Source organism: Vitis vinifera, chromosome 5, assembly GCF_030704535.1.
Source record: "Vitis vinifera cultivar Pinot Noir 40024 chromosome 5, ASM3070453v1".
Taxonomy (NCBI): Eukaryota; Viridiplantae; Streptophyta; class Magnoliopsida; order Vitales; family Vitaceae; genus Vitis; species Vitis vinifera.
In genome coordinates this window covers 1,676,434-1,735,000 of record NC_081809.1, presented here as the reverse complement: position 1 = coordinate 1,735,000, position 58,567 = coordinate 1,676,434, and the positions used below count along the sequence as shown (strand labels likewise).

The 58,567-nt window shown below is 34.6% G+C and overlaps 2 protein-coding genes, 1 long non-coding RNA gene and 1 other non-coding gene across 5 annotated transcripts; 2 read left to right on the top strand and 2 right to left on the bottom strand.

Annotated features, from left to right (window-relative positions):
• Positions 1–4,948: 4,948 nt before the first annotated feature.
• On the top strand, positions 4,949–5,710 carry LOC109122641 (uncharacterized). Its single transcript, XM_019219933.2, has 2 exons — positions 4,949–4,999; positions 5,077–5,710. The coding sequence occupies exons 1-2, from the start codon at positions 4,986–4,988 to the stop codon at positions 5,489–5,491; spliced, it is 429 nt and encodes a 142-aa protein (XP_019075478.1). The 5' UTR covers positions 4,949–4,985; the 3' UTR covers positions 5,492–5,710.
• Positions 5,711–14,845: 9,135 nt separating this feature from the next.
• Positions 14,846–16,517, bottom strand: LOC100249877 (uncharacterized). 2 transcript variants are annotated; one of them, XM_002280764.5, is made up of 3 exons: positions 16,359–16,517; positions 15,509–15,547; positions 14,846–15,431 (listed from the first exon to the last, which is right to left on the bottom strand). In XM_002280764.5, the coding sequence occupies exons 2-3, from the start codon at positions 15,520–15,522 to the stop codon at positions 14,885–14,887; spliced, it is 561 nt and encodes a 186-aa protein (XP_002280800.1). In that variant the 5' UTR covers positions 15,523–15,547; positions 16,359–16,517; the 3' UTR covers positions 14,846–14,884. The 2 variants fall into 2 exon arrangements, with proteins under 2 accessions (XP_002280800.1, XP_010649484.1); XM_010651182.3 differs by having other exon boundaries at positions 15,509–15,544.
• A 20,171-nt stretch (positions 16,518–36,688) lies between these two features.
• On the top strand, positions 36,689–36,804 carry LOC132253861 (U5 spliceosomal RNA). The gene has a single exon (XR_009465775.1). It is a non-coding gene; the product is annotated as a U5 spliceosomal RNA (small nuclear RNA).
• A 3,939-nt stretch (positions 36,805–40,743) lies between these two features.
• Positions 40,744–57,928, bottom strand: LOC109122687 (uncharacterized). Its single transcript, XR_002030170.2, has 3 exons — positions 57,770–57,928; positions 52,024–52,134; positions 40,744–41,144 (listed from the first exon to the last, which is right to left on the bottom strand). It is a non-coding gene; the product is annotated as an uncharacterized LOC109122687 (long non-coding RNA).
• Positions 57,929–58,567: the final 639 nt, after the last annotated feature.

Sequence of the window (58,567 nt, the reverse complement as noted above, 5' to 3'; positions counted from 1 at the left end):
GCAGAGGCTTTCTCAGCAACATTAGCCTTTGTTTTTATTTCAGCAACAGTTGTAGTCGAGGTTTTCTTGGAATCCTTCTTCCGTTGATCACGATCATTATCATTAATAACAAAGTGGTGATAGCCTAAACATGATCTAAAGGTCCATGGTTCAAACCCTCGGTTCCTCGTTGTTTTCCTAGTCATACCAAGAGTCATTGCTTTAAAATTGTGGGATATCCAGACTGGTGGGATCAGTCTTATTGCATTGAGTGCATTTGAAGGTTGACTTATCAATATTAGGGCTTGTCTTAGGATGGTTGATTGTTGTCGGACTACCATAGCGACAAAATATCCAGGATTTCAATAACCTGGCTCTGATACCATCTTTAAATTGATAAATGATAGTTTTTTCATTGATTTCTTTCATTTGCTCATGTACAGAGTATATATAGAGGGTAATCACCATTCTAAGAATGGGAAATAATGATACAAGGAAAGAATGATATAAGGAAATAACAACTAATATCCTAATATCTCAACTTTCCTAATATCTCAATATTCATAATATCTCAATATTCATAATATCTCAACTTTCCTAATATCTAAACATTCCTAATATCTCAACACTAAATGATATAAGGAAAAAATGATATAAGGAAAGCATTCCTAATATCTCAACAGACCCATAGATTCTAAATTCTAGGAGTAATGTCTCAATTTTCATTTTTTCATTTTTTTTTTGTGTACAAATTTCACTTTGGAAGCTAGCTTTACTCTTCTTTAAATCTAGGCATGTTCAAGGTAAGCTGCACACTCTCTAAGTGGAAATATTCGCATATGTTAGAAAAAATAAATAATTACTATGAAACATATTTTTTTTCCTGAAAGAATGAAATATTCCACTAAAACAATATTTGAAATTTGTAATTAATGGAAATGCACGCATAAAGCACACTCCCTAAGTGGAAATATTCACATAGGTTAGAAAAGATAAATAATTATTATAAAACATATTTTTTTCCTAAAAGAATGAAATATTTCACTAAAACAATATTTGAAATTTGTGATTCGGAAGAAGCATTTTTTTTTCCTAAAATTTGTAATTAATGGAAATGCACGCATAAAGCATACTCCATAAGTGGAAATATTCGTATAGGTTAGAAAAAATAATAAAGAATTAAAACTTTTGTGTTGCATTAGATTATTTTATTTTATTTTTGCATGGGAGTTGATCGGTTGGTAACCCACATAGCAAGTTTTTTTTTCCTAAAAGAATGAAATATTCCACTAAAACAATATTTGAAATTTGTGATTCAGAATAAACATTTTTTTCCTTGAAATTTGTAATTAATGGAAATGCACGCATAAAACACACTCCCAAAGTGAAAATATTCACATAGGTTAGAAAAGATAAATAATTATTATAAAACACATTTTTTTCCTAAAAGAATGAAATATTCCACTAAAAATATATTTGAAATTTGTGATTCGGAAGAAACATTTTTTTTTCCTAAAAATTTGTAATTAATGGAAATGCACGTATAAAGCATACTCCATCAGTGAAAATATTTGTATAGGTTAGAAAAAAATAAATAATTACTATGAAACACGTTTTTTTTTCCTGAAAAAATGAAATATTCCACTAAAATAATGTTTTCTAAAATTATTCAATATTTTTCAATTTTTATAAAAGAATTCATCATATTATATAATTGGATGTTAGCAAGTTTTTTTTTCCTAAAAGAATGAAATATTCCACTAAAACAATATTTGAAATTTGTGATTCAGAATAAACATTTTTTTCCTTGAAATTTGTAATTAATAGAAATGCACGCATAAAGCACACTCCCTAAGTGGAAATATTCACATAGGTTAGAAAAGATAAATAATTATTATAAAACACATTTTTTTCCTAAAAGAATGAAATATTTCACTAAAACAATATTTGAAATTTGTGATTCGGAAAAAACATTTTTTTTTCCTGAAATTTGTAATTAATGGAAATGCACGCATAAAGCAAACTCCATAAGTGGAAATATACGTATATGTTAGAAAAAACAAATAATTACTATGAAACACGTTTCTTTTTCCTGAAAAAATGAAATATTCCACTAAAATAATATTTTCTAAAATTATTCAATATTTTTCAATTTTTATAAAAGAATTCATCATATCATATAATTGGATGTTGTAAAGAATTAAAACTTTTGTATTGCATTGGATTATTTTATTTTATTTTTGCATGGGAGTTGATAGGTTGGTAACCCACATAGCAAGTTTTTTTCCTAAAAGAATAAAATATTCCACTAACACAATATTTGAAATTTGTGATTCAGAATAAACATTTTTCTCTTGAAATTTGTAATTAATGGAAATGCACGCATAAAACACATTTCCTAAGTGGAAATATTCACATAGGTTAGAAAAGATAAATAATTATTATAAAACATATTTTTTTTCCTAAAAGAATGAAATATTTCATTAAAACAATATTTGAAATTTGTGATTCGGAAGAATCATTTTTTTTTTCTGAAATTTGTAATTAATGGAAATGCACGCATAAAGCATACTCTATAAGTGGAAATATTCGTATAGGTTAGAAAAAATAATAAAGAATTAAAACTTTTGTGTTGCATTGAATTATTTTATTTTATTTTTGCATGGGAGTTGACCGGTTCGTAACCCACATAGCAAGTTTTTTTTTCCTAAAAGAATGAAATATTCCACTAAAACAATATTTGAAATTTGTGATTCAGAATAAATATTTTTTTCCTTGAAATTTGTAATTAATGGAAATGCACGCATAAAGCACACTCCCTAAGTGAAAATATTCACATAGGTTAGAAAAGATAAATAATTATTATAAAACATATTTTTTTCCTAAAAGAATGAAATATTTCATTAAAACAATATTTGAAATTTGTGATTCGGAAGAATCATTTTTTTTTTCCTGAAATTTGTAATTAATGGAAATGCACGCATAAAGCATACTCTATAAGTGGAAATATTCGTATAGGTTAGAAAAAATAATAAAGAATTAAAACTTTTGTGTTGCATTGAATTATTTTATTTTATTTTTGCATGGGAGTTGACCGGTTCGTAACCCACATAGCAAGTTTTTTTTTTTTTTCCTAAAAGAATGAAATATTCCACTAAAACAATATTTGAAATTTGTGATTCAGAATAAATATTTTTTTCCTTGAAATTTGTAATTAATGGAAATGCACGCATAAAGCACACTCCCTAAGTGAAAATATTCACATAGGTTAGAAAAGATAAATAATTATTATAAAACACATTTTTTTCCTAAAGAATGAAATATTCCACTAAAAATATATTTGAAATTTGTGATTTGGAAGAAACATTTTTTTTTCTTCCTAAAAGAATGAAATATTCCACTAAAACAATATTTAAAATTTGTGATTCGGAAGAAATATTTTTTTCCTTGAAATTTGTAATTAATGAAATGCACGCATAAAGCACACTCCCTAAGTGAAAATATTTACATAGGTTAAAAAAGATAAATAATTACTATAAAATATTTTTTTTTCCTAAAAGAATGAAATATTCCACTAAAACAATATTTGAAATTTGTGATTCAGAAGAAGCATTTTTTTTTTCTGAAATTTGTAATTAATGGAAATGCACCCATAAAGCACAAGAAAAAAAAAACTATGAAACACATTTTTTTTTCCTGATTGTATATTTACAGCTCCTCTTGCTTGTATATTCTATGCCCATTTTTGCTTGATCAAAGCCTTAAAATTTAGATTATTTGATTAAAAGCATGATATCATCCTCATTTTATAAATTTAACCCTCAATTTCTTTTAATCCTAAAAAATATCCGATTTGGATAAAAATACTCTTATTCTTTTCATTTTTTTTTTTTTTTTTTGAGATTGATGAAAATTCATAGGGTTTTAGTGATTATGACATAATATTTAATTAAAATGTTTGATTCAAGCATGCCAGTTCATGGGCCTCCCCTATTTGAATTTTATGGTTTAGGTGCTGCCACATAAATGATTGCGATATTGGTTGAACAATAACAAGTATTCATCGCTTTCTACCTTTGCAAAAGCAAATGAAATTTCTTCTCAAAATGGCCTTATTCTCAAAGCACTTGCACAAGAAGTGAAAAGATACCAATACCCACTCCTCTGCCCCACATGTGACTCCAACAAATTTATCAATAAAATCAAAAAAGGGAAATTTTAAGCAATGTTTCAGACGTTTTTGGCAGCCTATGTTTGGGGGCTCACTTTTTGGCAGCCTATGTTTGCCAAATGGGGGTCTACACAGTGTTCTACACAGTCTACACACCCACTTCTCTCGCTCGGACATTAAGAAGCCCTTTGCCCAAGTTGCCTCCAGACGAGAGAATCCCGCAAAAAGCCCTATTTTCCTCTGCTCTCAACCCTCACAGGTACTAATCTAATTATTATTATTTTTTTTTGCAACCCCGGTTTGATTTCCAAGAAAACCCATTCCCCATTCGATTTCCTGGAAAATTCATCCTCGTTTGATTTCCGAGAAAATCCATGCAAAACCCCCCGAAAAACCAAAAAAAATTGCCTTTTTTTTTTTCTCCCCGTGTTTTCTGGATATGTTTTAGGGGTCTCTTTGCTTTTGTGCCATTGGATTTAAATTTCACGAACCCTAAATCCACGATTTTTGAGCCAGGCTGAAAAACACAACCTTTGCCTGCAAATCATTACCAAATAGCATCTTATGTTCTTTTTTTTTTTAAAAAAAAAATGGACAGATTTTGTATCCTGTGCGCGGGCTAGACTGGTATATCGGGAAGTTTCCCGAAAAATCGGTAAAAATACCGATATTTTCGAAAATTACCGAAATTTCCGTCGACTTATCGACCGATATCATTTTTTCGTTTTTCAACTAGAAAATATTTTTTCTTCCCTTTTATCCATTCCATTTCTTAATTAATTCTCACACGTTTTTTCTTTACAGCACCAGAAGAATTCCAACCCATATATCAGATATGGAGCCCCAACGGTATTTATCTTAATTTCAATATTCTTTTATTTTCCTTTATAAATTAGTATAAATTAATATATTATTTTTATTTTCAGAATTATTCAAGTAAAATCAAGAGAGGAGTTAAGAGATGAGATCCACCTGGCCGCCCTCGACAGCGTTGTGAATCTCAACTCCCTGTGTGCTGCCTTTACATTTATCGGACTCTCCCTCACCACTATGGAGTTGCAGAGCATTGATGGTCGTTTTGGCTGCAATCCCAATATAAGCACGATCAGAAACTTGATGTTATTTGAGGTCATTTCTTTCGCTTTTTTTCTCGCATCATCGTTGGTGGCTTATGGCTTGAAGATAATGATCAGTCTCATCAATGCTGCGGAGTTAAATGAAGAGTTTAGGAACCACTTCAACAGAAAGTCTATTCGGAAGGTGATGCTTTGTGCCATCTTCACCTCGATCTTGGGATGTTTTTTTTTTAATTCTCTCAATAGTGTACATCCTCCAGATTAAGTTAGGGGTTTTGAGTGATTAAGTTAGGGGTTTTGAGTTGTGAGAGTCCATCTACAGTCCAAGGAGTGGTTGCTCTTATTATTATTGTTACTTGTGGTGTTATTTTTCATGCTGCTGTTACTATCTCAGCGTTTTTATATGTATGACTTTTGATTTATATTAATATGTATGAAACATTATTAATGTGTTTAATTAGAACATGAGAATTTATTTTGTTTTCATTGGGTTTATCTTTTTCCCAATAAATATTTTACTAAAAATTTTCTGTTGTTATTAGTGTAATTCCGTGGGTTCCTGTGATGGCAGATCATCTAATCTGATGACAATTACAAGCATTTTTGCTGAGGATCCCTTTGATAAAATAAAATTATCTCTTTCTTTTTGGTGTTTAGGGTTTGATTTTAGGGTTTATGAGAGGCTTTGGGAATGTGCTTTATGCGTGCATTTCCATTAATTACAAATTTCAAGAGAAAAATGCTTATCCTAAATCACAAATTTCAAATATTGTGTTAGTGGAATATTTCATTCTTTTAGAAAAAAACAACTTGTTATGTGGGTCACCAACCGATCAACTCCCATGCAAAAATAAAATAAAATAATCCAATGCAACACAAAAGTTTTAATTCTTTACAACATCCAATTATGTGATATGATGAATTCTTTTATAAAAATTGAAAAATATTGAATAATTTTAGAAAATATTATTTTAGTGGAATATTTCATTTTTTCAGGAAAAAGAAATGTGTTTCATAGTAATTATTTATTTTTTCTAACCTATACGAATATTTCCACTTATGGAGTTTGCTTTATGCGTGCATTTCCATTAATTACAAATTTTTAGGAAAAAAAAATGCTTCTTCCGAATCACAAATTTCAAATATTGTTTTAGTGGAATATTTCATTCTTTTAGGAAAAAAATGTGTTTTATAATAATTATTTATCTTTTCTAACCTATGTGAATATTTTTACTTAGGGAGTGTGCTTTATGCGTGCATTTTCACTAATTACAAATTTCAAGGAAAAAAATATTTATTCTGAATCACAAATTTCAAATATTGTTTTAGTGGAATATTTCATTCTTTTAGTAAAAAAAAAACTTGCTATGTGGGTTACCAACCGGTCAACTCCCATGCAAAAATAAAATAAAATAATTGCATTTCCATTAATTACAAATTTTAGGGAAAAAAAAATTCTTTTTCCGAATTACAAATTTCAAATATTGTTTTAGTGAAATATTTCATTCTTTTAGGAAAAAAATGTGTTTTATAATAATTATTTATCTTTTCTAACCTATGTGAATATTTCCACTTAGGGAGTGTGCTTTATGCGTGCATTTCCATTAATTACAAATTTCAATGAAAAAAATGCTTATTCGGAATCATAAATTTCAAATATTGTTTTAGTGGAATATTTCATTCTTTTAGGAAAAAAAAAACTTGCTATGTGGGTTACCAACTGGTCAACTCCTATACAAAAATAAAATAATATAATCCAATGCAAAACAAAAGTTTTAATTCTGTACAACATCCAATTATACAATATGATGAATTCTTTTATAAAAATTGAAAAATATTGAATAATTTTAGAAAACATTATTTTAGTGGAATATATCATTTTTTTCAAGAAAAAAAACGTGTTTCATAGTAATTATTTATTTTTTTTCTAACCTATACGAATATTTCCACTTATGGAGTATGCTTTATACGTGCATTTCCATTAATTACAAATTTTTAGGAAAAAAAAAATGCTTCTTCCAAATCACAAATTTCAAATATATTTTAGTGGAATATTTCATTCTTTTAGGAAAAAAATGTGTTTTATAATAATTATTTATCTTTTCTAACCTATGTAAATATTTTCACTTAGGGAGTGTGTTTTATGCGTGCATTTCCATTAATTACAAATTTCAAGGAAAAAAATATTTATTCTGAATCACAAATTTCAAATATTGTTTTAGTGGAATATTTCATTCTTTTAGGAAAAAAAAAACTTGCTATGTGGGTTACGAACCGGTCAACTCTCATGCAAAAATAAAATAAAATAATTCAATGCAACACAAAAGTTTTAATTCTTTATTATTTTTTCTAACCTATACGAATATTTCCACTTATAGAGTATGCTTTATGCGTGCATTTCCATTAATTACAAATTTCAGGAAAAAAGAAATGATTCTTCCGAATCACAAATTTCAAATATTGTTTTAATGAAATATTTCATTCTTTTAGGAAAAAAATATGTTTTATAATAATTATTTATCTTTTCTAACCTATGTGAATATTTCCACTTAGGAAATGTGTTTTATGCGTGCATTTCCATTAATTACAAATTTCAAGAGAAAAATGTTTATTCTGAATCACAAATTTCAAATATTGTGTTAGTGGAATATTTTATTCTTTTAGGAAAAAAAACTTGCTATGTGGGTTACCAACCTATCAACTCCCATGCAAAAATAAAATAAAATAATCCAATGCAATATAAAAGTTTTAATTCTTTACAACATCCAATTATATGATATGATGAATTCTTTTATAAAAATTGAAAAATATTGAATAATTTTAGAAAATATTATTTTAGTGGAATATTTCATTTTTTTTCAGGAAAAAGAAATGTGTTTCATAGTAATTATTTGTTTTTTCTAACCTATACGAATATTTCCACTTATGGAGTTTGCTTTATGCGTGCATTTCCATTAATTACAAATTTCAGGAAAAAAAAATGTTTTTTCCGAATCAGAAATTTCAAATATTGTTTTAGTGAAATATTTCATTCTTTTAGGAAAAAAAATGTGTTTTATAATAATTATTTATCTTTTCTAACCTATGTGAATATTTCAAAATATATAAAATAAAATATAGGAAATGTCACTAAACAATGACCTTGAGGCGGTCGGGCAGCTGAAAGAGCAAAAGTAATAATAATTCACAACCATACAATATTCTACTCAATCAACCATTATATTCAATCAATTATTGAAAATTTTAACTTAAAAGAAACTAAGCTCAGAATGAAAAAGGGATGGGATATTAGTGACCAAATAGTCATATTATAATTAAACACATTCATAATATGTCATACATATCAGTAGATGAAAACAAACAAACCTAAATACTCATATTCTAATTAAATACATTAATAATGTTTCATACATACTAATATAAACCAAAAATCATACATATAAAAACGCCGAGATAGTAATAGCAACATGGAAAATAACACCACAACTAATAATAATAACAAGAGCAACCACTCATTAGACTGTAGATGGACTCTTACGACTCAAAATTCCTAACCGAATCTGGAGGATATACACTATTGAGAGAATTAGAAAAAGACATCCCAAGATTGAGCTGAAGATGACACAAAGCATCACTTTTCGAATAGATTTTCTGTTGAAGTGGCTTCTAAACTCTTCATTTAATTCTGCAGCATTGACGAGACTGATCATTATCTTCAAGTCATAAGCCACCAATGATGATGTGAGAAAAAAGGCGAAGGAAATGACCTCAAATAACATCAAGCTCTTGATCGTGTTTATATTGGGATCGCAGTCAAGATGACCATCCATGCTACGCAACCCTATAGTGGTAAGGGAGAGTCCCAAAAATGAAGAGGCAACACACAAGAAGTTGAGACTCACAATGTTATCGAGGCCCTGTGTAAGACTCACAATGCTATCAAGGGCGACGAGGTGGATCTCATCTCTTAACTCCTCTCTTGATTTTATTTGAATAACTCTGAAAATAAAAGTAATATGTTAATTTATACTGATTTATAAAGGAAAATAAAAGAATGTTGAAATTAATATAAATACCGTTGGGGCTCCATATTTGATAGGGTTGGAATTCTTGTGACCGGTGCTGTAAAGAAAAAGCTTGTGAGAATTAATTAAGAAATGGAGTGGATAAAAGGGAAGAAAAAATCTTTTTCTATTATCAACTATGTAAACAATAAATTTTCAATTAAAAAAAACGAAAAAATGAAGAAACAAAACATTATATAGAAAAAAAAAGAAAAAAAAAAAAAGAAATGATGTTTAAAGCTTACAGCAGAAGGTTACTATTGATCTTTAAAGAATTTGATAATAGAAACTAGGATTGATGATGGCGTTGATAGAAGCAAATCGGATTTTGCGAGTGATTGAGGCGAGGAAGATGAGGAGACTAATGGAAACAAGGGAAATAAGATACTCTCTAATGTTGATGGAAGGGCTGGAACGAGAGAAGATGAGGCAGAGGAGGATTATTTCACAGGTGACAACAAGGAATGTGAGAACGAAGGATTGGAAACACAAAGAATAACTCATTTTGTTCTCTAAACAGTGGAAAAAAAGTCAAAAACAAAGGAAACATGTTTTTTTGGCATATGCTTTTCGGGTCATGCTTTATGGGTCATGCTTTGGTACCCATATATGTTTTTCGGTACCATACCTCCAATCCTCCACCAATGGTATTTTTTTTGGCATATGCTTTTCAGGTCATGCTTTTTAGGTCATGCTTTGGTACCCATATATGCTTTTCGGTACCATACCTCCAATCCTCCACCAATAGCATTTTGCCACATGTTAGGGTTGTGAATAAAAAATAAAAAAAAAACTTGCTATGTGGCTACCAACCGATCAACTCCCATGCCAAAAAAAATAAAATAATCAAATGCAACACAGAAGTTTTAGTTCTTTACAACATCCAATTATATAATATGATGAATTCTTTTATAAAAATTAAAAAATATTGAATAATATTAAAAAATATTATTTTAGTGGAACATTTCATTCTTTCAGGAAAAAAAATGTGTTTCATAGTTTTTTTTTTCTTGTGCTTTTTGGGTGCATTTCCATTAATTACAAATTTCAGAAAAAAAAAAATGTTTCTTCTGAATCACAAATTTCAAATATTGTTTTAGTGGAATATTTCATTCTTTTAGGAAAAAAAATATTTTATAGTAATTATTTATCTTTTTTAACCTATGTAAATATTTTCACTTAGGGAGTGTGCTTTATGCATGCATTTCATTAATTACAAATTTCAAGGAAAAAAATATTTCTTTCGAATCACAAATTTTAAATATTGTTTTAGTGGAATATTTCATTCTTTTAGGAAGAAAAAAAAATGTTTCATAGTAATTATTTATCTTTTCTAACCTATGCGAATATTTCCACTTTGAGAGTGTGCAACTTACTTGGAACACGCCTAGATTTAAAGAAGAGTAAAGCTAGCATCCAAAGTGAAATCTTTACGCAAAAAAAATAAAAATAAAAAGAAAATTGAGACATTACTCCCAAAATTTAGAATCTATGGGTCTTAATCCCACAAGGACACCGAGAGCCCCAAACAATAAACCAAAAAGCCAACAATCAGCAATCCAAATGAAAATGGAACAAAAAACTCTAAGTTAAAAGATATACAAAAAAACTCTAAATAAAAAATATCAAATAATACATTTGATACTTGAAATCTTTCATCTTCTTCATAGAATACAAATTTTAAATTTTCTCCCTCAAAATGTTTCAAATTTGATCTTCAAATTTGATTTATTAAAACAAATATTTTGTAATATGGTAGTTGAAACTATTTAATTTTCAAATTAAATTAGTATCCCTTTTTGTATATATGAATAATGAGAGTATAAGGGTAGTTGATAGGATTTTCTTTTTTTAGATAGAGTTAAACAATTCATTAAATAACAAATTATATTTGATATTTAATAATAAATCATAAAAAAGTTGTAATATTTAGATATGTATAAAATGCATGTGAGTATTTCTCACATCATTTTTACCTATTTAATAAGTTTTTGTAAAAATTTTAATGACATGCACTTTACACATGTCATTTTGTTATTAGGGTCAAAAGTGGTATAAAATGGAGTCAAGATTTATCAGATTTTAGTTCATATAAATGATTGAATAATGAGACCTAGTAGACAACTTTTCTCATCTTATTTATGTATGAGTAATTGTTTAATAAATCTACCATTTGCCTAGTATGGTCCTTACACAGCACATTTTGGCACCCTTTTGCTAAGTATTGAATTTAAAGTCAGTTTGGCATAATATTTTGCTTCTTTTTAGTCAGAAAGCAAAACATGAGTCATAAGTAGAAGTCGCAAAGTGTATTTGGCTAATGGATTAGCATTTGGAAGAGCTTTTGCCACAATCTATACACTTCATCTTTAACAGGTTGCCCTGACTGACAGTGAGGAGAGTGTGATCTAAAGAGAAATTGAAGCTCCGTTTACAAGAAATTTCAAGAGAAACTCACACCCACCTTTGGAAGGAACTCAAAGGTCCACTCACACCCAACCAGCTTCCAGTTAATACTTCAAATTCACATCATCAAACAAGACCATCAACTTCAACATTCACTAAAGAAATTAGCTCAAAAAAATTCAAAATCCACAATTCCAAGTCTGCATTTTTTTAAACTGGGATTTGAAGGGTTCAACAAAACCTGAATCCAGTTTGCTCATATGGCAAATTAACTTTATTACAAGATTAAACTGGCCGGATAATTGATAATTGTCATTGGCCTTTTGATTCAGAGATGGACTGTAATGGGCTTGTAGTCGAAAACAATGACTTTCTCCAGGTGGAGCAGGAACAGATTTGAGAATTCGACATGGGCTGGATGAGACACATACTCTGCAATGCCTTCCACACTCTCGAAGGTTGACTCGAAGACATGAGTGAAACCTTGATGCATGTTCTCAATGCTCACATCCTTGCCCTTGTTACATTACACAAGATATCACAAGTTTTAGAGATTTAGAAGGCATGGTAACAAGCAGCATAACCATTTCGCCAGGCACAACTCAAAGACATCAGACTCAAACATGAACCATCGTAAATTTCTTCACTTATATGAAAACAAAAATGTTAGAAAGGGATCTATAGGTTCAACAGAAATTGTTCTGATTTTATGAGCAACTAATGCCTCATTATCAGATGAGTTCAGGGCATCTGCTTGGCAAATTAATATTGAAGTTTTAAACCAATAAAAAGATTTATTGTGCATATTCATTAAATATTGTTAAGTGATCGTCTATTATTTGGTTTTGTTTTTTGTCTGTTGTTGTAGTACTTATTTTATTTTAGTTTGGTATTTTATTTTATTTTTTATTTTTTATTTTTTATTGGACACTTTCTTTGAATGAGAAGACTCAAAAGAGTTGTGTAAAGACTTAGAATTTCCAACTTATTGTAATACAGTCATCAGCATTTTGGTGAAAGTATTTCTGAAGCTTACAGGTTTTAGTTATCTTTCTAATGCCAGGTAATTTCTTCTTCATCTATTTACTTTGTGGAAACCACCTCAGTCACACTCACGTAACTTATTCCCATACCTCTGCAATTTGAGATTTAATAGACCTGTTTCTCCTATTAACATCAGGGGAGGCGGCCTTTTCTGCTTTATGAATTAATCTTCACAAATGTTTATTCTAAGTTATACTTTCTTGTCTCTTTTCATGTCAATCATGTACATTGGTAGACGTTATTAATTCTCTGAGTTATGAAATGGGATTTAGGAATTTAGGATTAAAGGGAAATATGATTTTATGAAATGTGTCTTATCTAATTCATAGACCTCCATGATTTCAGCTTTTATCAGCTTGCTGTTATCCCTCAGCTGATTATTGTTATTATGGAATATGAATTGATCCAATAATGTGGAGTCTTAATATCCCTCTTTTTTAAAAAAAAAAAAAAAATCTGAAATCTTAATATCCCTGTTGTTTCTTCTGATATTGCTCATTTGATTATGAATTAGGTATATCCATGCAGATCTACATGGAGCTTCAAGTACTGTGATCGAGAACCACAAGCCTGAACATCCAGTACCCCCTCTTACTTTGAGCCAAGCAGGATGTTTCACTGTAAGTTGGTCATCTTTCAATATTCTTTTGGTATTATTTCATTTTATTGTGTCTTAAGGTAGGAGTGAACAGCATATCTGCACTCTGAATTATTTAGCTTGCAATTTTTTTGTAAAATAGGTTTGTCTGAAATTAGTTCTGCTCATAATGAATTGACCACCTCCAATGTTGGATCCATCAATTTGCCTGAAGTTCCTCTTGAAGAGAGGAATATGTTGAATGGAAATGATAGTGAGCATATAGATGATATTTCTGGAATACATGTTTCTTCTGTCAATCCACAACTTGAGGATCTCATTGATAGGGCTCTTGAACTTGGATCTAATACTGCATCTGGTAAGAAGTATGCTCTTGAAACTTCTCAAGTTGATTTGGAAGAACACAATCATGAAGACAGAAAGGCTAAAGTCAGAGAGAAACCTTATACTAGCTACCAAAGCCAGAGAAAAAAATGAACACAAATTTTGCGCCTGTAACAAAAGAAAACACTTCATTCCATTTGTTTAGCAGTTTAGATGTACACTTGTAGGTTCTGGCTTGCTTCATATGCTAGTGTATTTGATAAGTAGGACCAACAGGCATAGGCGCAAAAACTGGGGTGTGAGAGTTTGGCAGTGCAATACTTTTGTTTCAGTGCCACTAAACAAGACAAGAACAACCAATCCTTCACTAAATGAAAGATGAAGTGCATGAAATCATGTAGCCTGGTCTATTTCTCAATACTAGCTACCAAAGCAATTTTTTTTTTTTTTTTACATCAGATCTACTTCCTTTCACCTCAATTATAACACCCAAAATCGAATACCACAATAAAAAAGTTGAACCCTCAGTTTGGAGCATTTGAAGAACAAGTATTAAGTCAAACCATCCAATTTTCATACTTTTGGGCCTATAGCGTCCCAAGATTTTTCTTCACTATCGAAAACAACTAAAAAGAATTCCTTAAAGCACTTCGAATTGAAATTACCAAGGTTTCAAAATTAAAAAACATCCTGCCCAAAAAAGGCATCCACCTGGAACCTTTTAGAACAAAATGAAATTATCAGAATCATTCCATTTTCCTAGTTTTTATACTACTGCAGCAATGAAACAAACATCTCAGGTGACAAAGAAGCCCTTTAACTACAAACACTACGTTTTACTTACCAAACCAAAATAATTGAAGTATGTAAATTCTACCAAAAAAATAAAAAGCAATAGCATGATAAAATTATTGCATTTGTCAAATAATTCAAACTGAAAAGTAATAGCAACTTCAAGATCCAACGACAAAGTACAACATAAATTTGAAATTGTTTATTATTAATCAAAAACTCTTAAAAATTAAATACCCTTTTGGGTTGATTTACCATTGGCAGTCAAAGAATTATTCCATTAATAATTCTCTCATGAGAAGCAACAACCCCTAAAGTTAGCTGCAAAGCAACTCAATCAACCATTATGCTCAATCAATTATTGAAAATTTTAACTTAAAAGAAACTAAGCTTAGAACGGAAAAGGGATGGGATATTAGTGACCAAATAGTCAATACAAACCAAAAGTCATACACGCCAAGACAGTAATACCAACATGGAAAACAACACCACATGTAACAATAACAACAAGAGCAACCGCTCCTTGGACCGTGGATGGACTCCTACAACTCAAAATTCCTAGTCGAATCTCAAGGATGTTCACTATTGAGAGAATTAGAAAAATACATCCTAAGATTGAGCTAAAGATGGCACAAAGCATCACCTTTTGAATAGACTTTCTATTGAAGTGGCTTCTAAACTCTTCATTTGATTCAGCAGCATTGACAAGTTTGATCATTATCTTCAAGCCATGAGCCACCAATGATGATGTGAGAAAAAATGCGAAGGAAATGACCTCAAACAACATCAAGGTCCTGATCGTGCTGATATTGGCATCACAGCCAAGACGACCATCAATGCTATGTAGTCCTATGGTGGTGAGGGAGAGTCCCAGAAATGAGGAGGCAGCGTATAGGGAGTTGAGACTCACAACGGTATCAAGGGCAGCGAAGTGAATGTCATCTCTTATCTCCTCTCTTGATTTTACTTGAATAACCCTGAAAATAAAAGTAATATGTTAATTTCTATTGATTTATAAAAGAAAGTAAAAAAATGTTGAAATTAAGATAGATACTGTTGGGCCTCCATATCTGAGACAGTCTTGTAGCCGCTGCTGTAAAGAAAAAACTTGTGAGAATTAGTTAAGAAAAAGAGTGGATAAAAGGCAAGAAAAAATATTTGCTATTATCACTATGTAAAACAATAAATTTTCAATTAAAAAAAGAAAAGAAAAAATGAACATAAATTATGAATGAGCATCATAGTTCAAGCCAGAGAATCCCCGGACTGTAAAGTAAATAGTGATGATCGAAATTAATAATTATTTACATCGAGGAAAATTGTTTGCCGAAATATCGGATATCGGTCGGGCCCGATATTCGAACCCGATTATCGATTTCCATTAATATCGTTAAAAAATCGGCAAAGTCGTCAATATTTCGACCGATAAATCGCGAGTGGAGCTGACGCCGGAGCAACCGGAGGAGAATTTCAAAAAATCGCCGATATTTCGGTTCTTTTACCGATTTTTCGGGAAATTTCCCGATATTTCCTACCAGTCCAGCCCGCGCACAGGATACAAAATCTGTCCAATTTTTTTTTTTTAAAAAAAACATAAAATGCTATTTGGTCATCTGATCATGATTTGCAGGCAAAGGTTGTGTTTTTCAGCCTGGCTCAAAAATCGTGGATTTAGGGTTCGTGAAATTTAAATCCAATGGCACAAGAGACCCCTAAAACAGATCCAGAAAACACAGGGAGCAAAAGAAAAGCAATTTTTATGGTTTTCTTTGGGGGGTTTTGCATGCATTTTCTCGGAAATCAAACGAGGATGAATTTTCCCGGAAATCGAATGGGGGATGGATTTTCTTGGGAATCAAACGGGGGTTGCAAAAATAATAATAATAACATGATTAGATTAGTACCTGCGAGGATTGAGAGTGGCAGAGGAAAATAGGGCTTTTGTAGGGATTCTGTCGCCTGGAGGACTACTTCAGAAAAGGCCTTCTTGATGCGCGAGTGAGAGAAGTGTGTGCCTTTTGACTTTTAGATTTAGTAGAGATAAAAGAAAATAAACAAATGATGAGAACAATTTTCCTCTGCCTATATAAATAATTATTAATTATCCACCTTTATTTTGATCATTAAATAAATTAATATTAATAAAAAGGTTGTTACTACGTATTTTAAATAAAATTTAAAAAGTTAAATTTTAAATAAAATATTTTATATAAATTAATTTAATTTTTCATTTAAAATATAATAAAATATATTTTAATAAAAGTATTTTTACCTAAATGACAACTTTTTCATAAAAAATTAATAATATTTCTTTCAAATATATTATATATACTTCTAAATTTTTATTTAATTTTACCACCAAATCTTATTATTATTTAAATATTATTAAATTTAGGGTTTGAATGCATTAAATATTCCAATAAACAAGATTTAAAATTTATGGTATGAAAGAAACATTTTTTTTTCCTTGAAGATTTAAAATTAATGAAAATATTTTATTAATATATATATATATATATATATATATTCATTGTACTTATTAATGGAAAATATTCCAACAAAAAGAATAAGAAATTTGTGATATGAAATAACAATTTTTTTTCCTGAAAGAATAAAATATTTTACTAAAAACAATATTTGAAATTTGTGGTTCAGAAGAAACATTTTTTTTTCCCTGAAATTTGTAATTAATGGAAATGTATGCATAAAACACTCCATAAGTGAAAATATTAGCAAATGTTAGGTTAGAAAAGATAAATAATTACTATAAAATTATTGATTCTTTAAGTGAAAATTATCGCATACTTTAGAAAACATAAACAATTACCATAAAATTATTGCAATGGTGATTGTCGAGTATGCCCACTGCACCACTCATCAACTTATATTAAAAAACAGATAAATATTTAAATGCATTAAATATAATAATTTTTAAAATTATAAATAATAAGAACCCCATTAATATTTAGATATAATTTAGGTTGATTTTACCTTTAAAAAATTTAGGTTGATTTTCCCTTTAAAAAAATTAGAGCTAAATATAGATACACTTAAAATGTTAATGGAAAATATTTATTGTACTTATTAATGGAACATGCCCAACTGCCCCCACTTTCTCCCATTTTAGTTGTAACCCTCGTCACGCATGGTTCAAAGTCGCAGTATCGATCACTGACTCTGAGGGTTTTGAGGCGTATCAATTTGGTATCCAGCGATACGTAAAATAAGTTAATTAGAAAATTCAAAAAATTATGTAAATCATAAGAAAATATATACAATTAAATAAGCTCGAAAAATTAATAAAATAAAATTGTCTCACATTTAACATTATTTAAATAGTTATAAAAGTACTTGCTCAAAGTTATTTATGATAATGCTAATAAAAGAAAATTATTTTATTTCAAATATAATAACATTTTTACTAACAAACATACAATACAATAATCAATTCCATGTTGAATGACGAGGGGGTTCGAAATCATCATCATCAGTCCTACGACGAGTATACAAATTGGGGTGGCAATTCTCGTAGTGAGGATATGGTATATGTTGGCTGAGATGATTGGCTTGATGATCCATAATAAGGGAAATATGGTTTTGAAGGTTGTTCGGGATCAACACCATATTGATAGTATCCAAAACCTCAACAAGCAATGTTATTGCTACTAGAAGATTGATCATATCCATATGAATCACTAGCTTGTGTTCCAGTATTTGAATATCCCTCTGGATGCATCATTGGAAATCGATTAAAATCATTTCTACTAAAAGTGCTAGAAGAGCTATCACAGTCTCTAAAGGTGTGATATGATCTATCATCTACCCCTCTGAAATACGACCTTGATCTTACACCCAAGTTCTGTAAGTGCTCATCGATACAATGATAATTTGATCTATGATAATCATGCCCACTAGAATAATCATCATCATTGGGAAATGTAGTTAGTCTTTCCAAATGCTTTCAGTGTTCCCATATCCTTGGTCGATATCCATGATCTGTATCTTGCGTGGCATAGTAATTTTCACCTCATTGTGCCCATGACATGTCAGGATCTACTTGACTAACATAACCGCCCCCAGTGCTACCATCTCCTCCAGTACCTTCACCAGTGCTACCAACTCCTCTACTGCCCCCACTAGTGCCACCACCCCGCCTACTGCCCTCATTGTCACCATCATCACTATTAGAATTTGAAGAAATTTTTCTAGGAGTCTTACCTTTACGGTGGGAATCAACATCTCTTTCTTGTGTAGCATTACTTATACGCCTACTAACTCTACAATTTGTGGCACCATCATCTTCATGAACTGTTTCTCTACCTTCTTCATTAGTGGGAAGACCTTTATCCAACCAATCCAAATTATCAGATGATAAAATAGGCTCCTCTCCTTCTCGTATCCACTCATCGAATATATCATCATCATTAAAAATATGATTCAGATCAATTGGATTGTATAAATCATCATTGTTTTGCTCTTGCATCAAATTCTTAACTCGAAGTCACATATTGTAGTGCACATAAACTAACTTATGCAACTTTTTCATTGCCAAACAGTTGCGCAACTTTGTGTGAATCAATGATCATGTGCTCCAATTTCTTTCACAACCTAATGAAGAACAAGTTTGGCTTAAAATTTTAACAGCAATTTTTTATAAATGTTGACCTTCGTCGCCATAGTTGTTCCACTATTCAGCTATAATAAAGAAAATGCATACTTATTAATCACTATGATACATTTAACAAAAAATGATGATAATTTATTATTTGTAATAGATGTAAATGTATTGAGTACCTAGAAGAGATTGATTTATTGCTTTCTTTGTAAGTGCACTTCCAAATTCTCATCTACCGTCAACAAATAATTTCACCTACATCATTAACATTTTTTTTTTTGTTAATGCACATTACATATACAAAATGTATTATTTAAAGGTCACAAACTATTATTATACCTTGTTAATAGCTTTTGCTTGTCTATCCAAATTTAGCTCTAATCTCTTGATAACTTCCTTTAATCCAACGTTAATTTCCGGATGATTGGAGAAATGCTTTGAATATTGAAACATTGGATTTAAAAAATATGTTGGCATAAGTTAAATAATAATCGATTTATAATAATTTGTACTTGAAAAAAATAATAAAAAATATATAAATAATTTTTTTATTACTTGCAGCATGCAAATGGCTGTGCAATTGACCTTCCCACTTTCTATCAATGACTTCTCAATACTTTTCTCATTGCTTGACCGATGCCTTGATAGCCAATTTAGCTCTATCCATTGCTTCATAAATGATTGATACTATGGACTTTTTATCTTGATCAACCAATTTCAATATTTTGACGAGAGGTTCCATAATTGTTTGAACTTCCCCCGCCTTCTTTCAAAATCAATCAGTTAAGATAAGGTTGGATACCTTATCTCTTAGACTTTTTATGTTCCTATCTTTATTGAATTCACGCCACTTATTTGTTGTGTACATTCTCTTCAAATCAGCCTCATAACGTATAAGACTTTCAAATGAAATGAATTCAGTGGCAAAATGAGTTATTCCGGGCCTTAACAGATTTCTATCATTGGTGAACTCTTTCATCAAATTCACTACTTTCACGCTATTATAAATAAATCATGTGATCATCTTAGCTTGATCTAATGTATTTTTAATTTGCTTCATGCTTGCAATATCTTCAAGCATTAAATTAATACAGTGGGCTGCACAAGGAGACCAAAACAAATGTTTTCGTTTCTCCATCAACAACATACTAACTGCTTTAAAACTTGTCTCATTATCAGTGACTACTTGAACAACATTTTTCTCCCCAACCTCCTCTACAACTTATCCATAAAGGAAAATATGTAGTCTACTATCTTAGGTATGTTGGTAGTGTCAACTGAAGAATGGTATATCATACTTCTATCACAATAATTTCGTGGTTTTGACTTTTACTGCAATGACAGCTATCCTGTAAGTGGTAGAGCAATCATTGCAGTTTAGGGTGGTTGGCAGGTACCTTCAGGTATTACATCATGATGTAGTTGCTCGTCACTTCAATCTGTTGAAGGTATGGGGCAGTGTGTGACAGTCCACTAATGTAGATGTGAGGATGAGAGAAGGTCCCATTAGCTATTCTTATGTCAAATGGAAATCATTTCTCGTAACAAGGAGGACTTGAAGGTTGGCTGGAAGACATCGCCCATCTAAGGAGTCCAGTGCCATTTGCCGCATGTCTGTATGGCCGGATAGAAGGCTTCGGGTACTTTGGCAACCATCCGGACAGCTCTAGGGGTGTGCCATGTGGACTGCTACATGGATTGACACATGGAAGAAGGCTCCCACAGAGTGCCCAATTGGACCCATATTGTGGATGTGCCTGTTTTCAGTTCCCATTGTGGTGCCTTGTCCTTTGCCTCAATTCAGGAAACCTACTAAATCGAGACCATTCCATAATCCAGACCGGGAAATCGCAGCTGATGGAGGCGCTTGCTGAGTCTGGTTACCAGGTTCAATCTACCTTGGTCATTCCAAATCCACCGTCAATGATAGTGGGTGAGTTGTTGGTCTTGTTTGGGATTACGTGGGTGAAAAACTCAGGTTGTGCATCAAGCTCATGACTGTTGAGGTCTTAGAAAGAACCAAAGTTTCTGCAGTTCATGAAAGAGGAGCTTTTACTATGGAAGGAGCTGGAGGGGATGAGACCAAATCCAGCTCGAGAAGACTCTTTATTTGGGATTTGCTGTTTTGGTATGGAGAACTGGTCTTCTTCAGGTTTCAGGTCAAATATGGGTAGCATGAGGAGCAACAACCCTTGTATCCCAATTTTTACTACGGAGATATTGAGAGACCTTCCTCAACAGTGAGTTCAAGTCTTGAGGATGAGATTTCGAGGATTTCTGAAAGTTGAAAGCATTAGGTGCTTAATTGGTCCGTCAATCTCCACCTCCCCTATTTCTGAGTAATCATTCTCAAAGGTCTGCAGAGCTCCCTGGACGGAAAATGTGTAAAGCCTGTGTAGGGACCCCTCCCCCTGATGACACGTGGCGCGCATCGCTATCCGGAGCAACTCTATTCGAACTCCCCAAGAGGACATGTGGCGCGCTACCCTATCCGGACTCCCCAGGGGAGGCACACGACACTCGCAAGTGTCATGCCCGGACGACAGTATATCCTACCCGGATATATTGTCCGGATCATTGACCGTAGCGAGCAAGCCTTGATGAGTCATCCCCGACAGCCTGCCACAGCCCACGTTCTACCGCCTGCAGAACGAAAGGATAGGATCGATGGCAAGTCGCCTCCCATGATCTCTGACAGCCGTCTGTAGGGTGATGATGACCCTGCCATCACCTAGAAGCATCATGACGAGCCAAAAAGTCTTCCCACCATTAAAGAGGGAGGCAGAGCTTTTGACACTATATAAAAGGGTCTTCACACAAGGAAGAAGGTAAACTCACTATCCTTGAAAAAGGCCAATAGCTTAATCTCTCGAGCCATGGCTAACAAAACCATCGGAGGGTGTGTCCGGACACCCTGTCCGGACATCTTTTGCAGGGAAGACTGAACCAGAACTCAATCTTGGTTGAAAGCGTGCGTCCACTTGGCAGCTACGTGGATCACTGGGACGCAAGGCATCAACAGCCTAGGCGGTGAACTGGTAAGGGTAGGACAAATGGTTGGAAAATCCCATTTCAGGTTTAGCCTGAAGCCCATACCCATGGTGTTTCTCAGAGCCCATCAAATATTCACAAAGATTGAAGAAAATAAGTAGACCATACACTCTGGATTTCTCATTGCCATTCTTCAGTTTACCAACTTTTTGACAAGAGTCTATGGTCCAGTATAAAATCACTGGTTCCCTTCTCATTCTTCTCAGCAATATCCAAACCCGAGCAACTCTTTTCATGCAACACGTGTCTATTCACAATGGACTGCAACAATTCAACATCATAGCCAACTTGCCCACCATGAAGACTATTAGTTTGAGCTCCACATCTACAGAAACTTGTGTTGGATCATATTTCCATACTGCCTTCCCAAATCTTGAATTCCCATTAATGCTGCCATATCCAAGCCAAAATTCCCTAAGACTCCATGGTGGTGCAATATTTTTGGTCTTAAACTATCTCAAGTTTCATACTATCTATTAATTATTCCTACTCATCTGAAGCAATTTCCTAGTGAGTTTTTTTATCCTGATTTTATAGGGTTTCTAACCTTTTGTCAGTTTTTGTTTAATCCTTATAGATATGTTGAAGAATTATATGATACGAACATGCAAATTCAGGTTAAGAAAAAATTGAGGCCACTTTGGGAATTTATATTTTTAAATTTTTTTAGTTATTTTACCAACATCATAGTAGTATTAGTGATAAATGGTTTTAGATTTCTCAATTATTGAAAAAAGGGTAAGAGCCATGCCCCTACTTTGATGGATTTGAGATGTGGTTGGAACCAATAAAGTTTGGAATTTGAATTGTTAGAGCTATCATTTGTTTCCCAAATTGGATATGGATATACTTTTGCCTCATATCATTTGGGGAATATTTATATCAATAATATTGTGTCATTGTAGATGAGGTACTTTTCAGAAAAGAAAAATATATATATAACTAGTTTTACAATCATGTTGGTTAAGGAGCGAGGATGAGTGTGCCTACTTAGGCCTGCACACACCCTTCAATCATATTGTTTCTTTTTATCTCTCTCAATGCAAATCGCTTTCTTTTTATCTCTCCCAAGGAAGATTATAGATACAACTTGATGATGAGTAGTGGAAAAATTTTCATGGTGATTGAGATTAACATGGACATTGGGTTGAAGTATTTCCTATAACTATGGTAGATTGTCGCTTTCATTGAACATAATTACCTTTTGTATTTTTTTGCTATTATAATCATAGACCATATGCATTTGAGTCCATCAATTCTCCTGTTTTTAGAATTTACTCTATGCATCCTATGGGTCTACTATGTGTCTACTTTTTAAATATTTGTTTTTTTATTGAAATGAGGGTTCCTACGTTTTTTTTGTGCTGATTGGTACAAGTTGAAATTATTGCAGTTCATCTACCAATGACTTAAATGTCATGGTCTAGATGGCTCTGTTATGAACCTTAGAGCTTTGCATCAACAATTTCGATGTGATCCTTATATGTGGCATGAAGCTCTTTTAGGCAAGATAATTGCTGATGGTATCCAATTATTTGTTTCAATTGACTCACTTTTTTTTAAGGTTAATTTGAGGCAATCTCTGGTTTGAAGGTTAACTTGAATAAAAGTGAGTTGATCCTTGTGGGAAGGGTGGAGAACGTGGATGATTTGGTTTGTGAGCTGGGCTACAAGGTGGGTAGTTTACCTTCTACTTACTTTTGGATGCCTTTGGGGGCATCTTTTAAACAATGGGACAAAAGCAGAATTAGATGTATAAACGTCCCCAAAATGGATTCAAAATTAAGGAATGGAAATGGAGGCTATTGATTACTACCCAAAAAGTGTTATTTTACACCTTTAAGTCATTATGTTTTAAGCACTTTTGTGTAGTAATTCTTCATCTTTATTCCAATTGGCATGTTAAGGACCTAGCAATGACTCCTAATCATATTTGTGGCTAGTTTTAGTGTTTTTGACATCTTTTTAGATCATTAAGACAAGCCATCCAAAGGAGAAAAGCAAAGAAAACCAAAGAGAAGCAAAGAGAAGCAAGGAGGAAAACAGAGGACAGCAGCTGCAGTCTTCTTTGGCACTTTTGGAGCACTTCCCGAAGTCCATTTTTTACATTCTATATACCATTTCAAAGCTCAGGAAGTCAAAAATCCAACGCTTCAAACCGTGTACGATTTGGAGCTGAAACGAGAAAGATATGGCCTTCGTAAGACAACTGCTCCAGGTGTGCGAATGGTGTGCGAAATTCGCACACCCCCTTAGCTGTGCGAATGGTGTGCGAAACTCGCACACCCCCCTCAGGTGTGCGAAAATTCGCACACCCCATGCGTGGTGCGAATTTTCCTCTATTTTTGCCGACTCCACTTTAGATATTTTCTTTTGTATTTCTTGATGTAATTTCCTTTCTTCTCCTTGTAACAAGCCAATCACAAGCTTTGCTTTTGTAAAAACTATATAAGGGGTGGAAATCACCTCTTGGAGAAAACGCGCGTGTTATGTTTTACACTTAGAAAAATATACAGAGCTCTCTCGTTTTCCCTTTTCTCTTTACTATTTTCTTTTTCTTGGAAGCCAAACAACCTCTGAGGATGTTTTCTCAGAGGATGAGAGGCTAAACTTTTGGTTTCTTGGAGTGATGGAAGCTAGGTGAAAAGTCCAGATGCAAGGTGGAAAACGCTCGTGCCTTAAATACAGGTAGTTGAAGTTCATAAATGGCTTTTAAATCCAAAGTTTTGCTTTAAATCCCTTAGAATCACTTTGAATGGCCAATACATGGTAAGCTTCAGGTCTCTGTGGATGCTTATTGCTAGATCCATATCAGTCCATTAGTTATCATGTACGAGCCATTGGAAAGTGGTTCAAGGTGAAGACCCATAGTGTCTAAAGCCATTAATGGACCTTGACTACCATTTCTATTGATTTTTATGGATTAAATCTTCATTGTTAAACCTATACCGGTTCGGGAAATAACTATAGGTTAAATCCCCAATGCGAGGAGAAAAATCCGGAATTTTCCACTTTGCATTCTAAACTTGATCCTAGCAATCCTGAGCTCCGGGAGACTTTCTTTCTTCCATTTTTAATTAGTTTATGTTAATTTAGTTTCAAACACTTTCAAAACAAATTTTATTTTCTTTTAAACTCTAAATTTTTTATAAAGGAAATCATTAAATTCAATTCCTAATCATGAGTATATCACTGGTAGAATGAAAACCCATCACAGAGTTCGACCTTAGAGCCACTATACTATAGTAGCTTTGCTACACTAGTATGAGGTCATAGGTTTTATAAATGTTTTTGATTAAATGACCCGACTGGATTTACATACGCGAATCAAAATGGCGCCGTTGCCGGGGATGGTGCCACGATACAGTGATACAACCTTTTAGAGGCTACTTGTGATTTTCATCACAAGTTTGGTGAATTCCTTTTTCACTAACTTTTTTTTTTTTATTGTAGAATTTCTTTTGTTTTCTTTCTAACTTTAACTTTCTTCTAGTTTTTTTTTTGTTTTTGTTGTCTTTGTTTTGTTTTCAGGCAAGTAGTGATTTGTGCATGCCCTATTGGATTCGGGACCAAGAGGGAAGATTAGTAAGGATTGAGAATCCTTAAGACACAGAGTTGGATATCTGTGTAAACATCATGGACCCTCCACAAGAGGATCAGAATTCTCAACAAGGTCAAGGGGGTAATCCAAATGCATATCTATCCATGAAGGATAGAATACACCCACCAAGGATGAGTGCACCCTCATGCATCATACCTCCTCTTGAGCAGCTGATTATAAGGCCCCATATTGTGCCCCTTCTACCAAATTTCCATGGAATGGAGAGTGAGAATCCATATGCCCACATCAAGGAGTTTGAGGAGGTGTGCAATACCTTTAGAGAGGGAAGAGCTTCAATAGACTTGATGAGACTCAAGTTATTCCCTTTCACTTTGAAGGACAAGGCAAAAATATGGCTTAATTCTTTAAGGCCAAGGAGCATAAGGAATTGGGTTGATCTTCAGGCCGAGTTTTTGAAGAAATTTTTCCCCACCCATAGGACCAATGGGTTGAAGAGACAAATCTCAAACTTTTCTGCAAAAGAAAATGAGAAGTCCCATGAATGTTGGGAAAGGTATATGGAGGCCATCAATGCTTGTCCTCATCATGGCTTTGATACATGGCTCTTGGTGAGCTATTTCTATGATGGGATGTCTTCCTCCATGAAGCAAATTCTTGAAACCATGTGTGGGGGAGATTTTATGAGTAAGAATCCGGAAGAAGCCATGGATTTTTTAAGTTATGTATCTGAGGTAACAAGAGGATGGGATGAGCCCAACTCAAAGGAATTGGGAAGGATGAAAGCTCCTGTAAATCCAAAGGGTGGAATGTACATGTTAAGTGAAGACATGGACATGAAAGCTAAGGTGGCAACAATAGCAAGGAGGTTGGAAGAACTTGAGTTGAAAAAGATGCATGAAGTCCAAGCCATTTCCGAGACTCAAGCCCATGCCATGCCATGCACCATTTGCCAATCATGTGATCATGTGGTAGATGAGTGCCCAACCATGTTAGCTGTGAGGGAGATGTTAGGTGATCAAGCCAATGTTGTGGGGCAATTTAGGCCTAACAACAATGCACCTTATGGAAACACCTATAATTCAAGCTAGAGAAACCATCCAAATTTTTCTTGGAAACCAAGACCACCTCCATACCAACCACAAGCCCAAACTCAAGCACCTCAACAAACCTCTTCAGTGGAGCAAGCCATTGCGAACCTAAGTAAAGTCATGAATGACTTTGTGAGTGAACAAAGGGCAATCAACTCCCAATTGCACCAAAAGATTGAGAATGTTGAGAGTTCTCTAAATAAGAGAATGGATGGGATGCAAAATGATCTATATCAAAATATAGATAATATTCAATACTCCATCTCTAGGCTTACCAACCTCAACACAGTGAATGAGAAAGGAAAGTTCCCCTCTCAACCAAGCCAAAATCCTAAGGGTGTTCATGAAGTTGAAACCCAAGAGGAGGATTCTTCAAAGTTGAGGGAGGTCAAAGCTGTGATCACCTTGAGGAGTGGAAAAGAGGTTGATCAACCCTTGCCTAAGGTGAGGCAAGATAAAGAACTCTTGTCAAAGAAAACCTTGGTTAAAGAGAGCCATAACCAAGAAGAGGAGAGTGGGAAGAAAAGTGCATCCAAATCAAGCATTGAAGAAGAGCCGAGGATAGTGATTAAAGAAGATATGATGAAGAAACATATGCCTCCCCCTTTTCCTCAAGCTTTACATGGAAAGAAGGAAATCAATAATTCATCAGAAATTCTTGAAGTCTTGAGACAAGTGAAGGTGAATATACCCTTACTTGATATGATCAAGCAAGTCCCCACATATGCAAAGTTTCTAAAGGACTTGTGCACGGTTAAGAGAGGGCTACATGTGACAAAGAATGCATTCCTCACTGAGCAAGTAAGTGCTATCATTCAGAGTAAGTCTCCAGTTAAGTATAAAGATCCGGGTTGCCCCACCATTGCAGTCAACATTGGAGGGACACTTGTGGAGAAAGCTTTACTAGACTTGGGGGCAAGTGTGAATTTGCTCCCATACTCTATGTACAAGCAACTGGGACTTGGAGGATTGAAGCCCACAACCATCACTCTCTCCTTAGCTGATAGGTCTGTCAAATCCCAAGGGGGGTGATAGAGGATGTTCTAGTTCAAGTGGACAAATTCTACTATCCCGTGGATTTTGTTGTGCTTGATACTGATCCCACTGTTAAGGAAGCCAATTATGTGCCAATCATCCTTGGGAGACCTTTCCTGGCAACCTCTAATGCCATCATCAATTGTAGAAATGGGGTGATGCAACTCACATTTGGAAACATGACCTTGGAATTAAACATATTCCATCTTTGCAAGAGGCATCTTCACCCAGATGAGGATGAAGGATTGGAGGAGGTGTGCCTGATCAACACCTTGGTTGAAGAGCATTGTGACAAGAGCTTAGAAGAGAGCTTGAATGAAAGCCTTGAAGTGTTTGAAGAAAGGTTACCTGAACCCTCTGATGTGCTAGCTATCATGTCTCCTTGGAGGAGACGGGAAGAGATCTTACCACTGCTCAATAAGGAGGACTCACAAGGAGCAGCTATGGAGGACCCTCCAAAGCTTGTTTTGAAGCCACTTCCTGTTAATTTGAAGTATGCATACTTGGAGGAAGATGAGAAATGTCCAGTGGTGGTCTCTTCAAATCTCACAAGTGATCAAGAGGATAGTCTTTTGGGAGTCCTCAGAAAATGCAAGAAAGCCATTGGATGGCAAATTTCTGATCTGAAAGGGATTAGTCCTTTGGTATGCACCCACCATATCTACATGGAGGAAGATGCAAAACCAGTGAGGCAACCCCAGAGGAGGTTGAATCCTCACATGCAAAAGGTGGTGACGGGTGAAGTTCTGAAGCTACTACAAGCAGGGATCATATATCCCATTTCAGATAGCTTGTGGGTGAGCCCCACCCAAGTAGTTCCAAAGAAATCTAGAATCACTGTGATCCAGAATGAGAAAGGGGAGGAAGTCTCTACACGTCCTACCTCAGGATGGAGGGTGTGTATAGACTACAGGAGGTTGAATTTAGTGACTAGGAAGGACCATTTCCCATTGCCTTTCATGGACCAAGTCCTTGAGAGAGTCTCAGGACATCCTTTCTACTGTTTTCTAGATGGTTACTCGAGGTACTTCCAAATAGAGATTGATTTGGAAGATCAAGAAAAAACAACCTTCACATGCCCCTTTGGTACTTTTGCGTATAGGAGAATGCCCTTTGGTTTATGTAATGCTCCTCCAACTTTCCAAAGATGTATGCTAAGCATCTTCAGTGATATGGTGGAACGCATCATGGAAGTGTTCATGGATGACATCACTGTATATGGAAGTTCTTTTGAGGAGTGTTTGTTGCACTTAGAAGCTGTTCTCCACAGATGTATTGAGAAAGACCTAGTGCTAAATTGGGAGAAGTGTCATTTTATGGTACAACAAGGCATTGTCTTAGGACATGTAATATCCAAAAATGGCATTGAGGTAGACAAGGCAAAGGTGGAGCTAATTGTTAAGTTGCCACCTCCCACAAATGTTAAAGGAATTAGGCAATTCCTAGGACATGTCGGGTTCTATAGGAGGTTCATTAAGGATTTCTCAAAAATCTCAAAGCCTCTTTGTGAACTCTTGGTAAATGATGCCAAGTTTGTGTGGGATGAGAAGTGTCAGAAGATTTTTGAGGAATTGAAACAATTCCTCACAACTGAACCAATAGTGAGAGCCCCAAATTGGAAATTACCTTTTGAGGTAATGTGTGATGCAAGTGATCTTGCTATGGGGGCTGTTTTGGGGCAAAGAGAGGATGAAAAGCCTTATGTGATTTATTACGCGAGCAAAACTTTGAACGAGGCTCAAAGGAACTACACAACTACTGAGAAGGAGTTGTTGGCAGTAGTTTTTGCCTTGGATAAGTTTCGTGCCTATTTAGTAGGGTCCTCTATAGTGGTGTTCACTGACCATTCCGCTTTGAAATACTTGCTAACCAAGCAAGATGCCAAGGCAAGATTGATAAGATGGATCATTTTGCTCCAAGAATTCAATCTCCAAATCCGGGATAAAAAGGGAGTAGAAAATGTGGTAGCTGACCATTTGTCAAGACTTGTGATAGCACATGACTCACATGGTCTGCCTATCAATGATGACTTCCCTGAGGAGTCTCTCATGTCAATAGATGTAGCTCCTTGGTATTCTCACATTGCAAATTACTTGGTTACTGGGGAAGTTCCAAGCGCGTGGAGTGCCCAAGACAAGAGGCATTTCTTTGCTAAGATCCATGCCTATTATTGGGAGGAGCCTTTTCTCTTCAAATATTGTGCGGATCAAATCATAAGGAAATGTGTTCCTGAACAAGAGCAATCAGGAATTCTTTCCCATTGCCATGATAGTGCATGTGGAGGTCATTTTTCCTCCCAGAAAACAGCTATGAAAGTGATCCAATCAGGGTTTTGGTGGCCCTCTCTTTTCAAGGATGCCCACTCTATGTGCAAGGGATGTGATCGGTGTCAAAGGCTTGGTAAGCTTACACGCCGAAATATGATGCCCTTGAACCCTATTTTGATAGTGGATGTCTTTGATGTTTGGGGGATAGACTTCATGGGACCATTTCCAATGTCATTTGGACATTCCTACATTTTGGTGGGAGTGGATTATGTCTCTAAGTGGGTTGAAGCAATCCCATGTAGGAGCAATGATCATAGGGTGGTTCTTAAATTCCTCAAGGATAACATCTTTGCAAGATTTGGAGTGCCTAAGGCCATTATAAGTGATGGAGGAACCCACTTTTGCAATAAACCTTTTGAGACTCTTCTAGCCAAATATGGGGTTAAGCACAAGGTAGCTACACCTTATCACCCTCAAACAAGTGGCCAAGTTGAGTTAGCCAACCGGGAGATCAAGAATATATTAATGAAGGTGGTGAATGTGAATAAGAATGATTGGTCTATTAAGCTCCTAGATTCCTTATGGGCGTATAGGACCGCTTACAAGACCATTCTTGGAATGTCTCCTTATCACCTTGTTTATGGCAAAGCATGCCATCTTCCAGTGGAGATTGAATACAAAGCATGGTGGGCAATCAAAAAACTCAACATGGATTTGACAAGAGCCGGGTTGAAAAGATGTTTGGATTTGAATGAATTGGAGGAAATGAGAAATGATGCTTACCTCAATTCAAAAATTGCAAAGGAGAGGTTGAAGAAATGGCATGATCAATTGGTAAATCAGAAGAATTTTGCCAAGGGGCAAAGAGTCTTGCTTTATGACTCTAAGCTTCATCTTTTTCCGGGAAAATTGAAATCAAGATGGACGGGTCCTTTCATAATTCATGAAATGCAACCAAATGGAGTAGTGGAACTACTCAACTTCAATAGCACTCGAACTTTCAAAGTTAATGGGCATCGTCTCAAGCCCTATATCGAATCTTTTTCCCGAGACAAGGAGGAATTCATTCTCCTTGATCCACCTCCAACATGAAAACACTTGGTTCATGGTTGAACTTAGTCTCTCCAAAGACTAAAAAGTTCATCCTCTTTTTGTTATCTTTTAAGTTGATTTTAGTTTAATCTAATGTTTTCTTGTGTTTATGCATGTTTTGATTTCTATTTTTGACTTTAATTTCATTCTAATGTGGTTTGAATTTTTTTTTTTTTTTGTTTAAATGTAGGTAGGAAGGCTTGAAGGCTTGAAGAATGAAGTCTTGGTGAAAACAAGGGAAAACAGGGGAGAAAAGACAAGACTCAACAAAATTCGCATACCCCCTTGTGGTGTGCGAAAATTTCACACACCACTTACCCTGTGCGAATTTGCTTTTGCACCACTTTTCAAAAATTGCATGCTCTCGGTCCCTTGTGCGAATTTCACAGGAATGCGAACCTTGTGCGAACCCTGTGCGAATTCGTTTTTTGCGCCAATTTTCAAAACCATGCTCTCTGTCTTGGAGAATCACAGGTATGCGAAAATTTCGCACACCATTTTCCCCTGTGCGAAATTCATTTTTCTCTTTAAAAGCTATGTTCTCCACTTCAAAGTCTTAGCTTCTTCTTCAATTCTCTCAAAACCTCTCTTCCGATCACCCATTTCCATCCACAAAGCCCCTCTTCTTCATCATTCCTCATCATCAACACCACCATGGCAGCCCATCTCCATAGCTCCATTCCATAGCCGCGCATTCACTATTCACCACTTCCCATTTTCGGCAATTTCACCTCCTTCCACCATCAAAATCCTTTCAAATCTTCACCCAACCCTCTAAATCCATCCACAATCCAATCCCAAACCTTGTTCTTACCAAACCATAAGCATTCAAGCCATGGTTTCTTCATAAGAAACCCATTGCCGCCGGCCATGGGAGCTCCCAATCTTCAATTTTCCTCTTGAAAAGCTCCAATTTCCAAGCCTATTCACCATGACAAATCTTTTTCATACCTAAGCCAGCTTTTCCCACCCTCAAAGGCCACAAATTTTCACCATCTCAAACAAACCACAATTCTTCAAACGCGCGGGTGAATAGTACCCTGTGCGAAAATTTCGCACCCCCCCCCCTTGTGCGAAAATTTCAGCTTTTCCATCCCTACCTTCCCTAATCCCAAACCTCTGAGCCTCATTTCATCGCTTCATCATGCCTAAGACCCGAGGAGGATCTACCACAGCTCCCCAGAGCAGTCAGAGAGCCGTCCCTGTGCAGGCCCCACTAGATGCACCCTCACATTTACCTGATTCTGCCCCTTAGAGCAGATACCATACGAGGAGAGCATCTGCCACGTCTGTGGCCCCTCCACAAATTCCACCTCGGAGTCCTCCTACAAAGAAAGCCAAGACTTCAGAGCCAAGAGAGTCCTCCAGAGCACCTCGAGATTCACAGTCTCAGCCTTCTTCCGCCAGGCGCCCTAGACCCAGCTTACCCATTGAGGGCAACTCCGATTGCCGATTGAGAGACTTTCATGTCGAAGCATATTTCGATCACTCTCTTATGCGACAGCAGCCTGAGTTGCGGGATTCATACCGCCTACTTGAGAGGTACCATCTTATACCCTTTATGACTCTGCCCCAGTTCTTTTATCCTCGAGTAACTTTAGACTTTTACCAGTCTATGACTACTCGTGGCGTCCCGGTACCAGCCTCAATCCTTTTTACCATTGATGGACACCAGGGTATTTTGGGGGCTAGACAGATTGCCGATGCCTTCCATATCCCTTTTGCACCAGCAGATCCCGCTACATTTAGACGCTGGGCCCCACTTTCTAAGTGGGACATGGTTCATATCCTATCTCGAGGGACATCTTCCCAGAGGACCATTTTGAGGAGAGAGCTTCCCCCAGAGATGCTCCTAGTTGATGTGGTGCTTCGCGCCAATCTTTTTCCTCTTCAGCATAAAGTGCAGAGACGAGGGGCCATTATGGAGGCATTATTCCGTATCTCTGAGGGCTACTATTTTGGCCCCCATCATTTGATTATGGCCGTTCTCCTCCATTTTGAGGAGAAGGTGCATACGCGGCGTCTTGCGAGGGCAGACTCCATGCCTTTACTTTTCTCTTGGCTGCTATGCCATGTTTTGGCGCATATGGGTTTTCCTGCAGACCCTCGTTCAGAGCCCCGCCACCATTGTCGAGAGAGCTTCTCTCTTGACCAATGGACTCAGATATGGCTCCATCGCCAGTCCCCAGAACTTCCCGAGCCAAGGGAAGTCCCTCCTGCTCCGTCCACTTCAGACCCTCCACAGCCAGTACCGGAGGCATCATCATCTGATGCCCCACCTATTGTTCCTCCTACATCAGAGCCGCCCATTACTATCCCTGGTCTAGAGTATCGTGCCTTGCTCGCTTCTTTCCAGACTTTGACCACTACTCATACGACCATTATGGAGCGGATGGACCACTTCCAACTTCAGCAGGACCAGCAGACTCTCATTCTCTATGAGATTCAGCACCACCTCGGTCTTTCACCACCAGCTCCACCTGTAGCGGTTCCTTCCACAGTTGCAACGGATGACCCCTCCTATCCACCAGAGGAGCCTACTACTTGATCATACGATCACTCCTCTTTTTTTTTTTTTTTTGTATCTATATGCTACATTTTTGGATGTCTTATATATTTTGGACCACTTTTATACTGGGATTGGATGTATTTCATGTTTATCTTGTATATTGTACTCTCTCAGTTTATATAGACATCTTCTTTTTTGTGTATTTTAGCTATTCCATTTTATTTCCTCTATTCATCAATCTTATGATTTTTCTTTTCTTCTGCAACATGTGGTTTCTCCTGTTCATTCAGGCTCCCTTACTATCAGGAGGTATCACTTCCTCCCTTTTATTATCTCTTGCTTTTGGAACATTGGGGACAATGTTCATCCTAGTTGGGGGAGAGTTGAGGAAGTAATTTGTTGAATTTTTGGTTAAGTTATTTTGCTAACAATTTTTTTTTTTTTTTTGCAAACTCTCTTTGTTTTCTCAAAGATAAATTCTCAAAAGTAAATGGGAGAAATTAAATTCTTATCTTATTGCCATAGTCTCAGAGTTTGTATTATGCTTATTAAAGTTGATAAATTGTTGAAGATCCTTTTGATTTCAATCTTAAGTCTTCCACTCTAATCTTTTCACACACTGAACACATTAGATTCCAGTTATAAGATGGAAAACTTTCTCACCCCCCTAAACTTAGGAAATTTTCGACTTGGTGCCATTGACTTCATTCTATTAGTGTTGGGACACCTTATAAAAGGCCAATGTGTCTTATGAATAATTTTTGCTTCACTTGCTTTGAAACCCGAGCAAGGTCCGAGGGGTATATGGTGAAAATCTTTAAAGCCTGGTGCCCTAAGCCTTTATTGGTTGGGAGTCACCGACCTCACTGCTCGTTACATGGGTGGATGGGTGGAGTCCCTTTAAAAAAAAAGGTGCGTTCTTAGCCTTTTATATATGAGTTAGTGTTGCTAAAGTTAGAGAAAAACCTTAGTTGGGGGGGAGAATATAGTTTGACATACTATAACTGGAAACTAAGCACCTTAACACTTAGATTTTTGTGGAAGATTAAGAATTGATCCGTTGGGAGTGGAAATTATTTTGATACTCAAATTTGCATAATGCCCGCTCTTAGCAAGTTGTGATAGGTAAGTTATTTGATAACTCTTGTTGATGATTGAGTTTTATATCCTTGACTTGTCATATGAGAGTTTGATCCAATCATGCCACTTGATTATTTTTTGGAGTGATCAGCATGATTTTGTAAATTATTTTATTATCTATTTTTCTTTCATTTTCTCTCCTTCATTGCTCAGGGACTAGCAATGTGTCAGTTGGGGGGAGTGATTACTACCCAAAAAGTGTTATTTTACACCTTTAAGTCATTATGTTTTAAGCACTTTTGTGTAGTAATTCTTCATTTTTATTCCAATTGGCATGTTAAGGACCTAGCAATGACTCCTAATCATATTTGTGGCTAGTTTTAGTGTTTTTGACATCTTTTTAGATCATTAAGACAAGCCATCCAAAGGAGAAAAGCAAAGAAAACCAAAGAGAAGCAAGGAGGAAAACAAAGGACAGCAGCTGCAGTCTTCTTTGGCACTTTTGGAGCACTTCCCGAAGTCCATTTTTTACATTCTATATACCATTTCAAAGCTCAGGAAGTCAAGAATCCAACACTTCAAACCGTGTACGATTTGGAGCTGAAACGAGGAAGATATGGCCTTCGGAAGACAACTGCTCTAGGTGTGCGAATGGTGTGCGAAATTCGCACACCCCCTTAGCTGTGCGAATGGTGTGCGAATGGTGTGCAAAACTCGCACACCCCATGCGTGGTGCGAATTTTCCTCTGTTTTTGCCGACTCCACTTTAGATATTTTCTTTTGTATTTCTTGATGTAATTTCCTTTCTTCTCCTTGTAACAAGCCAATCACAAGCTTTGCTTTTGTAAAAACTATATAAGGGGTGGAAATCACCTCTTGGAGAAAACGCGCGTGTTATGTTTTACACTTAGAAAAATATACAGAGCTCTCTCGTTTTCCCTTTTCTCTTTACTATTTTCTTTTTCTTGGAAGCCAAACAACCTCTGAGGATGTTTTCTCAGAGGATGAGAGGCTAAACTTTTGGTTTCTTGGAGTGATGGAAGCTAGGTGAAAAGTCCAGATGCAAGGTGGAAAACGCTCGTGCCTTAAATACAGGTAGTTGAAGTTCATAAATGGCTTTTAAATCCAAAGTTTTGCTTTAAATCCCTTAGAATCACTTTGAATGGCCAATACATGGTAAGCTTCAGGTCTCTGTGGATGCTTATTGCTAGATCCATATCAGTCCATTAGTTATCATGTACGAGCCATTGGAAAGTGGTTCAAGGTGAAGACCCATAGTGTCTAAAGCCATTAATGGACCTTGACTACCATTTCTATTGATTTTTATGGATTAAATCTTCATTGTTAAACCTATACCGGTTCGGGAAATAACTATAGGTTAAATCCCCAATGCGAGGAGAAAAATCCGGAATTTTCCACTTTGCATTCTAAACTTGATCCTAGCAATCCTGAGCTCCGGGAGACTTTCTTTCTTCCATTTTTAATTAGTTTATGTTAATTTAGTTTCAAACACTTTCAAAACAAATTTTATTTTCTTTTAAACTCTAAATTTTTTATAAAGGAAATCATTAAATTCAATTCCTAATCATGAGTATATCACTGGTAGAATGAAAACCCATCCCAGAGTTCGACCCTAGAGCCACTATACTATAGTAGTTTTGCTACACTAGTATGAGGTCATAGGTTTTATAAATGTTTTTGATTAAATGACCCGACTGGATTTACATACGCGAATCAGCTATCAAGGCTCAGAACCCTAGTGGTGTGATATGAGTGTTAGGGCAGGTCCATTATAGCTGTCAGCCCAAACAAGAATTAAGAGGAGCCATTTTAACACATTAACACCGTCCGGTGGTGTCCCACATCGCTCCCAGTAAGAAGAAACCCAAAAAAACTTGCTTATAAAATATCTGTCAACGTTAGATTCTAAACGTGGAGCCGTGTGAAGACCACAAAGCGAACTATTCTTTCCCTTTTACTGAAGAATACCATGTGCCCCCCATCCAAATCGGCATACATTTATTATTAGAGGAGCCTTCCATAAATGGATTAGCTCCCTATCAAGCAATCGTAATAAATTCCTAATTTTTATTTGATCTTCATGTTGATATGGTTATGCCCAAGGGTTTATTTGGTTACCATATCAAGTGGTAGGAAACCTTAAAGCTAATGTGGACTCACCATTACTAATGGTGCCTTATTCTTAAAGCTAATGTGGACACACCATAACTAATGGTGTTAGGTGAATTCTTCGATATCATATCTTGCTAATTTAATCACATTAATAGACCCATTCAATGGTCTGACTTCCCTTTTCCCAACTATCTTTCCAAGTATACTAGTTTTCACAATTTCCTTTTTTAGTCAATTATCTAAGTGAGTCATGTGACCAAACTTACACATCAATATGCCTATTAGTATATATTTCATTTACAAGAATCATCAACCCTTTCGAAAAAATATAGAAAAATTAAATATAGTATTTATATTATTAAAAAATGATATTTTAATATTTATTTTAATCTTAAAATATATAAAATAAAAGATAGGAAATGTCACTAAACAATGACCTTGAGGCGGCCGGGCAGCTGAAAGAGCAGAAGTAATAATAATTCACAACCATACAATATTCTACTCAATCAACCATTATATTCAATCAATTATTGAAAATTTTAACTTAAAAGAAACTAAGCTCAGAATGAAAAAGGGATGGGATATTAGTGACCAAATAGTCACATTATAATTAAACACATTCATAATATGTCATACATATCAGTAATGAAAACAAACAAACCTAAATACTCATATTCTAATTAAACACATTAATAATGTTTCATACATACTAATATAAACCAAAAATCATACATATAAAAATGCCGAGATAGTAATAGCAACATGGAAAATAACACCATAACTAACAATAATAACAAGAGCAACCACTCATTGGACTGTAAATAGACTCTTACGACTCAAAATTCCTAACTGAATCTAAAGGATATACACTATTGAGAGAATTAGAAAAAGACATCCCAAGATTGAGTTGAAGATGACACAAAGCATCACCTTTCGAATAGATTTTCTATTGAAGTGGCTTCTAAACTCTTCATTTAATTCTGTAGCATTGACGAGACTGATCATTATCTTCAAGTCATAAGCCACCAATGATGATGTGAGAAAAAAGGCGAAGGAAATGACCTCAAATAACATCAAGCTCTTGATTGTGTTTATATTGGGATCGCAGTCAAGACGACCATCCATGCTACGCAACCCTATAGTGGTAAGGGAGAGTCCTAAAAATGAAGAGGCAACACACAGGAAGTTGAGACTCACAATGTTATCAAGGCCCTGTGTGAGACTCACAATGCTATCGAGGGCGACGAGGTGGATCTCATTTCTTAACTCCTCTCTTGATTTTATTTGAATAACTCTGAAAATAAAAGTAATATGTTAATTTATAAAGGAAAATAAAAGAATGTTGAAATTAAGATAAATACCGTTGGGGCTCCATATTTGATAGGGTTGGAATTCTTGTGGCTGGTGCTGTAAAGAAAAAGCTTGTGAGAATTAATTAAGAAATGGAGTGGATAAAAGGGAAGAAAAAATCTTTTTCTATTATCAACTATGTAAACAATAAATTTTCAATTAAAAAAACGAAAAAATGAAGAAACAAAACATTATATAGAAAAAAAGAAAAAGAAAAGAAAGAAATGATGTTTAAAGCTTACAGCAGAAGGTTACTATTGATCTTTAAAGAATTTGATAATAGAAACTGGGATTGATGATGGCGTTGATAGAAGCAAATCGGATTTTGCGAGTGATTGATGCGAGGAAGATGAGGAGACTAATGGAAACAAGGGAAATGAGATACTCTCTAATGTTGATGGAAGGGCTGGAACGAGAGAAGATGAGGCAGAGGAGGATTATTTCACAGGTGACAACAAGGAATGTGAGAACGAAGGATTGGAAACATAGAGAATAGCTCATTTTGTTCTCTAAACAGTGGAAAAAAAGTCAAAAACAAAGGAAACATATTTTTTTGGCATATGCTTCTTGGGTCATGCTTTGGTACCCATATATGTTTTTCGGTACCATACCTTCAATCCTCCACCAATGGCATTTTTTTTGGCATATCCTTTCGGGTCATGCTTTTTAGGTCATGCTTTGGTACCCATATATGTTTTTCGGTACCATACCTCCAATCCTCCACCAATAGCATTTTACCACATGTTAGGGTTGTGAATAAAAAATAAAAATAAAACTTGCTATGTGGCTACCAATCGGTCAACTCCCATGCCAAAAAAAATAAAATAATCCAATGCAACACAAAAGTTTTAGTTCTTTACAACATCCAATTATATAATATGATGATTTCTTTTATAAAAATTGAAAAGTATTGAATAATATTAAAAAAATATTATTTTAGTGGAATATTTCATTCTTTCAGGAAAAAAATATGTTTCATAGTAATTTTTTTTTTCTTGTGCTTTATGCGTGCATTTCCATTAATTACAAATTTCAGGAAAAAAAAATGCTTCTTCCGAATCACAAATTTCAAATATTATTTTAGTGGAATATTTCATTCTTTTAGGAAAAAAAAATATATTTCATAGTAATTATTTATCTTTTCTAACCTATGTAAATATTTTCACTTAGGGAGTGTGTTTTATGCGTGCATTTTCATTAATTACAAATTTCAAGGAAAAAAATGCTTCTTTCGAATCACAAATTTCAAATATTGTTTTAGTGGAATATTTCATTCTTTTAGGAAGAAAAAAAAATGTTTCATAGTAATTATTTATCTTTTCTAACCTATGCGAATATTTCCACTTTGAGAGTGTGTAACTTACTTGGAACACGCCTAGATTTAAAGAAGAGTAAAGCTAGCATCCAAAGTGAAATCTTTACGCAAAAAATAAAAAAATAAAAAGAAAATTGAGACATTACTCCCAGAATTTAGAATCTATGGGTCTTAATCCCACAAGGACGCCGAGAGCCCTAAACAATAAACCAAAAAGCTAACAATCAGCAATCCAAATGAAAATGGAACAAAAAACTCTAAGTTAAAAGATATACAAAAAAACTCTAAATAAAAAATATCAAATAATACATTTGATACTTGAAATCTTTCATCTTCTTCATAGAATACAAATTTTAAATTTTCTCCCTCAAAATGTTTCAAATTTGATCTTCAAATTTGATTTATTAAAACAAATATTTTGTAATATGGTAGTTGAAACTATTTAATTTTCAAATTAAATTAGTATCCCTTTTTGTATATATGAATAATGAGAGTATAAGGGTAGTTGATAGAATTTTCTTTTTTTAGATAGAGTTAAGCAGTTCATTAAATAACAAATTATATTTGATATTTAATAATAAATTATAAAAAAAGTTGTAATATTTAGATATGTATAAAATGCATGTGATTATTTCTCACAACATTTTTACCTATTTAATAAGTTTTTGTAAAAATTTTAATTTACACGTGTGTCATTTTGTTATTAGGGTCAAAAGTGGTATAAAATGGAGTCAAGATTTATCAGATTTTAGTTCATATAAATGATTGAATAATGAGACCTAGTAGACAGCTTTTTCTCTCATCTTATTTATGTATGAGTAATTGTTTAATAAATCTACCATTTGCCTAGTATGGTCCTTACACAGCACATTTTGGCACCCTTTTGCTAAGTATTGAATTTAAAGTCAGTTTGGCATAATATTTTGCTTCTTTTTAGTCAGAAAGCAAAACATGAGTCATAAGTAGAAGTCGCAAAGTGTATTTGGCTAATGGATTAGCATTTGGAAGAGCTTTTGCCACAATCTATACACTTCATCTTTAACAGGTTGCCCTGACTGACAGTGAGGAGAGTGTGATCTAAAGAGAAATTGAAGCTCCGTTTACAAGAAATTTCGAGAGAAACTCACACCCACCTTTGGAAGGAACTCAAAAGTCCACTCACACCCAACCAGCTTCCAGTTAATACTTCAAATTCACATCATCAAACAAGACCATCAACTTCAACATTCACTAAAGAAATTAGCTCAAAAAAATTCAAAATCCACAATTCCAAGTCTGCATTTTTTTAAACTGGGATTTGAAGGGTTCAACAAAACCTGAATCCAGTTTGCACATATGGCACATTAACTTTATTACAAGATTAAACTGGCCGGATAATTGATAATTGTCATTGGCCTTTTGATTCAGAGATGGACTGTAATGGGCTTGTAGTCGAAAACAATGACTTTCTCCAGGTGGGGCAGGAACAGATTTGCGAATTCGACATGGGCTGGATGAGATACATACTCTGCAATGCCTTCCACACTCTCGAAGGTTGACTCGAAGACATGAGTGAAACCTTGATGCATGTTCTCAATGCTCACATCCTTGCCCCTGTTACATTACAGAAGATGTCACAAGTTTTAGAGATTTAAGGCATGATGGTAACAGGCAGCATAACCATTTCGCCAGGCACAACTCAAAGACATCAGACTCAAACATGAACCATCGTAAATTTCTTCACTTATATGAAAACAGAAATGTTAGAAAGAGATCTATTGGTTCAACTGAAATTGTTCTGAGCAACTGATGCCTCATTATCAGATGAGTTCAAGGCATCTGCTTGGCAAATTAATATTGAAGTTCACTGAGTCATCATTAAGGCTTCTTGTTCATTATGAAAATGGAAGCAGTCTTAAGTGGTGTTTGTTTTTTTACTTAATTCTAAATAGAACTTTAATACTTAATAGTGTTAAATATTAAGTTGTTTGTTTTTGTAGTATTTTATTTTTATTAAGTATTAAAAAGTAAAAAAAAAATCAATATGTTATTTTTTCTATTTAGAAAAAGCTATATATTTTAATTTTTTCTATTTAGTAAAAAGTTTATAATAAATCATGAAAAAGTAAGAAAACAAACAACTTAAACTCTGAAAACAAATTACTTTCAGCAAAAAAATAAAAAAAACAAACACCACCTCAATTCTTATACAAAAAGCATATACCGGAGAATTTCATCATTCATGTAAGAAAACCTATGAAAATCCAAGCATGTTATGCAGATGACCTACTAAGAGTGCGGTTGACAATATTTTTATTCTAAGCATTTTTATTAAAGTTTTTTCTTTAGAAATGTTTTTGAGAGAATCACTTATCAAGTGTTTTTCCAAGAAATACTACAAGCAATTTTTCAATTTTGTAAAAATGTTTTCTATGTTGTAAATTAAGGGAAATGAATGACCACATTGATGGTCATTATGAACTCCATTTACTCATCTTTAAGATGAGTAATGGGAGTTCATAATGTGAAGCCTATAAAAGGCTTCTTACCCCTCCCATGTAATAGCATCCCGAGAAAGAAAGAAAGCTCTTCCTCTCATTCTCTCTCTCTCTCTCTTTCACTTTCTCAATTCTCTTATTTGATTCCTTCTTCCATATTATATATCAAAGTAAGATATATTTTATCTCTATTACTTTGATTTGCATTATATTTGTCCTTGTTTTACAACACGTTATCAGCACGAATTGCTCTGAAGGTAATTCTCGTATCTTCACTTAAAGTTATTTATATAGAATAAAATTTTACATATTTATATTATTGTTGATTTGTTTTGTTACATATTGTTAAAAGTTGTAAACAAATTATTTGATTTTGTTTATAATCAAAGTTATACCAATGCTATCAAGTTATTATAACTGATTTTAATAATATTGTTTTGTCATATATATATGAAGTTATTTGACAATGTCGAATATCACAAAACTCGAATTTGTGGCACTTGACATTTCGGGAAAGAACTATCTATCTTGGATCCTTGATGCTGAATTACATCTTGATGCAATGAACCTTGGAGCTACGATCAAACAAGGAAATCAAGCATCCCTGCAGGATCGCGCAAAAGCATTGATTTTCCTTCGTCATCACCTCCATGAAGGTTTAAAAAATGAGTATCTTACGGTAAAGGACCCTTTTACTCTATGGAGTAATTTGAAGGAAAGATGACCACCAGAAAACTGTGATTCTCCCAAAAGCTCGATATGATTGGATGCACCTAAGGTTGCAAGATTTTAAAACTGTTAGTGAATACAACTCTGCACTTTTCAAAATTAGCTCTCAATTAAAGTTGTGTGGAGAAAAAATCACAGAGGAAGACATGTTAGAGAAAACTTTTACTACGTTTCATGCCTCGAATGTGCTCCTGCAGCAGCAATATCGAGAGCGTAGATTTACAAAATATTCTGAATTAATATCATGTCTTCTTGTTGCTGAACAAAATAATGAGCTTTTGATGAGAAATCACCAGTCTCGTCCAACTGGATCTGAACCATTCCCTGAAGTGAATGCAATATCGTCCCAAACTCGTGGACGTGGACGAGGACGAGGACGTGGTCATGGTCGTGGAAGAAATCCCCGATACCATGGTTCTTATAGTAATAATTCTCAGAAAATGAAAGCCTCATTGCACCACCAGAAGTGGAACAATACTGAGACAATACAAGAAAATGGGAAGCGTTTACAAGATAAACCTCCTAAGAACCATGAGAATAATTGTTATAGATGTGGTATGAAGGGGCATTGGTCGCGTACCTGTCGTACACCCAAACATTTGGTCGACCTTTACCAAGCATCAATAAAAGCTAAAGGAAAAGAGATAGAGATGAACTTTACCGATGGTGATGGATTGGACCTAACCTACTATGACATTGATTTCTTTGGAGGTCCCAATGAAAAAATAGACCATTTGATAAATGATGAAAAAATTAGCATTGATTGATGTTACTCGATATATAAAATAATATATTATTATGTCTTATATTTACATCTTATTTACTTTGTTATTTACATTATGCCTTGTTTTTTTTGTTATATCTGAAATCCATGTGTTATTTGGTCTCAAGATGAATGAGGATGATGTATGTCTCGCAGACTGTGCGACCACGCACACAATTCTTCGAGATAAAAGATATTTCCTCGAATTGACATTAATAAAAGCTAATGTAAGTACCATATCTGGTACTACAAACTTAGTTGAAGGCTCTGGAAGAGCAAACATAACATTGCCAAATGGTACTAGATTCCATATAAATGACGCGTTATATTCTAGCAAATCCAGAAGAAATTTGCTCAGTTTTAAAGATATCCGCAGAAATGGATATCATATTGAAACTATGAATGAAGATAATGTAGAATATCTTTATATTACTTCCATTATATCTGGCCAGAAGCTTATAATGGAAAAACTCCCGGCTTTTTCCTCTGGGTTGTATCATACAACTATAAAGCCTATTGAATCATATGTTGTCGTGAACCAGAAGTTCAACGACCCAAAAGTTTTTGTCCTTTGGCATGACAGGCTAGGTCACCCAGGGTCATCAATGATGCGTCGAATAATCGAACACTCACATGGGCATCCACTAAAGAACCAGAAGATTCTTTCGCCCAATGAATACTCATGTGCTGCCTGCTCACAAGGTAAATTGATAATCAGACCATCTTTTACTAAAGTCATATCTGAGTCACCAATCTTTTTAGAAAGAATACATGGGGACATATGTGGGCCTATCCATCCACCATGTGGACCATTCCGTTATTTTATGATCTTAATAGATGCTTCTACTAGGTGGTCACATGTTTGTCTCCTTTCTACACGTAACGTAGCCTTTGCTAGACTTCTTGCACAAATAATCAGATTACGAGCACAATTTCCAGATTATCCAATTAAGACAATACGTCTTGATAATGCTGGTGAATTTACTTCTCAAACATTCATTGACTATTGCATGTCAGTAGGGATAAATATTGAGCATCCTGTTGCTCATACCCATACCCAGAATGGTTTAGCAGAATCCTTTATCAAACGTCTCCAATTAATAGCTCGACCATTACTAATGAAAACCAAATTACCTACTTCCGCCTGGGGACATGCTATTATGCATGCTGCAGCTTTAGTCCGTATTCGACCTACAACTTACCATGAATACTCCCCTTCACAACTTGTGCTTGGAAAACAACCAAATATCTCTCACTTACGAATCTTTGGTTGTGCAGTATATGTACCAATTGCACCTACACAACGCACTAAAATGGGTCCCCAACGAAGACTTGGGGTTTATGTAGGTTTTGATTCTCCATCTATCATAAAATATCTTGAACCTTTGACAGGCGATGTTTTTACAGCCCGCTTTGCGGATTGTCATTTTAATGAGAGTGTTTTCCCATCATTAGGGAGAGAAAAGTCGATTCCTGAAGAACGACGAGAAATTAGTTGGAAGACATCTACTATGACCCATCTTGATCCTCGTACAAATCAATGTGAACTAGAAGTTCAAAGGATCATTCATTTGCAAAATCTTGTAAATCAATTACCAAATGCATTCATTGATACAAAGAAAGTGACAAAGTCACATATCCCGGCTGCAAATACTCCAGCACGGATTGATGTCCCTGTAGGACAGTTAACAAATGAATCTAAGATACGCCTGAAGCGTGGTAGACCTGTTGGCTCAAAGGATGTAACTCCCCGGAAGAGGAGAACCCAAGAAAAACTTGGCACTCTAGAAGAGACCATCAAAATGACTGATCAGTTTAAAATTGATAAATCTATAGCCCTAGAAGAGGCACAAATAATGCAGAAAGCCCCTGAAGAGGTACATATTGAACAAGAAACCCCTGAAGATCCACATATTGAACGAGAAGCCCCTGAAGAGGCACAGGTACCTGAAAATTGTGAGATCTCAGTAAGTTATGTACAAACGGGAGAAAAATGGGATCGAAATAATATTGTTATTAACAATATTTTTGCTTTCCAAGTGGCCTCTGATATCATAAGAAATGATGAAGATCCCGAACCACGAAATGTGGAAGAATGTCGACATAGAAATGATTGGCCAAAATGGAAAGAAGCTATACAGGCAGAATTAAACTCATTAACAAAACGAGAAGTTTTTGGACCTGTAGTTCAAACACCTGAAGATGTAAAGCCTGTTGGGTACAAATGGGTATTTGTACGAAAGCGCAATGAGAATAATGAGATCATAAGATATAAAGCGCGATTAGTAGCACAAGGTTTCTCGCAGAGACCTGGTATTGACTACGAGGAAACATATTCTCCCGTCATGGACGCAATCACATTTCGTTTCTTAATTAGTTTGGCAGTCTCAGAAGGACTGGATATGCGTCTCATGGATGTTATTACAGCATATTTATACGGATCCATGGATAATGATATATACATGAAAATCCCCGAAGGATTTAAATTGCCTGATGCAAATAATACAAAGCCTCGTAGCATGTACTCAATCAAGTTGCAACGATCCTTGTATGGATTAAAGCAATCTGGACGCATGTGGTACAATCGCCTTAGCGAATACTTGCTAAAAGAAGGGTATGTGAATAACCCTATATGCCCATGCATTTTCATTAAGAAATCAGAAACCGGATTTGCAATTATTGCAGTGTATGTTGATGACTTAAATCTTGTTGGAACTCCTGAAGAGCTCACAAGAACAACAAATTACTTGAAAAAGGAATTTGAGATGAAAGATCTTGGAAAAACAAAATTTTGTCTCGGCCTGCAGATCGAGCATTTTCCAAATGGAGTTTTAGTACATCAATCAACATACATTAAGAAAGTTTTGAAGCGTTTTTATATGGATAAAGCGCATCCTTTAAGTTCTCCAATGGTTGTCCGATCACTTGATGTGAAAAATGACCCATTTCGTCCTTGCGAAAAGGATGAAGAGTTACTTGGTCCTGAAGTACCATATCTTAATGCTATTGGTGCACTTATGTATCTTGCCAATTGTACACGTCCAGACATTGCTTTTTCTGTCAATTTATTGGCAAGATACAGTTCCGCTCCAACTCGAAGACATTGGAATGGTATCAAACATATATTGCGTTATCTTCGCGGAACTACTGATATGGGTTTATTTTACTCAAGGGAATCAAAGCAACAATTGCTTGGATATGCAGATGCAGGATATCTTTCAGATCCACATAAAGGCAGGTCACAAACAGGGTATGTGTTTAATTGCAATGGTACTGCTATTTCATGGAGATCTGTCAAACAAACAATGGTAGCTACATCATCAAATCATTCAGAAATACTGGCAATTCATGAAGCAAGTCGTGAATGTATATGGCTAAGATCTATGATCCAGCATATTCGGGAATCATGTGGACTCTCCTCTATCAAAGGTGGCCCGACAACATTATTTGAAGATAATGCTGCATGCATTGCACAAATAACAGGGGGTTATATTAAAGGAGATAGAACTAAACACATTTCACCAAAATTCTTTTATACACATGAACTCCAGAAGAGTGGTGAAATTGATGTGCAACAAATACGCTCAATTGATAATCTAGCAGATTTATTCACAAAATCATTGCCAACCTCAACATTCAAGAAGTTAATACACAGGATTGGAATGCGTCAACTCAAGGATATCGACATGAGGGAGAGTATGCTTGTAAAAGGGTGTTAGTGTACTGTACTCTTTTTTTTTTTCCTTCGTCCAGGTTTTGTCCTACTGGGTTTTACTGGCAAGGTTTTTAACGAGGCAGTCCTAATATACCAAGAAAAGAATATTGTACTCTTTTTCCTTCGCTAGGTTTTTCCTATAGGGTTTTTTACTGGCAAGGTTTTAATGAGGCATATTCTTTTAATATGGTGGTCATCCAAGGGGGAGTGTTGTAAATTAAGGGAAATGAATGACCACATTGATGGTCATTATGAACTCCATTTACTCATCTTTAAGATGAGTAATGGGAGTTCATAATGTGAAGCCTATAAAAGGCTTCTTACCCCTCCCATGTAATAGCATCCCGAGAAAGAAAGAAAGCTCTTCCTCTCATTCTCTCTCTCTCTCTCTTTCACTTTCTCAATTCTCTTATTTGATTCCTTCTTCCATATTATATATCAAAGTAAGATATATTTTATCTCTATTACTTTGATTTGCATTATATTTGTCCTTGTTTTACAACATTCTAAATTTTGTTAAATACTTTATTTTTTTTCCAAAAGTGCTTTTTAAACCTAGTATTTTCTAAAAATATGGTCAAACAGGTTCTAAATCGTGTTAGACACAGACTCTAATTCCATCTAGGTGCTCAAAGGGCATCTTTCACATAAATGAAGCCACAAAAGAAAGAGTGACTTCTAATCAAACTTTAAGATAAACTTTCACATCAAACTTAGAAGTACCGAAACTATGTTTTGGTAACCTGGTTTTAGTTGTTGTGAATCTAAACATGTACATGAGGTTTTGAAAGTCTTGACATAATTGCTAAGAAAGCGGGCACCATCTTGGTGAGAGTTCTCACGACGTGCTTACTAACTTTAAAAAAAATCACTTTCAGAAAAAAGTCCTGCAAGAAGCATATATTGTCAAGCTAAAAGAGGAATATTTTGGTTCTAGCTACATGCCAAAGCACTAAATTATCTTCACTTATTTTCCTTTTAGGCATGCTTCAATTACAACTAAAAAGCATTCTATAGACAACTGATATTTCACCTGTGAAGTTTTTTCAACACATGATATGATAATTGTTTGAAAATTTGGAACTTTCTTCTCAATATAGGACCAGATGTTCCTGAACGTCTATAAAATTTTAAAAATATGTATATACAAAGAAGCACCAACAATAATTATCAAATAATTATTGTAGGACCAACATATGCTAGTGTAGTTGGTAAGTAGGACCGACAGGCATAGGCACAAAAACTGGGGTGTGAGAGTTTGGCAGTGCAATACTTTTGTTTCAGTGAGAATCTGATTTGTAAACCTTTATTAACTAAATGAAAGATGATGTGCATGAAATCATGTAGCTTACTTGGTCTATTTCTAGATACTAGCTACCAAAGCATTTTTTTTTTTTTTTTTTTTACATCAGATCTACTTCCTTTCACTTCAATTATAACACCCAAAATCGAATACGACAATAAAAAAAAGTTAAACGCTCAGTTTGGAGCATTTGAAGAACAAGTATTAAGTCAAACCATCCAATTTTCATACTCTTGGCCTATAGCATCCCAAGATTTTTCTTCACTATCAAAAACAACTAAAAAGAATTCCTTAAGGCACTTCGAATTGAAATTACCAAGGTTTCAAAATTAAAAAACATCCTGCCCAAAAAAGGCATCCACCTGGAACCTTTTATAACAAAATGAAATTATCATAATCATTCCATCTTCCTAGTTTGTATACTATTGCAGCAATGAAACAAACATCCCAAGTGGCAAAGAAGCCCTCTAACTACAAACACTACGTTTTACTTACCTAACCAAAATAATTGAAGTACGTAAATTCTACCAAAAAATTAAAAAGCAATAGCATGATAAAATTATTGTATTTGTCAAATGATTCAAACTGAAAAGTAATAGCAACTTCAAGATCCAACGACAAAGCACAACATAAATTTGAAATTGTTTACTATTAATCAAAAACTCCTAAAAATTAAATACCCTTTTGGGTTGATTTGCTATTGGCAGTCAAAGAATTATTTCATTAATAATTCTCTCATGAGAAGCAACAGCCCCTGAAGTTAACAGCAAAGTAACTCCATCAACCAATATATTCAGTCAATAATTCAAAATTTTAACTTAAAAGAAACTAAGCTCGGAATTGAAAAGAGATGGGATATTAGTGACCAAATAATCACATTATAATTAAACACATTTATAATATGTCAAACATACTACTAGATGAATACAAACAAAACCAAATACTTGTGTTATAATTAAATATATTAATAATGTTTTCATGCATACCACTAGGTGAATATAAACCAAAAGTCATACATATAAAAACGCCAAGATAGTAATAGCAACGTGGAAAACAACACCACAAGTAACAATAACAACAAGAGCAACCACTCCTTGGACTATAGATGGACTCCTACAACTCAAAATCCCTAACCGAATCTGGAAGACGTTCACTATTGAGAGAATCAGAAAAAGACATCCTAAGATCGAGTTAAAGATGGCATAAAGCATCCCCTTCCGAATAGACTTTCTGTTGAAGTGGTTTATATAAACTCTTCATTTGATTCCGCACCATTGACGAGTTTGATCATTATCTTCAAGTCATGAGCCACCAATGATGATGTGAGAAAAACCGCAAAGGAGACGACCTCAAACAACATCAAGCTCCTGATTGTGCTGATTTTGGCATTGTAGCCAAGACAACCATCAATGCTATGCAACCCTATAATGTTGAAATTAACATTCTTTTATTTCCCTATATAAATCAGTATAAATTAACATATTACTTTTATTTTCAAAGTTATTCAAGTAAAATCAAGTTAGGAGTTAAGAGATGACATCCACTTCGCCGCCCTTGATAGCGTTGTGAGTCTCAACTCCCTATACGCTACCTTTTCATTTCTGGGACTCTCATTCACCACTATAAGGCTGCATAGCATTGATGGTCGTCTTGGCTGCGATGCCAATATCATCATGATCAGGAGCTTGATGTTGTTTGAGGTTGTTTCCTTTGCGTTTTTTCTCACATCATCATTGGTGGCTCATGGCTTGAAGATAATGATCAAACTTGTCAATGCTGCGGAATCAAATGAAGAGTTTATAAGCCACTTCAACAAAAAGTCTATTCGGAAGGTGATGCTTTGTGCCATTTTTAGCTCCATCTTGGGACGTCTTTTTCTGATTCCCTCAATAGTGTAAATCCTCCAGATTCGGCCAGGGATTTTGAGTTGTAGGAGTCCATCTACAGTCTAAGGAGTGGTTTCTCTTGTTGTTATTGTTACTTGTGTTATTTTTCACATTGTTATTACCATCTTGGTGTTTTTACATGTGTGACTTTTGGTTTATATTCACCTAGTGGTATGTATGAAACATTATTAATGTGTTTAATTATAACACATTACTTAGAGGATGCATCCTCATCCCACTCGCTTGGTCAGCATGCGAGGAAACCTCTACTCCTCCCCCAACCTCTTGCTCGTTGGACACACAGTTTCTTCTTCTCGACTCCACAAACAAAAATCTCGACGGAGCTTCCCACCACAGTTGTAAAGAGAAGTTGGAATTGCCCACTACCACTTGCAACGAACTAGGTAAAGAACTCCCAACAGGATGCACCAAAATCTTGGCCCAATGCAGATTAGTCATCAGAGCTGTGTCAACAATGACAAACCCGCCACATTCATCCCCAATTTTCTTAAACACCATCCGACTCCAAAGGTGTAATGGGAAACCCAACACCCTCACCCACATCTCCTTGGCACGACCCCCCTTGCCCAGACAACCAGCCTCAAGGGTCTTCCTCGCCAAGTGCGGCACTCTCTCCTTAACCCTTCAAGAACCTTTGGCAAGCACCCTTTCTGCCTCAATAAGAATATCAAAATCAAACAAGGGCAAGGTACCTCCAAAACCTGAAATTTTCACCCCTTTTCAGAGACCAAAGAGCAGTCACAAAAGAACTGAGTGTACTTGTGATTAATTATTATACTACGGACTTTAATTAAATACTACTTTTCTCATGTTATTTCTGTGTTAGTGTTATTCATATATATATAGCCTCATATCCATTGACTCCATGATTTCTACACTTACTGCTTTGTCCACTGAAGTTACAAATCAAGACTTCTCACTAATGTGAGGGTGATAATCAAGATTAATCTGGATGATCTTAAGCCTCTTTCATGCAAAAACTTGATTCATGCCTTCAAATACAAAGATGAAAATACAACTTTCATCTATTGGATGGAATTGAGAATATAATTTCTAGAAAAATCATAAAAACATAAACAATTTTAAAAAATCAATAAATAAAAACTTCCAAAAATAATGAGATGGATTAGCTGAGTTAGGACACGTGTGCGTGGGTGGAGGACAAGAAAAGAAAAGACTTTCCAAAGGAAGATATTGTTGTTATATTATGAGAGAGATAGATGCAGGATAGTGGATCATTTGGCCTCCCATGCATCTCAATGAAGTTTATCCAACCATAATAAGAAAGCAACTGCCACATACAAGGACCACTACAACATCTTGGATATCCATCCACACTAGGTCAATTTATCAACTCTCACTACCTTGCTGAAACAACACAATACTGATATATAGAATTATTATCATACAATCTCCAACAAGAATATTTCTATGCAACTCTTTATCCAAATCACCATAAGATACATGCAAACAACAAGTGTGCATTAAGAACAATTGAACATTTCCAGTAAATTAACCTGTAAACACAGTGATGGTTTAGCACATAGGACAGAATTGTTGACTGTTGGAAACCCTTACCAATAGATTCTCAGAAGAGAAGTGCGTAAGGACTGTACATCATCTTAGCCATCATTTCTCATTATCAACCACCTTTAATCAGTAAACCTATTGAGAGCCTCATAAAACACCCTGCAGGAATTCATCTATTAGAATCTATAACTAATAATTAAGAAACTAAATAAAAAACATCAAACAACTGAAAATACATCCAAATAAAAGAAACATGTTAATTTACAATAGCTTTTAGAAAAATTCTAGTGATTAGAAGCAATAATTTTGGTGACATAAGGCTCTATTACCATGAGGGAATGCCTAAAATGATGGCAATGCCTGTTCAAGCTGATAGAGAGATAAGTAATATTTGAATTTGGACAGAATAAGAAATCTTTGTTTGATCCTATTTCATCTCTTTTTATTTTAAGTAACCAAATAAAAACCAAGTAAAAGAAACAAAAAAACAATTAGCTAGAAATTAGAGCATGAGACTAATAAAATAAAATAAAAATCTTCTAATTGTTTAGTCAAAGCTTTCACAATTCTCAAAGGCGAGACTATTTCTTTCCCTCCAAATGGGACCAAAATAAGCATAATGGAGCAACCTTCTAAGCCTTTTTTTCTTTTCCAATAAAGGAGCTGCACCAACTCAAGAGCATCCCATGACTACATCACCCCCGGTCCATCAAATAGAGCAAAAATCAATCCCTTGATTCTTAATGAAGATAAATCAAACATCTTGACATACAAACACAAATCTAGCGTCTTTTTAGCCAATCCAATTTCAATTGGCAATCTTTTTATGAATCATCATATCAATGAAAAGTTAGACATACACCAATACACACTACAACGAATATGGGGTTTTGCCGCAAATTAATTTGTGATTAAATAAGAGCATCTTGTGGTAGAAGATTATAAGTCCATGAGCAAATATTTTTAACCATAAAATTTAATTTTATAACAAAATAAACAATTTTTTCACAAAAAAAATTTGTGGCAACATATCATTTTTCGCCATAAAACAAGTTTGTAGCAACATATAATTTTTTTCATGAAAATAATCATGGTAAAAGGTCAATTTTTTGTCATAAAAAAATTCCTGGTAAAACATGTATCTTATTTAATGAATGGCAATTTCTTTGGAATAAAAACTTAAGAGACTATTTGGTAAAGGAAAGCTAGTTTCTCGGAACCAGATATATGCATATATGTGTATATACATATTCATTTTAGAGATGTTATGACACTAAAAGTAAGGACTGAGTCAGGACGGAACAGGGAATAACATGACATTGATGAAATACTTCTAAAACCCAATTGAAGTCATTATCTACAAATATTCTTTTCTTCAAATCATTGCCACTGGAAAAAATTGCTGAATGCTTAGTCTTAGTAAGTCAGCCTGAGATTCCTTTAATAAATGCATCCTTATTAATTTCAGAGTTCAAAATTTCGAATCAATCCCTGTTGAACTGAGAAATTTCAAGAGAAATCTTGGTTTAAATCAATCTTACCAATGCTGATAATAGCATCAAGAAGCAAGCCGAGCAGAGGCAGAAAAACTCCACCAGTGATTTTAGGACTAACAACTTCCACCAGAACTTCCAGGAATTTTTTTTTTTATGATATATTTAATATTCATGTTCTTTCTTTCATCATTTTAATATTGAATACTGATTTTATCATTCCTATTTCTTGTCAAACTTGCAATCTTTGATACTGACACCTCTCCTTTCTCATTGGGGGGAAAAGATTACCATAGTCCCATATGATGAACTACTAGTGATCACTAAACATTCACATGTGTTTGCTATTAACTTGCAGGTCCAAAATCCAACGAACTCCAGATTATAGTTTCATTACTTAAATTCAGGAATTTGACACATGGATCAAAAATCCTAGCTGTGGAGACAAAACTCCCATTAAGTTGAGTTTCTTTCTTTTGAGTAAACAAGTTCAGAGAATATAGAAAACTCAGAATGAAAAGATCATTAAGAATTCATATATGAAACTAATGAAGATTGAAAATAAGTTCTGGAACATCCGAATGCAATTTCCATTAATTACAAATCTCATAAAAATATGTACAAATTTCAAACTTGGTGTGATGGTTTATATTTTTTTCATGCCACAAATTTCAAATCTTGTTTATTAGAATATATCCATTAATTACAAATTTAAGAAAAACAGTATAAATTTATTCATAGTTGGCATCCTAAAATTAGGTTCAGACATGTACTTATTAAACTCAAACTTGAGGTTTTGATATTAATTCTAAAAAAGAATGCATAACACAATGTAGTTTTTTTCTCTTTTTATTTCTATTTTAATTTTGTTATTTAGAAATGCATGCATATATTCTCATCACAGAACTAGAAGAAAAATTTACTGCATAAATCAAAATAAAGCTTTTACAAAAACAACAAATTCCAAGTTTTTTTAAGTCATAAATTATTTAAACAAAATTAACCACTATGGTACAGAAGCTTTTATCCAGCTTAAAAAAGCTTGGGAAAATTGTGTTTTCAGCCCACTTTTCTGCCACCTTTGGGTGAGAGACACGTAGCAAAGGGGGGCATTCTTTGCATTGTGGTGGTTAGTGGGGCTGTTGAGGGAGAACTTATTTCGGGTTTGGTAGCATTAGAAAGGAAAGGGAAAAGCTTGAGCAGCGAGAAAGCTTGGAGGAAGAAGCCAAAAAGGGAGGAGGAGCTGAGGAGTTTTTGTTGGTCTTAGCAGAAGAGAGTACGGGAAGCCAAGCAAATTGTTACTTGTGAGGAGGGTTATCAGGTAAAGATTCATATGGGTCTCATATTTCACATTTTCCCACTGCTTTTACTTTCTTTCTGCTGATTTCTGGGCCCCATGTGTTGTTTGTGTGCGGACATTAACAGGCACATGATTATTTTGTAGAAATTTGAGATTGCCTGCATAACTTTTGGGTTGCTCCCACCTTTTTGCACTCTTCCTAACCTCGTGTGTTCTCCCACCATAACTTACCGGCGAAGACTGAAGATCCTACTACCACATGCAAGATCCTAGGACCCCTAATGAGATGGAATGACCCCTAATGGTTGGGTCTGGCTGCACTTGTTTTCAAATTCCACATTCATTAAAAACAGAGGGAAAGGAGATCAGGATAGATCATTATAGACCAGTGTACCAACTCCCCATTCATTTGAGGGAAAACTAAATATTATTCCATTTGAATAGAAGTTTAGACCTACACTTGTAGGTTCTGGCTTGCTTCATATACTAAAGGATGAACTAGTTCTGACCATTTATAATGATACCATCAGGCAAGGGAAGGGGTCTCCTCAAGTCCAAAGTTTGCTGTAATGTCTACCAACATTATGACACACAATGGAACAAATTAGGAGCATGACATGAAGGTTGAATCATAACATACATAAGCATCTTTGTCCAAATTGCATCTCTAGCACATCAGCTTTTCTTTTTAGTGTGATGAAGGAGGGAGCCAACTGACCTGATATAGTTTCCTGTCAAAGGTGAGTCTGATAGACATTTTTCAAGCCAATAGAAAGAGAGTAGGCATAGTTTCTTGTCCAAAATGAGAAAAGATTAGTTTGATGGACATTTTTAACAGCAAATAGAAACAAACCAAGTACTGCAGCCCTTTCACATAAAATTAGGACATTTGCATATTGTAAATAATAAGAAAAAAACATATGAAGCTAGGCACAAGAACTGAGGCTTCTGGTGTTGGTCGGATCATAACATCCTATCGCATTTGTAGAAATGTAAGAATAAGAAAACCAACTCTTTAGTAGATGCAAAGTGACAATGAGATGGGGACGTAGGATGATAAAAAGTTATACACTCATCAGTTTGGAGCGCTTTAAGACATGCATCTTAAGATACATTCTAATACCAAACTAAAATTCTCAAATAAGAAAACTAAAACGTATGCTTTTCATAATCTCTTTAAATAGTCTCTGCTTTTCTCTCTATAAATATCAAGAACAGATCATCATCATCAATGGCAGTAAACAAGTTTGCAACGAAACACCAACAAGATCATGCTTATTCTCATCTATAATGTTCTTGAATGGATTCTGATCCTTCTTCTCAACTCTTTTTTCTCTTTATCTTCTGTCTGAAACCCACATTGCGAAGATTTCAAAACTTGGATGCTATTCAAATCATCGAAAATTGGTTGAATTACAAGATATATGTGAGGATTGCTCATCCTCATCGCGACTTTGATTATTGTGAATTATCAAAGATTGCTTTCATTCCATGATTCAGGGTGATGATGAGAAGATTGTGGAAAAGGGGGAAGTAAATTTGAGGTGTTTCTATTGTGATGTTAACTTAAACGGAAAATTCCACTATCTTTATTTTCTGATCAAACCCTCTTAGGGGGTTTTGGATTATACCCAGAAAAGGAATTTGGTAATAGAAACTGGGATTGATGATGGCATTTATAGAAGCAAATCGGATTTTGCAACTGATTGATGCGAGGAAGATGAGGGGACTAATGGAAACAAAAGAAATAAGATACTCTCTAATGTTGATGGAAGTTCTGGAACAAGAGAAGATGAGGCAGAGGAGGATTATTTCACAGGTGACAACAGGGAATGTGAGAACAAAGGATTGGAAACATGGAAATAGCTCCTTTTGTTCTCTAAACAGTGGAAAAACAAAGGAAACATGTTTTTTGGTTATCAAAAAAGAAACATTTTGGAAACACGGGAAATAATGTAAACAATAAGTGATCAAAGTTCCAAACGAGGTTTTGGTGTTTTTGGTTCTCAAAAACAAAAAAACAGTTCTCAAAAACAATCACAAATGCAAGAAAATATTGGCCCAAGCGAAAGCCCACAAGCAAACAGTCCATCCTCAACCGTATTCAGGAAATGAATTCTTAATACAGATAGTTTTTTGAACTAGATTTAAAGTAGGCAACTTACCTGGAACACGCCTAGATTTAAAGAAGAGTAAAAGCTAGCATCCAGCACACAAAAAAATAAATAAATAAATAAAATAAAAAATTGAGACATTACTCCCAGAATTTAGAATCTATGGATCTTAATCCCACATGGACACCGAGAGCCCCAAACAATAAACCAAAAAGCCAACAATCAGCAATCCAAATGAAAATGGAACCAAAAAACTCTAAGTTAAAGATATAGAGAACCCCCTTTCAATTAGAGGCCTCATTTCAACAGAGTCGACCCTAGCCAAAGTGAGCCAAAACAGAGAACTTGAGGATCTCGTTTCCTCCTAATCTAACCAGATGATCCGAAAATTTCTTGAGCAAACGTGATATCGTCCTTCGAAACGACGTGGATAGTGTTCGCCATTCTAACCGGATTCGTTTTCGTAGTAGCATTCTTCCTCCTCATTTTGCTATAAGGCTTCCTCCTCAGAAAGCCTATAGCAAAATGCTGTAGATTGGAAAATAATTCCAATTCTACGGCACTTTTTTAACACATAGGATGAGGGAGGGAAAAAAATAGTATTTTATAATTGAAAAGAAGTGCAAACCCATTTCCCCACCACCCGTTTTCGTGAAATTTAAATCCAATGGCACAAAAGCAAAGAGACCCCTAGAACATATCCAGAAAACACAGGAAGCAGAAAAAAAAAAAAAGCAATTTTTTTTATTTTCCGGAGGGTTTTGCATGGATTTTCTCGGAAATCAAACGAGGATGAATTTTCCCGGAAATCGAATGGGGGATGGATTTTCTTGGGAATCAAACGGGGGTTGCAAAAAATAATAATAATAGTATGATTAGATTAGTACCTGCGAGGATTGAGAGCAGAGGAAAATAGGGCCTTTTTTCGGGATTCTCTCGTCTGGAGGGCAACCTCGGAAAAGGGCTTCTTGATGCCCGAGTGAGAGAGATTTGACTTAGGTTCAATCCTTGGCTACCATTGAATTATGATGCTCTTTGATATATTCAATTTAAATTTGTTAAGGTTCATCATTAAAAAAAACTTAATTTTAATTATTTTATTTTAAATTATATTTAATTGATTAATAAAAAATATAAAAATTAATATTATAATTTTTTTAACAAGTCTTTTTTATATTATTTTTATGATAATTAAATATAAAAAATATAAATATTAAAAAAAATCATATATGTATCATGATAAGATAATCTTTTAGGTAGTAGTATCTTATTGAAGTTGTTGGCTTTAATTATTTTCCTAGTCTTTCTGCTTCTAGGTGAAGGTTTCTTTGATTATCATTATTTGGTTTTATTTAATTAATTAATTTTAAATTTTCATTATCAAATGATGGAATATATATTTCGTTTTTTGTTGCTTTCTTTTGGTAAGGATGACGCTATGAATCATGGCAATTAGTTGTGGAATTTTTTTTTCCCTAGATGATGATAATTTTTAAAATATGGTCTTTAATAGTTTTAGTTGTTCATTTGGAAGTATTAGACAACCTATTTTTATTTTATATCTAGTAATGTTTTTTCATCCATTACTCGATTATGAGGTGTACGAATTAGAGGGGGAGGGGCTCATACGAGAGGGACTAGGCATACATCTGTTCTTAGAGATGCACCATCAACTAACATTAGCC